This window comes from Helianthus annuus, chromosome 13 (assembly GCF_002127325.2).
Source record: "Helianthus annuus cultivar XRQ/B chromosome 13, HanXRQr2.0-SUNRISE, whole genome shotgun sequence".
NCBI classification, from domain to species: Eukaryota; Viridiplantae; Streptophyta; class Magnoliopsida; order Asterales; family Asteraceae; genus Helianthus; species Helianthus annuus.
Genome location: NC_035445.2, coordinates 10,007,173 through 10,079,261, shown reverse-complemented (window position 1 = coordinate 10,079,261; position 72,089 = coordinate 10,007,173). Strand labels below are relative to the sequence as shown.

The 72,089-nt window shown below is 38.7% G+C and overlaps 3 protein-coding genes across 4 annotated transcripts; 1 reads left to right on the top strand and 2 right to left on the bottom strand.

The window, feature by feature from the left end:
• Positions 1-24,952: 24,952 nt before the first annotated feature.
• Positions 24,953-27,257, bottom strand: LOC118485714 (protein FAR1-RELATED SEQUENCE 6-like). The gene is made up of 4 exons (XM_035982125.1): positions 27,207-27,257; positions 25,736-25,940; positions 25,563-25,648; positions 24,953-25,457 (listed from the first exon to the last, which is right to left on the bottom strand). Exons 1-4 carry the CDS (start codon positions 27,255-27,257, stop codon positions 25,197-25,199), a joined length of 603 nt encoding a protein of 200 aa, XP_035838018.1. The 3' UTR covers positions 24,953-25,196.
• On the top strand, positions 27,202-49,163 carry LOC110897457 (uncharacterized protein At2g24330). Of its 2 annotated transcripts, none has more exons than XM_022144206.2 (6): positions 27,202-27,334; positions 27,465-27,688; positions 28,629-28,773; positions 28,904-29,013; positions 47,556-47,952; positions 48,512-49,163. In XM_022144206.2, the coding sequence occupies exons 1-6, from the start codon at positions 27,256-27,258 to the stop codon at positions 48,835-48,837; spliced, it is 1,281 nt and encodes a 426-aa protein (XP_021999898.1). In that variant the 5' UTR covers positions 27,202-27,255; the 3' UTR covers positions 48,838-49,163. The 2 variants fall into 2 exon arrangements, with proteins under 2 accessions (XP_021999898.1, XP_021999896.1); XM_022144204.2 differs by having other exon boundaries at positions 27,462-27,688.
• Positions 49,164-50,598: 1,435 nt separating this feature from the next.
• Positions 50,599-56,624, bottom strand: LOC110897456 (increased DNA methylation 1). The gene is made up of 9 exons (XM_022144203.2): positions 56,282-56,624; positions 54,185-55,531; positions 52,960-53,071; positions 52,742-52,824; positions 52,402-52,646; positions 52,232-52,318; positions 51,913-52,012; positions 51,635-51,824; positions 50,599-51,052 (listed from the first exon to the last, which is right to left on the bottom strand). Exons 2-9 carry the CDS (start codon positions 55,478-55,480, stop codon positions 50,871-50,873), a joined length of 2,295 nt encoding a protein of 764 aa, XP_021999895.1. The 5' UTR covers positions 55,481-55,531; positions 56,282-56,624; the 3' UTR covers positions 50,599-50,870.
• Positions 56,625-72,089: the final 15,465 nt, after the last annotated feature.

Sequence of the window (72,089 nt, the reverse complement as noted above, 5' to 3'; positions counted from 1 at the left end):
AGTTCACTAGTTGTCCAGTTTTAATTACCAAAAACTTGTTTCACCGGTTAATTTACCCGTTTATACATGCCCTGGGGAGCTACCCCAAAAGTTAGCGACTAAACTGTTTTTCCAATACCGAACACTAGGTAACCGTTGCGTATCCGCAGGATGCCCCGATGTCAATGTTCTATCATCATTGACGGATTTCTGAGTCTATTAGTTCACGCCCGTCCCAAACCAGGGCACGGTGTGAGGCTGGTAAACACCTAAATAGCGCTATCAACTAATAACCCGCTCGCCTAACCCGGCGACTAATCGGTATTTGTAGTAGGGACTTGAGTGATAGAGTTTCGTTTAGTGCCGTTAGTTGCAATCCGTATAAACAGTAATTAACCAAAAGGTTTCCCAATACCCGGGAAGGAAAAGTAAGTTTTGTTCCCAATAACCAGGGAAAGTATGTAAATGGTATCCCCTTTTACCAGGGGATAGGGTTGTTAGTCTCGTGTCCCAAACCACCGGGACGCATGCTTTTAAGTTGTGAACTCACCTTGGGTTGCTCGGTAGGTTTAGGTTACTTGTCAATCACGTTGGTCACCGCGTCCTAACATGGTTACTGGTATAGGTCAGGTTCGGTATACAAGCATTCACGTAAAACACATACTTGGCACGTAACACACATATAAATAAACAGTCGTTGGGTTATTGGGCCGGCCTAAACAATTAAGCAGTCACAGCAACACATAATCCAGTCAACAGATAGCCCAAGTTATACACATATGGGCCCAATAACCAAAATGAACAGCCCACTCGCAACCAGCTGGTCTCGAGTCGCAACCAGGTGGTTTCGGCTTGTCACGTTATGGTTGCGAGTCGTAACCGTGGTCTCGAGTCATCATGCTGTGGTTGCGAGTCGCAACTGACGTAGTCTCGAGTCGCAATCTTGTGGTTTCGAGTAGTCATGCAGTGGTTGCGAGTCGCAACTACGTGGTCTCGAGTTGTCTTGCCTTGGTTGCGAGTCGCAACGGTGCAGTTGCGAGTCGTAAGCTGTCCCTTTCACGTACACGTGATGATGCAGATGCAACAGTCCGAAATTGTACCATGTACTCAGACCCAGATTAGGAAACAACCAATAAGGTTTCACTAACACTTTTTCCTAATCTGATTACTAGTAAAGATAGATCAAACTTTGCCATTTTTACATCTTCAAGTCATATTCAAACAAGTTCATCTTATGTTCATCATTTTCTAGGGTTTTCATATCAACATAATCATATATTTATGAACCAAAATCACATGTTTTAGCAAGATCAACATGCAAGACATACATTATATCCGAAATCTTAAGTTTAACATCATTATTTTACAAGGAAACAATGAAGCATAGTATGGTTAGGCATTATCATTCTTAAACTACCATTTTCTTAAACATGTTACCAAATATTGTCAAACTTTACAAATCAACCTAAGAGTCATGCATAATCATTCTAACCAAGCATTTCTAGTTCATACAACAAACATAAATCTCATGCACATAGTAACAACACTAACCGGTTGTGAAGAAGGAGGATGAGCCGAAAGAAAGGAAGGAAATGAGAGAAGATGAAGTGTCCGAGTGATAGTCTTGACCGAGTTTCTTGTCCGGGATCCTTGCTTGAACCGAAAAGAGAAGAAGAGTGGTGTTGTTGTTGAAGGTTCCTAGTTGAGAGAAAAATAGGAGAAGTGTGTGTTTGTGTGTTTGTGTAAAGTGAAGGAAAGTGGGGAAGGTGGGGTATATATACCAAGGGATGTTTCGGTTTGGGCTTGGGGTTTCGGCCCAAGCCGGTTACGGCCCAAAGGCCCACTCGCAACCGCCCGGTTGCGAGTCACGGTCTCGACTCTCACACACACATATATATATATTACATACCTATCGCACATAACATGTAAAAGTCACATTTTCATTTAATAATATTTATATACACAAATATTACACGGTGTTTGTTCGGAAAAACCTCGAGTGTCACAAAAGCATGGCGAACATTAGCTGAATTTTTTATTTATGGGGTAACTTTGTAGAATAGTAACCAAGTTTTAAAAGTGTTCCAATTAGGTTACTCAAGTTTCAAAAGTGTTCCAATCAGGTCACTCATGTAGGATCAGTTTTGACCTCTCGAGTGAGTCAATCAGAGCTAGTGCTTACTGAAAATGTGGCGGAAACACATTTTCAGCATGATACAAAGAAAAACGTAACAGAATGGAGTAGAAACAGAGAATTCACACTTATAATACTTTTTCTTCACTTTATAACGCTTGTCGTACGGACAGCAGTTCGACGTTGAGTTCCAGAAGACGTTACAAATGAAGACTACTACGGGGGTATTTATAGACAAAGTGGTCCGCTCATGTGACATGTCCACAAGAGCGGTCCAGACAACAAAGTTGGTTCGCTTTTGTGGACACATGCCACAAAAGCGGACCTACAACATTAAATTCATAAACTTACACATTAACACCCTGGACTTATACAAAATGACCTATCTGGACCCTATACATTAAACTAGCATTACAAAGACGCAGGCTTTAGACATTGTGCATCAACAAACTCCCCCTTGGATGAAGCCGCAGTCTTTGTCTTGAATGTAGGTCTTCAGATAGCTTTGAATTTCTCTTCCTTCGGTTTTGGCTTTCTTCCCAGCGCAACCCTGATCTTCTCATTCTCTTTCTTCCTCGCTTTCTCTTCCTTCTCTTGTTGCTTCATAAACTTTCCTCTATTTTCTTCCATCTTTTGATTCTCACGTTCACGTTCACGCTTTGATTTCTTCCTCATCTTCTCTTCTAAAGACCACCACGAAGATTTGACCTCTCGAGTGAGTCAATCAGAGCTAGTGCTTACTGAAAATGTGGCGGAAACACATTTTCAGCATGATATAAAGAAAAACGTAACAGAATGGAGTAGAAACAGAGAATTCACACTTATAATACTTTTTCTTCACTTTATAACGCTTGTCGTACGGACAGCAGTTCGACGTTGAGTTCCAGAAGACGTTACAAATGAAGACTACTACGGGGGTATTTATAGACAAAGTGGTCCGCTCATGTGACATGTCCACAAGAGCGGTCCAGACAACAAAGCTGGTTCGCTTTTGTGGACACATGCCACAAAAGCGGACCTACAACATTAAATTCATAAACTTACACATTAACCCCCTAGACTTATACAAAATGACCTATCTGGACCCTATACATTAAACTAGCATTACAAAGACGCAGGCTTTAGACATTGTGCATCAACAAACTCCCCCTTGGATGAAGCCGCAGTCTTTGTCTTGAATGTAGGTCTTCAGATAGCTTTGAATTTCTCTTCCTTCGGTTTTGGCTTTCTTCCCAGCGCAACCCTGATCTTCTCATTCTCTTTCTTCCTCGCTTTCTCTTCCTTCTCTTGTTGCTTCATAAACTTTCCTCTATTTTCTTCCATCTTTTGATTCTCACGTTCACGTTCACGCTTTGATTTCTTCCTCATCTTCTCTTCTAAAGACCACCACGAAGATTTGACCTCTCGAGTGAGTCAATCAGAGCTAGTGCTTACTGAAAATGTGGCGGAAACACATTTTCAGCATGATATAAAGAAAAACGTAACAGAATGGAGTAGAAACAGAGAATTCACACTTATAATACTTTTTCTTCACTTTATAACGCTTGTCGTACGGACAGCAGTTCGATGTTGAGTTCCAGAAGACGTTACAAATGAAGACTACTACGGGGGTATTTATAGACAAAGTGGTCCGCTCATGTGACATGTCCACAAGAGCGGTCCAGACAACAAAGCTGGTTCGCTTTTGTGGACACATGCCACAAAAGCGGACCTACAACATTAAATTCATAAACTTACACATTAACCCCCTGGACTTATACAAAATGACCTATCTAGACCCTATACATTAAACTAGCATTACAAAGACGCAGGCTTTAGACATTGTGCATCAACAAACTCCCCCTTGGATGAAGCCGCAGTCTTTGTCTTGAATGTAGGTCTTCAGATAGCTTTGAATTTCTCTTCCTTCGGTTTTGGCTTTCTTCCCAACGCAACCCTGATCTTCTCATTCTCTTTCTTCCTCGCTTTCTCTTCCTTCTCTTGTTGCTTCATAAACTTTCCTCTATTTTCTTCCATCTTTTGATTCTCACGTTCACGTTCACGCTTTGATTTCTTCCTCATCTTCTCTTCTAAAGACCACCACGAAGATTTCCACTTGTTTTCAGAGTTGATTCCTTTCTAAACACACAGTGATACAACACGTTGGAACTGAAGAGCTTGCTCTTTATCTGCTGGAGAGTAGCGAATCTTGTGAATGAAAAGACATTCGATGTCTTTTGCTGAGCAATTAACTAACCACATAGGGTCATAAACCTGAATATCCCTTAGCTCTCCACCAGCTCTGTACGTGATTATTGCTTCAGTCGTCCTGCAACTGTAAACCCAATCAATAAAGCCTTTATAAAATTCCTGCTCCATTTCTGGCATTGGAATTGTCTTCATTGTACGTGGAGGCTTCACATTCAGAATAACTTCTACAGCTCCAGTTTCCGGATCAATTCTTTGAACACGCTTTGGACGATGAGGCTTCCACTTTCGAAATGGCTTCAATTGTTCATACTTGATGTAGCCCCACATCGCAGTATCATTCTGTCTCACCTTATACTCCAAGACTCTCACTTTTGCTAATTCATCAACGTCCCACCACGGTAATGACATTATGTCATATAAACGTGCAAAGTACTGGACGCCATATTCTCTTCGAATAGCATAAGCGTTAACTTGCAGAAGAAAACCCCAACTAATAATATCGCCAAGCGAAACATTTCGATCTCGTTGGAAGAACTTCAGTGGCCTCTTGAATTTTCTTTCATGAGAAACTTTAAACCATTTAGAACGATCAATTTCTTCAGCATTCGATTGACCTTCTTTATCAACATTAGATTGGCCTTCCTGCTCAGCTTTTTTCCTCAAACATTCAAACACATTATCATTCACCGCTTCAGTCACTTTCTGACGTAATTCATCTCTATTTTCAGCAGCAAAGAACTCCATTAACGTTGGAAGTTTTGAAGTATCTTCAGGAACCTCTTCATTATCTGAACATTCTTCAACCTCAACTCTATCGTAGATATCAGCATCTTCAACATAGTCATACTTATAATCTTGCTGTTTATTGATATCAAACGATTCTAAGTCCTCTTCGAAGTCGAAGGGAATTTCAGGGTTTACATCTTTAAGCATCTCTTTATACGCATCTAGACTCATAAACAAAGGCTCATGATGCTCTACAATCTGTGTCTTACTCGACTCCCCCTTACCTTCAGCTTCACCACTTTCTTCATTGATTGTGTCGTTTAGCAGATCTTCAACGACTTTTTCATTTGAGGCTTCAGTCACTCTAACACCTGAACCTCCTGCAGTGTCATCTTCATCATCACCTATAGAACTGTGACGGCTCGCAGAATAAACAAACTCATCCTCATCATCATCTTCATCATCCTCTTCATCTTCGCCACCAATTAATTTAGGCGATGGAATTTCTTCTTCGACTATGCCAGGAACTGCAGATATAGGCTCAGGATTATCTATCACCATCGAAGGTACAATAGACATTTCGGAACTTCCTTTTACCCCTTTACCCTTATCTTTCATCTGCCTTTCTAATTCTGCTCGACGTTCTGCATGAAGATCTTCTAACTTCAACTCTTCATATTTTTGTTCCACTGATGTCTCTAACATGCTTTCCACAACTCTATTCAGCATGTAGAACTTATGTTCATGTAGCGCTTTAGCAGCCATAAGTTCTTTATTCTTCAACTTATAGTATTCATTTTCACTCTCTCGACGATTCTTCTCTTCTTCTAATTCAGACACTCGAACTTTCAGAACGTCGATTTCCGTCTGATCAACTTCAATTTTCAGTGTCAACACTTTGTTTTCACCTTCCAACCTCTGCACCCTACCAGCAAGAGTCTTTTCTCTATCAGCAATCTTTTTGCATTCAGCCGCCAACTTTTTATTTTCTGCTATCACATCCTCAATTCTCTTTTCCAATTTCAACACTTGCGAATTGTTTGCAAAGTCAAAATCAACATCTAGCAGATTATCTTGCGGCATTGGAAGACCTCTACTTGAAGAACCAGGTTGTGCTTGGGTGAGTGGAGATGTGCCAAAGAGATCTTGCGAAGAATAATATGGTTGATGTGGAGGTGGTGTTGATTGAAACAGAGGAGATGGTTGTCGTTGTGGAGTAGGTTGTCTGGGTGGTGTTGAGTGTGATGGAGGAGTAGGTTGTCTTGGTGATTGTTGTGGTGTTGGTTTTCTGGGAGGAGATTGATGTATTGGAGATTGTGGAGGTGTTGGTTGACGTGGAGGTGTAGAATGCGTTTGCCTGATCTTCTGAGGGCGCTTCGACACTTTAATCTTTGGTGTAATTCTCTTTCGACCAGCAGCTTTCTTTTTACCCTTCGGAGAAGATTGTGACACTGAAACATGCTCCGGAGAAGGTTCATAAGGTGCATCTTCTTTCTCTTCCCTCTTCCTCTTTCTAATCAACTTTTCCTGTTCTACCTCCTCTCTCATTCGTCTTTCATGTTCTTTTGCATCAATCACTTCATATTCAGACGAACTAGAAGAACTAGTAGTGTCTTTATCAACGTCGTCACCTTCAACATCATCTAACACCTTCTCTTTTTCCTTTTGAACATCAGAAGTAACCGTTTCCACGACATTATGAACAAAATATGCTTCTGTTGTAAACAAATCTGTTTCAATTACAATGTTTTCAGCACCAGTCGTCTCTTGTTCACTTTCAACATTCATCTCAGGAACATCTTCGTCAGACTCATCAACTAACATTGTTTGCTTTTTCTTCTTTTGTATCTTCTTCGGTTTTGACGAAGAACCTTCACCTTCAGCTGCAGGAGTTGCAAATCTACGTCTGCGCCCCGACTCCTTTACATACCACTCGTTCTTGGTTGGTTTGAAACTCTGAAGTATTTTCAACTCTACAGCATACAACGCCTCTTTCATTTCCTCTTGATTTCTCCAATTCTGATGATTTTCCAGATCAGGATCCACATAGTTCGCATCTCTAAGCAATCCGAAGTTTTCAATCACTAGATCAGGCTCTGGATGATTAGGATGATACTTGACCAGGTTCTTCAAAGTGTTGTTAGACATGTGAGCTTGAACAATGTGAGCTTGAACAAGAAGATCACCCTTAATGTTTCTATCAATTCCAGGGTATGCACGATCAATCATCATTTGTACAAAACGCGGATACCTCCAGGTTCTAACATCCGACGTGAGATTCTCCACCATATAATGAAAAACTATGTGCGAAAAGTTGTATTTCTTATTCAACACCAACGCTGTTAACATGTTCATTTGGTAATCTCTCATCTGACCGAAACTGCCCTTTGTATGGCTCAAGGAAATCAGAATACAGTAAATCAAGAACTTGAAAGATTTTTGAAACTTTGACTTCAAGTAGTTTCCGGTGTTCAAAGCACCTCTGTATCCCATTCTCAGCATACATCCCTTCACCAAGCGTTCTGGAAATCTTGTGGGGTAGTTGGCCTTATCAGGAAAGTTCATAACTTCACGAACTAAGGCTTCAGTCACCAAAATATTCTCCAACTTTCCATCCACTTCCACCACTGACGATATCACCTTGTTTGCTTCGTCATACTTTGCATTCATCCAAAATCTACTAATATGTGATCTATACAACGGTCTTTGGTCAATCATTGCTTTCTTTACTGGAATACGATTCATATAATCCAAAATACTGCTGAATTCTGACAATAACGGACATTTCTCCACATCTAAATCAATGCAACTGTTGTGTACTGGATCGAATAACACATTTGGAGATGCCTGCACAACAACAACAGAAATCAAGACTTAGAATAATTTCACATTACACTGACTAAAGAGCGAACCTACATAGTACATTAAAAGCGAACCAAACACTTCACAACCCTATAGGCGAACCACTGTATTGACTAAAAAGCGAACCTACTTAGAAAATGCACAAAAAGCGAACCATCCCTAGCCACATAAGCGAATCAACATATTACTGCCTTAAAAGCGGACCTGATATGGTACACATGAGCGGTCCTGAAAGATCTCATAAGAGCGGACCTAATGGTTCTTATAAGCGGTCTTACAGATGACTTATGAGCGGTCCTGAGCTATCTGTTCGTAAACGCGGTCCTACAAGGTGTACATAAGAGCGGTCCTAATGGTGAATGTCTGCAAAAGCGGTCCTGCTACAACACTTGTAAAAACTGCTAAAAACCTAAAATTGATTACAGAAACACAATCTACATAGAATTCCGAGACTAAGGGTGTCTTTGATTTTTACAAAACATGCCTAAATCACCCTAGATCTGAAACTGAAACTATGCATTGCCGACAACACTCATCAATCGCTCAAATCTTAGCAATTAAAACATAACACTATACTCGGAATCATCAGACGACACAACTACACTATTCTATTCAACCAAATATGACAGTTAAAAGTATAAAACACGATCCGTTCATTCAAACTTACCAATAGACATGTTTTTAACACGAAAGAACTAAGATTGAGAGAGGACTTACCTTGCCCATGATGTAATGAACTAGAATCTATCAAGAATCGAAGAAAAACAAGCTCGATCAGCAAGAAATTACGATGAACAAGTAGAATCGCTCGTAATCGCCTCAGAGACAACGACAGATAAGCGAACCGGGTTATGACATAAAAAGCGGACCCCTGTTCTATTTATATGAGGTCTAGTTCGCTTATATGACATGTTCTCATGAGCGGACCACAATGTTACTTTTGACAAAAAAAAGGCGAACCGATGGTGACATAAGAGCGAACCTGTCTCTAATATTTCAAAAATTCATTTTTTAATCATTTTTCAACTTTTTCGATTTCACACGCTGACACCCAGTTGACCAAGTCCAATTTAATGACCCTGGACAGCTGTTTGACCTACCAAGTCCAAGTTAATGGCCCTGGTTGATCAGTTTTATGAAGTACTCTGTCGTTTTGTTTTAAAAACAGTTCAAATTAATGAACCTTTCAATCATTTCAAACATTTGCACATTTTATCTTTCAAACATCATACCAGATCTTTGTTTGCAATCACAGCTTACCCAACCCTCACTAGTCACTGACATGATCTGCACACGGGCTTTGATCTTCCAATCCCCAGTATCAGTTGTCTAAAATAAAATGAGAAAAAAATCTTTTTGGGTTTAAAGCGGTACAAACTGAAATATATACACACAATATTTTTTCGAGCGTGTTAGGGGATCATATCAGCTGCCGACAGAACACAAGCACCGTTAAGCTTATTTCATTTTAAGCATTAAGCAATTCGCGTTGATTGTCGGTATATTGATCCATTTTAAATTCTCGCAAAACTTTCAATCTGTTCGGGATACGTTATTTGATGTTTTAGAGACTTAAACGTTAACATGTGTTCCCACCTCCGTATATACTCCCATATCCGGATCCCAGTATTCAGTCTTACAGGTGAATATACCACGGCTGATATCTGTTGGGGGTAGATGCGAAACCGTGAGAGCTCAGGTCAGAACTTCCGTTCAGCAGAGAGATGACGGCTCGACTTTTCGGTGGGTCCCCTTTAGAGGATCTTTTGCATTTCAACAGCAGCGACTATCAATTTTATTGTTTCATCAGCATGCTGAGGGTGAAGCTTATGTTTCAAAGCTTTTTGCGTAAAGTATTATCCGAGGACTAGGTCAGTATTTCCATACAGCAGAAGTCCCGGGATAATACCCCAGATATCACCGAGCATAAAGACCTAGTATCTCAGAATACGGGACCTTTCAAACAGGATTTCAGGGGTTACCTATATATCCTGGAGGTGTTCCCCACGAAAACTCAAGTTAAATTTAGTTTATATCCCAAACTGATCTACTAATTCTGTAAGAACCTACCGGCACATCTTTAGCGAGACTACTTAATTGCATTTTAAACATTACATATCTTTAGCGTACTGTGCCTGTCTAGCTGATGTACTATCATTTCCCCTATACTACACAGCTCTTTTTGCATTTTTTTTAATGTTTTTGGATTTTTATGATTTTATCATGTTTTTGTATTTTTCTGCGAATATCTCCCCCTAAAACTAAAACATATTTTGTGTTTTTGTTTTTAAACGAAAAGCAGAAAAAAAAATACAACTGTACAAACGAAAATTGACAACCCGATACGGTTCAAGTCAGATCGCCGCCCAATTCGGCTTCACACTCGATTACCCTCCCAGATTGCAGATTTTTCATCCCATTTAACCTTAAAAGATAATAAAATCTCTTTTTATCAAACGGTTTCGTGTAAAAATCAGCTTTCTGATCATCGGTGCCCACATGTTCAATCCGTATTAATTTCTTTTCGTGACAATCTCGAATAAAATGGTGACGGATTTCAATGTGTTTTGTTTTCAAATGATGAACCGGATTTTTAGTAACATTTATAGCCGCTTCATTGTCCACAAATATCGGCGTATCCAAGAATTGCAGACCGAAGTCGCGCATCTGCTGTTGGATCCAGAGGATCTGCGAGCAACAGCTAGAGGCTGAGACGTACTCAGCCTCACACGTGGAGAGCGCGACTGCAGTTCGCTTCTTGCACTGCCAGGTAACGAGCCGAGTTCCGAAGAACTGGCACCCAGCAGTGGTGGACTTTGCGTTCTGCTTACAGCTACCAAAATCTGAATCAGCGAAACCGGATAATGTAAAATCACCCGAACAAGGGTACCACAAGCCGATGCTTGGGCAACCCTTCAAATACCATAAGATGCGTTTGACGATCGTCAGGTGTGATTGCTTCGGATTCGACTGATATCGTGCACACAGACATGTCGGGTACATGATGTCGGGACGGGAAGCTGTGAGATACATTAAAGATCCAATGATCGATCGGTATAACGTTTCATCCATCTTCACTCCCTATTCATCCGGACAAATACCATGGTTCTATGCGAGGGGGGTTGATGCAGGACTGCAATCTGTCATATCAAACTTGTCGAGTACGTCCTTTACATACTTTGACTGGTGAATGAAGATTCCGTAGGGCATTTGTTCTACCTACAGCCCGAGGAAGAACTTCATCTCTCCCATTGAACTCATTTCGAATTTCTTCTTCATTACTCTCTCAAACTCTTTACACAAATTGTCGTTGGTGGAACCGAAAATTATATCATCAACGTAGATCTGCACGATCAGCAAGTGGCCTGCTTCTTCTTTTGTGAACAAGGTGCTGTCTACTGTTCCTCTTGTGAACCCGTTGTCCAGCAAGTAGGTCGAGAGAGTCTCGTACCAGGCTCTCGGGGCCTGGTGTAGACCGTACAATGCTTTATCCAGTAAGTACACCTTGTCTTTGTTCAGTGGATCTGCAAACCCCGGTGGTTGCCCCACGTAAACTTCTTCTCGAATCTTGCCATACAGAAATGCGGATTTAACATTGAGTTGATAGACTTTGAAATCTTTCCAGGATGCAAAGGCAAGAAAGATACGAATAGCTTCAAGCCTTGCGACCGGCGCGTAAACCTCTTCATAGTCTATACCCTCCTGCTGGCTGAAGCCTTGAACCACTAGACGTGCTTTGTTCCTCACCACGACTCCTCTATCGTCACGTTTACATTTAAACACCCATTTCGTCTTTATCAACTTCTGATTCTTCGGCAGATCAACAAGTCTCCAGACGCCCAACTTCTCAAACTGTTGCAATTCCTCCTGCATAGCATTCACCCAACTATCCTCGGTCAATGCTTCTTTGTAAGTCCTGGGCTCTATCTGCGAAATAAAACATTTGAGTGAGACTTCTTTTTGCATATCAGCAATATCTGAATAAAAAACATGTAAAAGCTTGGTCTATCTGATGTCTCGTTTTGACACCACTCTGTAAATCGCCGATAATTTATTCTGAAGGATGGTAAGACAGTGTCCGTGGCATCACAGTATCAGGCACCACAACTTCCGATTCCAGATTTGAAATATCGAGATCAACAATTTGATCAACAGCCTCCTCTGATGTCTCATTTGGTTCCTCGTCAAAGGTAGGAGCGGGTTCCTCCTCTGAGTCGTCAAAAACGTCAAACGACGGAGCTGGTTCCTCTGGTACCTCTGGCGGTATATGAACTGTTCCACTTGGTGCAGCTTCATCATCGTGAGTGCCCACGGTGGGCGTAGGAACATCTAGCAGTCTAGATTCCGACTCTTGCAACTGACTTTGCTGATTCAAGTACATGAGAGCAAGTTCCTCCTCACTCGGCTCGGACGGCAGATGAAACGATTCCTAGAGTTTGTCGTAGTCGAAAGGAATCTTTGTCCGGGAAGTTGTTGCGATGGTGTGTGCCTCTGACAATCCACATGATGGACCTGAATCACCTTCCCCAGACATGGTACAAATACCCTTTTTAGCGGGCTGGCGTAACCTACGAAAAATCCTTCATTCGCTTTCGCTCCGAATTTACCATCAGCATCTATGAAAGTACACGGAGAGCCAAAAGGTTCTAAGAACTCAAGATTTGGCTTATAGCGATGCAACAGCTCGAAACAAGTCTTTTTTATATTTCTTCACTGTCAGAACTCTGTTCAATGTATAGCAAGCCGCTGACACTGCTTCACTCCAGAAGAAAATCGGAAGCTTGGAATCGGCCAACATTGTACGTGCAGTCTCGATCAGGGTTCTATTCTTTCGTTCAGCCACTCCGTTCTGTTGTTATGTGTACGGCGCACTGAATTCATGTAGTATCCCCTTCTCGTTGCAGAACTCGTACATTTTGTTATTCTTGAACTCTGTTCCGTTATCACTCCGAATTCTTCTGATCGGCAGCTTGTATACCGTTTCCATCTTTTTGAATAAAACCATCAAAGCATCGAATGTTTCGTCCTTCTTCTCCAAAAAAACAACCCATGAAAACCTTGTATAATCATCCGTAACCACCAAACAGTAAGAATCTCCACTGATGCTTTTGACGTTGACCGGCCCGAAGAGATCCATATGCAATCTCTCAAGAGGTAACCGGATAGTGTTGAGCATCTTTGACGGATGAGACTTCCGTACCTGTTTACCTTTCTTACAAGCAACACAATCGTCAGGTAAATGAAAATTCTTAACATTCACACCTTCTACCAAATCGTTGTGCACAAGAAAATTCATTTTACGAACGTGTATATGACCCATTTTTCTGTGCCACATAATTGACTCTTTCTCAGTTGCTTTAGATTTTGTCACAAAACATTGTTTTTGAGGAGTTGTTGGTGTTGCAGTGCTCATGTCTAAAATGTAAAGATCATTAACCCTAGGAGCACGCAACAGCACCAACTCATCAGGGACTTCAAACCCTGGCTTTAAAACCAAACACTCTGTTTTTGTAAAATGTACGCTAAAGTCTTTGTCGCAAATTTGTGAAATACTTAACAAATTGTTCGTCAATTCAACAATATAATTCACTTTGTCAAAAGATATGATGCCGTTTGTGAGCTTTCCTTGACCAACAATTATGCCACCTTGGTTACCAGCAAATCCAACGTAGCTTCCATTAATTGATTTGACATCATATAATAGTGCTAAGGATCCTGTCATATGTCGGGACGCTCCGCTGTCCATTATCCACCTGGATAGCACAGACTTGGGCAGCTCCTGCAATCAGCATACAAACACATCAGTTAAACAATGATGCCCACGACCTTTTAGCTTCCGACACTGAACCAAAAACTACATTGCATTTCTCACTTGTTTTTGGAAAGTTAAATGTGACATTTGACTCAATTTCCTTTTTATCTTGTTTCACTTTGTTATGAAGTTTGGGAAATTCCGACAAAAAATGATCGATTTCAGACTCAAACACCGCAACATCATCCTTCACAAACTGTGACTCATTTTTCAACACACTTTCCATCTTTTTTATCTCACCAGATGGTTTAGATTTCGCGACCCATGACTGATTTTCAAAAGTTTTTGCTTTAGGATAAAATTTCGAAGTCTTGGGAGATTTAGAAGACTCGCCAATCTCGAAAGTTGATTTTGGCTTATCCTCCGACTTCAATTTTTCACCCCGTTTAAGAATTCGGATCGGCGAGACCAACACTTGTTTATCTTTTGCAACGGCCGGTGATTTTGGTCGAGGTTTTTGAATGATTTGTTTTGAAACATTTTTGTTTTCAACCTTAGGTTTTTCAACCTTCGGTTTTTCGACCATTTGTTTATTAACAGCTTTTACCACAACCGGTTTTTCAATCACTTTCTTACATTGCTTCGCTATGTGGCCGACTTCATTGCAGCGATAACACACACGCTTATCATATTCTACAAAAGTGGTTGTGACAGTTTCCACTTTTAGCTTTTGCGCTGCATTGAAGTCGTCCACGGCCTTTTGACTAAAGATATAATCTTTTTCAATTTCAGTGCTAGGGCCAGCGACAAACACATCATCAATCCTATCTTCCGGCTTGACTACCTGCTTAGTCATTTTCTTCTCAAAACCAATACCTTTATTCTTTAACTGATTTTTCTTGTTTTGGCTTTTACCCACCCCATCTATCTTTTCTGAACTAGTGGGACGTGAAGAACCAACTGATTTTTTCAGTTTCGAAAAGAAATCATTTTTCTTGATTTCGTTAACACTCAGTTCAATCAACTTAAAAACTTTCTCAACATTCTCGAATTTGACGTTCTGAAGCGGAAACTCGGTGTTGGAGTAAAGTTTGTCAGACCCAACCATAGTGTAAGCCACCATAATCGAATCATCATCCGCACTTTTATCCGTTTTTGACAAATAACGATCTAAAAAGTTTCCGTCCTCCTCAGAATCACTACCGGACTCCACTGATTTTGCTTTCTCAGATTTCTCACTCTCATCGTCCAACACCTGATCAATAACATTTTTTATAACCTGGGATTCGTTATCAGTGTCAGACGCAGTGAAAGTGATATCAATGTTATCAGGTAAATCATTCTCAAATGTTTTTAGTTTGATGTTTAATGCAGCTTCCACCCCATCTGGATATTTCTGTGTGTAATGATTCCACATTGGGGGTGGAACACTGTTATAGGCAGGTGAAGCATGTGGCTGTTGTGGCACTATTTGCTCTAACACATACGATGATGCCACATAACTCATCAATTTCTGATCAATTCTATCATTCTCAATTTTAGTCAACTCAAGCTCTTTTCTCAAAGATGCGATCGTGTCAAGATGAAAATTAACTTCTCTTTGTTTATCAAACAATGTGGATTGAGCTAACCTTGTTGCTTTATCATTTTCAAGACTTTCCTTTTGAATCATTTTGCTTGACGTAGATAATGTGTCATAAGCCTCTTTTACTTGCTCTAAGTCAAACTTCACCAAATCTGCATGTTGTTTTAATTCCTGATACTTGGTGTCTTTTTCAAGACACCCCGTGCATGGTTGTGAACAACTTAGACACGGTGTATCGGGAATTGAAACTTTTTCAACTTTAATCTCATCCTCACAAACAATTTTACCAACAAGATCTGACTCCGACTCAGACGACTTGACCACGTTGACCTCTATGACTCCAGTTTCCTCTCCTAGACCTGACATCTTATCAACTGACTCCTGGAAATCTGTGTCTACCTCTTTCAACTTGCTCATCAATGCTTTATCTGCAATATCCTTTAGAGCTTCTTCAGTCATCTCTTTGGAAACGTCGATCACCTCCTCGACTGCTTCTTTCTCTGCTTCAAATCTCGGACATGTTCCAGTTCTAGGCTCTTCAAAATAATCTGCAAAAGAATCAAAGACGTTAGGAGGCAGAATAGATTTCATCGTATAAACAAATTCCTCCTGCCATGATTGAAAGTTGAGAGCTTCATTCACTGATTCCTCAGCTTTTGCAGAACTATCTGTAGAAACCTCTTTAACAACCTCCGGAACCACCTGATCAGCAACTTCCATAGCCTCTTCAATCACAATTTCAGTCACAGAATCAACCATCTTAGTAACTACTTCCTTAACCACCTCAGAATCAAACTCAACAACACTCTCAGAAACTATTTCACCAACATTCTCAGTAACCACCTCATTGCTAACCTTTGACCCTGCAACTGTCTCGGTAATTTCAACTACCTCAGCCATCATTGCTCGATCTTCCTTTCATGGAACATACTTATCCCAACTAAATCCAGACGCAACCTTTTCATCATCTTGGTTTACGATAAGTGCCTTCTCTGGTTTGTTCTCAATCTGAGGTCTCTGAACAGCCGATTGTTGATTTGGGCGGTGATATATAGCCTGTCTATAATAATCATTGGTGAACGGGTTTTGATGATTCTGCACTTCACGATTCGGACACTCGCGCTTGAAATGACCTCGTTCTTTGCACTTAAAACAAGTCACCTTTGACTTATCGAACCCTAATTTCTGATCAGGACCTGACAAACTGCTTCTACCCGTGATCTCCATAAAGCGTTGAGCTCTTCTAACCAGACTCGCCATACACCACTTTATATCTATCAGTTCCAGTTCTTCCGGATCGATCTGATCGTAATCCTCTTTAGTCATATCGGGATTACCGATCGTACCAGTGACCAAACCTTCATAAGCTTCCAGAACTGAAGCCAGTAACGCAATGTGCTGCTTGGCTGCATTCTCAGTGATTTCATTCCCATTCTTGATGTTAACTGCAATGTTACACTGCACACCGGACACAAACATCTGTTGATTTGACCCTGTAGAACTTTGAGGAGAACTCTGCTCAGTGACTTTGACATTCGGCTCGTAGTTGGCAAACGGAGTCGACTGACTCGACTGATAGGCATTTGGAGCAGCAGATGAAGTGTTGTCTGCACTAAACCCGGTTTGAATCTTCGGACTCTGAACATTAGTAGCTGCCGGACTGTTCTTGTAATACAAAGACACATCCTGTGGCATATTCGCTGAATTCATCTTCTTGATTTTTACCAACTCCAACTCATGAGCTTCAATTTTCTCTATAAACACGCTCAAACTATAGTTCACGAAATCTGAACTATTTTTCAACATCATCAAGTACGTTCCCCATTCCTCATAGGGAAGTGCATCACACAACTTATCTATCCACTCTTCATTCGTCTTTTCGATATTCAACCTTCTCATCTCTACCACCAGGTGACAATACCTCTCGATAAGCTGCTTTGTCAATTCACCTTTAATTCCCGTGAATATATCAAATTCTTTCTTTATCAGTGCTTTCTTACTCTTAATCATCGACGCACTGCCTTTGAATTTCTGTTCCAAAGCTTGCCATATCGACTGTGCACTATCATCGTGCTGTAGCAGTACTAGAATATCCTCTTTTATCGCTTGCTGCAGAATGCTAACCATCTTCTTTTCTGCTTTGAACTCGACCTGTTCTGCCTCTGTAAGACTTGCAATGGTCTTCAACATATTCAACCCGTCTACCGGAGGAACATATTTTCTTTCGATTTTTATCCAGCACTCTAGATGGTTGGCCTGCACCCAGTTTTTGAATCTCCCGGACCATCCTGAATATTCATCCAAACTCATCAACTTAGGAGGTTTCTGCATCGTTCCAAGCTCGTTTTCCAGATTCACATTCTGAATGATGCTATCAGGACTCTGAGTAACTCCACCACTACCCGCAAACATGTTGTAAAAATCTTGGCTTTCCATTTTCAGTCGTAACGAAAAAAAATTTCAAACAGTCTGAATGAGCGAACCACAGTGGCTGAATAAGCGAACCACAATGACTTTCGAGTGAACCACAACTGTAACCAAGAGCGAACCAGAAATCACCCTAAGAGCGAACCAGAAATGAGCACTTCGAGCGGATCAGGATGTTGCACTAAGAGCGGACCAGACAGCTGACTTTCGAGCGAACCACAAATGATCTTTGGAGCGGACCAGAAACTGTCGTTCAAGCGAACCAGACGAGCGAACCAGCAGCAAGAGCATGACGTAAGCGCGGACCAATTTCACGAGGGTTTTTGGGTCACTTTTAGGCCGTATTTTGATCTGAATCTTTCGAGGATTTGTTATTAGTGTATTTCACACCTGTTGTCCAAGTTTCAGTCCATTTCCACCGTTCAAACAGTCCAAATCTACAAAAGTCCGTGTAAAACGCTTCGTATCGAGCAAACTAACTCGCAACTGGCTCTGATACCAATTGTAGGATCAGTTTTGACCTCTCGAGTGAGTCAATCAGAGCTAGTGCTTACTGAAAATGTGGCGGAAACACATTTTCAGCATGATACAAAGAAAAACGTAACAGAATGGAGTAGAAACAGAGAATTCACACTTATAATACTTTTTCTTCACTTTATAACGCTTGTCGTACGGACAGCAGTTCGACGTTGAGTTCCAGAAGACGTTACAAATGAAGACTACTACGGGGGTATTTATAGACAAAGTGGTCCGCTCATGTGACATGTCCACAAGAGCGGTCCAGACAACAAAGCTGGTTCGCTTTTGTGGACATATGCCACAAAAGCGGACCTACAACATTAAATTCATAAACTTACACATTAACCCCCTGGACTTATACAAAATGACCTATCTGGACCCTATACATTAAACTAGCATTACAAAGACGCAGGCTTTAGACATTGTGCATCAACAACTCAACATTCATTTTTCATTAAAATTAAGGGTTTTTTCATCCATTTCATAAGTAACCATGGTGATGTAGATTTTTGTTTCTTTTTTCTCTTTTATTTGATGCTAACTTTGAGTGATGACGTGAATTGTAACTTGTTTTTTTAATTTTTAATGTAATTAAAGTGTTTTTATTTTTAATAAATATAATTCCATATATTAAAATAATCCGACCCCAATATCTTATTCTTCATTTTTTTTCTTGACACATAGAAAAAAGGACATGACTCGATTTGAATGTTAAGTTATCTAATTAGGGCAAAAAAGATACAAGTGACCTAATTAGAACACTTTTGAAACTTGGTTACTATTCTGTGACATATTCCCTTTATCTTGTTATTATAGCTAGGTTCTAGTCCCATGGATTATATAGTAGCTGAATTATTTATTTCTTTTATTATTATAGCTTGGTTCTAGTCCCGTGTATAACATAAATTATATAATAAAAATTGTTAAATAATAAAGAACTATTTGTTTGTGGAGCAAAATAAACAAGTGTATTTGATAATCATTTCACAAACTTGCAAGCTCTTACTCATAGTAATCAATACTCAACTCATTTTCTAAGGTGTTTAACCGATCTCGTCGTAATCGTCAATTCTTTAGGAAACCTCTTAATTATTTTTACATGATTAGCTAATTAAGTAATGAAATAATTTTCAATAAATACATTAGAGAATTTGTTGCATATTTGTATAAGCATCCAAAAACTAAACACAAGTCATATTTGGATAGATATACCCTTCAAAATCAGTTGTTTTGCAAGTGAGGATTGTGCGCATATATTGAATTTAACATAAAACATGAACACAAGTTTAATAATTTAATTCGAAAAATATCATAATTGTTATTATAAATCTATAGTAATTTTTTTCATAAAAGTCTGTTTTGATAAGGTTTAATTCAAAAATATCATCATTATTATGACTTATAAATTAAGGTAAGGTAGATGTTTTAAAATAAGCAACGTTGTCATTCTATGATATTAACCCGATTTAAAAAATAATAAAGATCAACTTCGATTAAAAAAGATTTTTTAAGGGATAATATGGTGTTGACACATGTCATTCTTTGAAATCGTTTAGTAGGATTACTTTTGAACATATTTTGTTTTGTTCTTATAACTTTTAAGATATGGTGTTTCATAAGGTGATGTGAACATGCTAATGGCAATGGTGTTTGAGTTGAAAGGAAAATTGGAAAATAAATTTGGCCGTGAGTTTGCTGATGTGAATGATGACCCGGTTAATGATGAAAGCAGAGAGAGAACGACTAAAGAGAGAGCTGCAGATGATGCTGAACGTGAAGCAGCGTTAAATAAGTACCTTGACACTGCTCTACAGAAGAAGAGAAAGTTGCCACCAAAGAAAGCGAGTAACAAGCAGATGTTGGTAATGAAGAATCAATATTTGAATCCTCTGGATGAAAACTTTCAGCCTAAAGATCCAACTAAGGCATCTGATAGGTATGTGATGGAGCTGGTACAGAGTCATTATAATAAAGTTGGAAATAAGTCGGCGATTACTAGCTGGAGATATGATCATACTAAGAAGATGTGACAACTGTCAATTTTCCATGTAATTCCGTACATGTTAAACAGTAATTTGTGCTTTAATAACTGTGCTTGAATTGAATTAATGACATGAACGATTTCTGATTATTGTCATATACATACAAGTGCATTTCATGTTGCATGATTATTTCTCATTATTGCATGCAACACAATATGATTTAATTGGTGCACAAAACAAAGTTAGCACAATTATCAGACACACAAGGAGTACTGACGGGAGTTCAGTACTCAGTCAGACATGATGTTAAGACACAGAATGAGCCCGAAACTAAGAATTACACTAGTATAGTGTGTAGGGAAGTAAGGATTATAAAACTGCCTTCCTAGTGATAGTTTAAGTGCCGGAAAGTGCCTAAAACTCACACAAACTGTAGAATTCTGCATATTTCAACAAAAATCAGCACTTTAATAACAAAATACAATGCAGAATTATGGTTAAATGGTCCAGAATACCTTCCTAGGTGTCGGGAATCAAAACTGTCACAAAAGGGAACATAAAGCACACTAAACTGCATGATTTAGCACCTTAACAAACCAGTAACCAACCGAACAACCGGACACTATCTAAAACACCAAATTTTCACTAGAAGCATTGTTTTAACATTTCTGAGCTAGTTATGGTCACCGAATATCATAATTCATTCTCTAAACATTAAACACATATAACCTTAACTAAATTACCTTAGAATCTAACTAAACCATCTAACTAGCCATTGAAACTTAACCATGACCTCCCCCCCCCCTAATGTGGACGGTTACAAGGTGGGCCACCACCTTGATTTTCCTCCATTTGTTTAATAGATTTGTTTAATACTTTTGAGACACAAGAACCATTAGATAACACTATGTTGGAGGATCATTACTTAAAAACCACAAGTAACTACATCTAACTCATTTTCACAACATCAAACAACTTCACATTCTCTCCCTTCTCCTTGTTCTCGGTCGTAACCCGCCATCCACAATCCCACCATTTTCACTTCAATCTCATACAATCCAAGGTGATTCTAAGGTGCTAGGAGCTAAGTTAAGAAGCTTGGAGGCATTGGAGTTTGAAGGACCACTCTCTAGAGCTTTTATCCACCCTGTTCATCATCTTCTTCATCTTTGATTTCTTCCCTAGCCTTGTGCTAGTAGTAAGCCCTCTACAACTTGTTTTTACTTCTCATTTTGTTGGTTAAAAGGTTATGTAATGAGTTAATCTAATGAATCTAAAAGAAACATCAAGATGATCACTAACATAAAGCTTAATAACTTGAAATCTAAGTTGATTTAGTGTATGTGTGTAACTTGATTGTTGATTTCTTGTGATTATGATGATGATCATCATAAGAAGCTTGCTAGATTGTGATTAAACACATGATCTAGCAAGCGAGAGGATGAATCTTGTGAAAATTATGATCATCCTTTATGTGGACATGAACTTGAAAATGAAGTTGATTTTCAGTATGATAATGACGGATACATGTTATAAGTCTTGTGAATGGATGATTTCAAAAATAGTTTTCTCAAGAAACCAAAGTTATTTACAAGAATTACAAGATCATGATTTTTAAAGAAGTTAAACATGTTTTAAGTGTTTAATTAAAGCTAGAAACACGTTTGTAACAAGAAAAAAAATACAAAAGAATTGTTTTTAGAAAAATCATCCTACAAGTTGTAAAAGACTAAATTTTACAAGAATGTGATTTATAAACAAATAACCATATTTTTAAGGGTAACTAAACCTACTAAATAACATACTAAGTTACTACAAGTTTTTACAAAATTTCAAGTTCATGATGTAGCGTAAATTGCATGATTTTGGTTCATGGTAAGTCTTGAATGAATTGTTGATGATTGATGATGATTTTAAAAGAAAATGATATGCCTTTTAAAGCATGGAAACCTCCATTTTTAAGGGAAAACTATGGCAAAATTTTTGTAGAATTTAAACACTTAGAAAAATATTTTTAAACAAGTGTTTATAAGTAAATTTTGATCATGGTTTTCAAATAAATTGCCATAATTTTGTTACAAAAAATACAAAATATTAGAGGTTGATTTTTGATAAATAAAAGTGACTAAGTATATATTTAGGAAAATGTATTTAGATGTCACAATTTGTGTGCTACTTGTATATTATGTGTATTAGTTATATTATTTTAGGACTTGAAAATAATATAACTTACCAAAATGCAAAAATTGTAATACAAAATAATACCAAAATTCCAAGAAAATAAATATATAATTTATACCCGAACATTGGACAATCGGACAAACGGACGTATGGACTACACTTATATATATTCCGGAATTTAATTCATATATTTTGACAAGCGAGTTAAACAATATTTGGAAACCAAAAGAACGGAAAGTATGATTTTACAAGTATTACAAGATATATCATATTTTATCAAGTAGAAAATATATTATTTTGAAAAAATATATATTTTTTCTTGAGCTATTAGAAGATATACTATTTTTGAAGAAAATATATATTTTCTTAAACAAATTAAGAATATATTATTTTGTGTGAAAAATGGATTTATAAATATTTTCTAAGTTAATCTTGAAAATATATTATTTTTGAGATTTGTATGAAAGTATAAATTATTTTTGCCAAGAAAGATTTATAGATAATTTTCTATAAAAGTTTTCTTAAAATACATATATTTTAAGAATATAAATTGGTGATTTTTATTTGATTAAAAATAATATTCTGGAAAATTAAATACAAAATTAAGTATAAGAATACTTAATAAATACAATAAAAATACGTATCCTCGTACGTGCAAATACACACCTGAATACGCCACCAATACTTGGTAAAAATACACAAGACCAAAAATACACAAGTATAATTTTACCCATCCTTGGGAAATATTCATGAAGGATTACAAAACAAAATAAGTTAAAATATATTATTTTAACAAATATTCCAAATATTCAACAAATATAATGTAAGTTAAAATATTATTATTTTAACCAATAATTGTATACTTTGGAATAATATAAGGTACATCAAGACGTAACTCAAAGTATGATTAAGTCATAACACATAAGACTAAGAGTCGTTACACGACCTAGCCGTCTAATAAACCATAACACGTGTGTAGGTAGTTGCACGACTTCAGGACAGGACCTTTGAGTTACACCAGACAGCAGGACGCAAGATTGTGAGTTCATGTCCCCTTTTCTCTTAACAGTTTTCAGCTTTATAACTTCGAGGGTGAAATACATGTTATAAATGTTTACAAAAGGTATGGTTAGCTAAGGAATGAACTGTTAGATCATGTGAATGGGTAGGCGCACACTTAAGACTATTAATCCTCGTATAAGGACCGAGGGACATGAGTGATAGATCTATTTAGGTGTTGCGAGCCCCACCCCTGGGCCGGAAGTGGCCGAAGGTGGTGACTATGTCTTCCAGCCGGAAGCCCGGTACAAAATCCGCTAGGTTTGAGCCTTCCTACGTCGTTGCACACATATTAATGACCTTGCAAATCATTAATCGATCTGTTCATAGACGCTTTCATACCGGTTTACAAATACATACTTACAAATGTTTACAAGGTTATTCGTGCACACATACAAAAACACTTGAACTCGCTCAACTTTTGTTGATGTTTTCAAACTACATGTATTTCAGGAAATTGATATGGATCCGGTGGGCGTTCAAAGTTTGCAAGATGTGTTTACAAGAAGTGATGTCATCCCGTTTTGAAGGGTTTGAATTGTGTATCTTATCTTTGATAAGATACATGAATCAAAGCCTTGTTTTATCTAAGTCTTTTGTTAAAGTCCTTTATGGAACTTAAACATTTGGTTGGTTGTATGTTAAACTTGAAGCCTTGGTTGGTAGTAAAACAATGTGGTTTGTATTATTTGAAACTTATTAATGGATGAACATCATGGTTTCTATCATACAGTTGTTTGTTATAATTGAATGCAATGATATTAAGCAAGTCACACATAATACGCTTCCGCAAAAGTCAGGGTGTGACAGAAGATGTGGTTAGTCATCAGAGAGAGTGCGCATAGAGAATATTATTCCAAGGAGTCTCAATTTGAATCTTGGACGAAGATTGATGTGAAGAACTTGCTGAAAGCTCCTTACTTTGATTCTGAACCAAATCAGTGTGGATGAGGTTGGGCGTTCTTTGCAAAGCTTGAACAAGAAGTGAAGAATGATTTTCCAACGATGAAATATGTTGAATCATATTTAAATAAGAATCATGGAGTGTATGATAAGCATACTGGAAGAACTATTAAAACTGTTATCTAGCCTCCAACCGAAAAAGAAAAGATCATCCTAGTTGCCCTTAAATTTCCAAAAGGAGTTCTCAAGAACTTCAAATTCTAGGCATATGATCCAAAGATGGGTGAAGCCATGATTGTGACTGAGGAAGCTCCATACCGTCTAGCTGATACTTTGGATCTAATAAGTTTTCATGAGGAAGATCTAAATGTTTTGAGCAAGAATCAGATACGTACTAATGAGAAGTATGAGGTGTGTGCAAAGTCGTGGACGAGTGCGGTAGCTAATGTGATTGGTGCAAAGTTGTATGTGGATGTTTTTCATCAACCGAGAGGAGATGCTGATGGTGGATCTTCTAACTAAAAAACAATAATGTTATAAACCTAGGGGGAGATTGTTGGGCCCTTGAAGGTTTATACATTATTAGTTATTTAGTATTTTGGGCTAATGGTTGGGCTTGTATCTGGGCTTGGTAGTGGCGATGTGGGCTTAGGGTTTAGGGGGAGTGTTGGGCTTAGTTTCCCTATAAATACATATGTTAGCATACTTTTTAAGGTTGTTAATTCTCTGGTGTTTGAAAACTTGTATTAGAAAATTCTATTGTATGCAAGTTGAAGTTTTGATTATTTTGTTCATCTCCATTATTCTACTTCTTGTTCTTAAATCAAGTTTAGTTGTGTGATTCCGCCATTCAATTAAACTCGTTGTGATATCGTTGTATTGATTCAATTTCGGGACTTACATAAAGGATGCATTTGAGCTCTCGCAGCATGAAGTCGTCTTGATGAGGCAATACATGGGGATGTCTCTGAAGTAAGCGGGTGCCCAACGTTCCCTGATTTCATGCATCTCTTTAAGCCATTGATTCTCATCTAAAGCAAATGTTTCCAGCAGATCTGCCCAACGGGTTTCAAAAGTAGATTGCTTTATATAAACATTCCAAACCAGTCGGTGAATGCATGCCCTGACATTTGTGTTTTGTAAAAGGTCACCTGATATCTGTTTGGGGGGGGGGGCAAAAAACACATTATAAAAAGGTTAAAATGAGTTAGAAAAAAAACTAATATGTAGGTACATGTAACTACTTCGGCATGTATGGCATACCTTTGTTGGCAGTTTCCTCATGATATACCACATACAAAGTCTATGGTGTGATGCTGTGAACACTTGTTGAACAATCTTTTTCATGGCTAAAACACATTATAATAAGGTTAAAAATGAGTTAGAAAAAAACCAGTATGTAGGGACATGTAACTACTTAAGCATGTATGGCATACCTTTGTTGGCAGTGTCTTCATGATATGCCACATACAAAGTCTGTGGCTTGATGCTGTGAACACTTGTTGGACAACCTATTTCGTGGCTGGGTCCTGATCGCTTAATACCAAGTATGGTTGGGCCCCATGTGCTTTCAAGAAAGCCTCGACATTTGTATGATTCAATTGTCTTGTTTACTAGCAAGCCCGCACCAAAAGTCACGCACTACATGTGATTGTCAACACTAGTGAAGGGCACAAAGATCATGTTGTACCTGAAATCAAGGGGTTACACATGTTTTATAACAAGTGTATAAAAAAATCTGGTGTCTCCCAAAGAACAATGAAAGTTACACATGTTACAAAATGCGTGGTTACACACGTTACTATGTTGGTGTAACATATGTATGATCCCAGTTACAATGTAACATCTTGTTCATCTAATAATGTGTTGTATTGAAACTAACATGGAAACTTATTTATTTGTTCGGTAAGTGGCATCGAATGCTAGCACGTCATTGAAAGCTTTGTAGTTCACCTTTGATATCTCATCGGCCCAAAAGATGGCTTTCAATTGCCCTTCAGAAACTAGAAAGTCGAAAAAGAAGTTAGGAAAATTAAGAGACCTATCACGAAGACGGTCAACGAAGACGTGTTTATTCTTTTTATGTTCGATAAAAGTTTTATTCAGACCTTATTTTCTATACAAAGTGATATTGTTTACCTTTTTTTTGTTATTTTACTAATATAATATAATGTACCGACCGACCAATATCGGTACCAATACCAATATTTGTGTTCATGGTTATGTTCCATATCCTTTGAGTATATCTTTTTTGCTTGTTATACTGTGTGTTGGTATGGTATTGTATTGAACCAGAGTGTTACCGAATGAATTCTCCTAAGGAAGCGAGCAGGAATTCCACTAGTTGTGAAACTAAAATAATTTTGTATTTATGCAAACTAATAACATATACAAATTGTATAAAATAGACACAAAATCAAACTATAATATTATCTCATAAGGTGACTCGGGGCGGTACGTGATGGAGCTCCATAACGCGTTGAAGGATCACGCAACACCGGCGCCGGACCCATCCATCACGCGTTATAACAAAACGCGTTAAACGTACAACGCGTTGAAGTTTTGTTAACATTCTGCTTTTGTTCTGCATGGGGGTTGTATGTTTGACACCTGCATGTGGCATCTCTCTGCATGTTGACACGTGTGTTTCATGAAAGAGAAAGGGGGCGAAACATCTATTTATGCGAGGGTATTTGTTGGTTGGGGGAAAATTGTTGGGTGTGGTGGTGAGTGATGACCACCCCGCCTAAAAAAAGTTGTGAGTGATGGAAAAAATGGTTGATGACATGGCGGAATTTGATTGGTGCTTGTGAGTGATAGATTTTATCACTAGTTAACCACCCCGCCCGCCCTAAATAGAATAAAGACTTTGTAAATATTAGCTCATATTATTTCACAAAGACTTACCAACGAAGAGAAAGAGATACGCGTTTCCTCGGTGTATATATCGTCTTTCATGGCGATATCTAAACTCCCATCGAATATCTCGAATTCCGGCTTCAATTTCAGCCACACATTCTCCAATTTCAGCTCAGGTACATAACCTTCTCGTTATTTATTTTGCTACAGTAACACCGTCATTTGTACAATTACATGATCTGTATCTATTTATATATTACTTTATCTACTTTTATGTGTATAACTTGTGGTGATTGATTCAAGTAGGAATAATGGCTGAAGAGAAAGCTGCAAAGGAAGTAGTAGATGGAGAGAAAAAGAGGGGGTTTGGGTCTTGGTTATGGTTATGGTTATGGAATGGTGATGATTTTGAGAAGAGATTACAGTATATATACAAACAAGAGGCTACTCTTGTTGCTAGAATCAACAGAAGATCGTCCACTTGGAGGTCCACCGCCAGGAACTTGATCCTTGTTTCGGTTCTTCTTGAGGTAATATTTGGAAAGTTGGTATTTGTTTGATTATATATAGTTAGTTTAATGATACTTGCAGGCATAGGCATATGCAGTGATGCTTATATGTTTTTATTTTCTTGCTAACCCATGGTTTAAGTTTTTGTAACATTTGACCTTAAGCTGACGTGTCTAATGTGACATTCAACGTCTAAGCTTGGTTTTAATAAGCGCACAAAAGCAACAAGCTCTAAAACCGAGGCGCAAATAACTATATAGTTTTTTTTTTATACATTTCCTTACCCGATGTTGCACAAAAAATATGGGAAATACGTGAGGTGCGTGCTTCTTCAGGGTCATTTTTATGCCAAGAAATCGCGCCTTATGCTACCAAAAGTGCAGGGGCTTGGGTCTTGTTGTGCTTTGCGCCTAGGCACACTTTTTAAACCAAGTTTGTTGGATACAAATGTTACATATTGATTACTATTTTACTGATGTTACCTGCATAGTAGTTATTTTACTTCTCTCATGAAAATAATGTTAAAAGCGGCGGATGGTTAATCATGCATCATGAAGTGACGTTGATAGCCGAAAGACAAGAGGTTACATGCACTAATCGGCCTTTGTCCTGATTGCTAAGTGTTATGTGCCTTATGTCCAAGGCTTGATGCAAAACTACTATCGAGCCGGGGGTCTCACTGGAAGCAGCCTCTCTATTCCTACGGGGTAGAGGTAAGTCTGTCTACATCTTACCCTCCTCAGACCCTACCTTAGACTTGCTATTGGTGGGATTTACTGAGTATGATGATGATGTTCTTTATGAATTAAACAAGTTACTGTAAATGCTGACTGAAACTGAAGTGTTAAAAGCATTCCAAATATATATTTCCTGTACTGTATATGATCCAAATGATGTGTAAGTGACCATTCTCTTTTTAAGGCCTTTTCTTGTCCACATGTTGAGTTTCTGTTGTTATAGGTTGTCGCACTGGTTTATGCTATAATTACAACAAGAACCATGGGCTTGGATTGGCAAATGAGGGCACTGCGAGTTCTACCTATATTTCTTTTTCCTGCCTTCTCATCGGCTTTCTACTGGGCGCTTTTTAGCTTCACAAGAATGCGTAAGTTTTTTGGTTACACGTTGTTTGTTATATTTTGACCTTATTGGTAACTTGATATGAGTCTCATGTTTATTTGTCAAACACTTATATTATGTGATTAGATAGCTTTTTTCTTTGCTTTCTCATATAGGCGATAGCAGGGATCAAAAAACTGTAGACAGGCTTCAGGCGGAAAGGCAAGAAAAAATTGATGAACTTAAAGAACGAAGCAATTATTACGCTACTCAGCAACTAATTCAGGTACATCTTAGAGCTGCTTAATATCATTTACATGGTTTTAAAAAGCAAGCCTGAGGCGTGAGCCACATTAATGCGAGAAGGGCAGTGCTTCCATCGGTTTGAGGTGACAGGCGTACATGAGGCGCATATCAAATTTTGTTAAGGTGCTTCTTGTACATTGGCAGATTTTGTGCATCAGGAGGTTGTACATAAAGGCTGTTTTTATATAAAATCGTATAATAGAGGTTATTTATATTCAAAGATCGGGTACGATAATAGATCGTAACATAAATATGAGTAAAATGCCATTTTGGTCCCTGAGGTTTGGCCAATTTTGCGGCTTTCGTCTAAAGGTTTGTTCTTTCGCATTTGAATCCAAAAGATTTACAATCTTGCCATCTTCACCCAGCTCGTGTCACACCCCCAAAATCCACACGCGGAGTATCACCGCTTGGGAGCGTGACTGACCAGGATCAAGCCACCAATCATATTGAACATGTAATTAATATTAAGTAAAATAAATGTAAACCATCCATTCAATACGATAGGTGTTCAAAACATAACCATAGTTTCAAAGTGTAGCGGAAGCATAGTAAATAAACCAACAATAGTTAATAGTTTTAAATGTCATAATAGTTCAACGTAGAAACCACGATCCTTGCCCACAACGACCCGCTTCTCCAGTGCAAGCTCCAAGTACCTAACGATCTGCAAGGCATGTAACAGAATGATCAACAAACTAGTTGAGCGAGTTCACAGTAAGTAAATGCGTAACAGTAAATAACGGGTGGCTCTACAGGGCCAATAGTAAGTTATACAGGTGGGGGCTTCCCATGTTATGTGACCACTAGACTATTCGTATTATCCCTGTTCTTCGTCCGAGAACAGTAGCGCGTATGGGGTGTGCGTAGGTTTTACGCATGTATCCTTCATAACCGAGGATAGAAGTAAGTAATGCGTACACGTAGGTTTTACGTGCGTGCCTGACATCCGAGGCAGTAATTGGCATGTGACCACGTAGGTGTTATCCCAACCTACGGAACCGTCCTGACATCCGAGGACCATGATAGGTGATAGTCTAGGAAAAGCCTATATACGTTCTTAGTCAATGATAACCTTTAACCCATTCCCACGACCCGGGAATCCCATGCCTTAGTAGGAGTGTGAACTCACCTTGGTTTGCTCGGTATGCTAGGTTATGCACTCACAAGTAATTAATCACGTCCTATTGTATGCACGTATAACAAATCAGTTCATGTTCGCAATGATACGCATGCAATCTAATGTCACATAGTGCTTGATAGCCAATATCATGCATCAATCATGTATCACATAACAGTCAGTTTGCATATCGGCACAACACGTATCATTTCACATCTAATCATCAGCTAGTGTACACGAATACAAATGTTAACATTCATCACCAAGCATGGCATGCCAAATAAATCAAGCATACATTCCATCATTCAAAGTGTGTTTATAACCCCCCATTATCTTTCGAACCAAATGTCATCTTTCGACCAAATGTCATCTTTCGACCACGCTGTTATCTTTCGGTCAACATAACTATGTTTCGGTCAATGCTATCCTTCGGTCAACACTACTATGGTTCGGTCAATGCTATCCTTCGGTCAACACTACTATGGTTCGGTCAATGCTATCCTTCGGTCAACACTACTATGGTTCGGTCAATGCTATCCTTCGGTCAACACTACTATGGTTCGGTCAATGCTATCCTTCGGTCAACACTACTATGGTTCGAAGGACAAGTATCTTTCGGTCACAACAACTATGTTTCGACTAACAAGTATCTTTCGGTAAATATCAGTTACATTTACTCAAAGTTTCCAAGTTTATCCGTGATTATCAATTAACACAAATTCAAGTATTCGGTTACCTCAGAATCGATCAAACAGGGAGTTTCATATTAAACCTCATGAACCCTAATTTAACCACATGAACAATAATAACACTTAATCATATTATGTTCCGGTTCCATGAACAATAAAAATTCCGAATCGCATAATATCACAGCCGATCCACAAAACATTATCATTAAACATCATCACAACAGATCCGATTAACATACACATCCGATTAACATCCATATCCGATTAACATACATATCCGATTAACATCCATATCCGATTAACATACATATCCGGTTAACATACAAACAACATATTGCAAGACAATTGATAAATCATGAAGTCATATACACTCAAAGCATCATCTATTAACATAAACAACATCACACACTAACCGGAAAATCTGGATTACGGAACGAGATCTTCGAACAGAGAATGGGTCTGCTATGCCGTCACACACACACAATGGAACTAGGGTTTTTGAAATAACTGTCGACTTACATGCATTCACGTATATAAACGTATCACAGGAATGGGCCAAGCCCATTAGAAAGACTGGGCCGAAAGATGTCGGAGGATCCTATCTTTGTTCGAAGGATAGAGTCCTTGGTCGAAGGATATGTTTCGTGATCCTTCGAACCGAAAGTTGATCCTTCGAATCGAAGGTTATCTTTCGTGATCCTTCGATCTGTAAGTCATGTTTCGTGATCTAGACTAAGCGTTTTAATAATAATTCTAATATTATTTTCTACCACAGCAAGTAATCACATATAGGCAAAACGACAATACGTTTCATTAAAACACAACGCGTACAATTTCAAGTCCACAATCCAAACAACTAAACAGTCAAAGTCAACGCGCATCTAATGCGAAAGTGAAAGTCAGAAACTCGAGTTGTCACATTATCCCCAACTTAAAAGAAATTTCGTCCCGAAATTTGGTACGCACTTACTGAGGAAGCTAGGTAAGTTACATCGTTCACTGGTTTTCCTGGGGTGTCACATCATCCCCCCGTTGATTTGGAATTTCGTCCCGAAATTCAGTAGTAGTAGCTTCAGCCTCAGAAGTGGATGCATTGGTTTCGAATAGCTGGGGGTACTTTTCTTTCATCTGGTCTTCGCGTTCCCAGGTATACTCTGGGCCACGCTGGGAGTTCCAACGAACTCGAACAAGAGGGATTCTCTTGTGTTTGAGGACCTTAACATCCCGGTCCGTGATTTCAACTGGTTCCTCAACGAACTGCAACCGCTCGTCGATAGTGAGTTCCTTAAAAGGAACTATAAGGGTCTCATCTGATAGGCATTTCTTCAGATTCGACACGTGAAATACATTGTGAACTGCACCGAGTTCAGCTGGTAGGTTTAATCTGTAGGCTACTTTGCCAATCTTTTCTAAGATTTCGAATGGTCCGACGTACCGCGGATTCAGTTTGCCTCGTTTACCAAATCGAACCACACCCTTCCAGGGTGAAACTTTCAATAAAACCCGGTCCCCGACCTCAAATTCCAATGGCTTTCTACGCTTGTCCGCGTAGGCTTTCTGACGGTCGCGTGCTGCCGCCATGCGTTGTCGTATCTGCGCAATCTTTTCTGTGGCGTCCACTACAATCTCTGGACCCGTAATTTGACTATCCCCCACCTCTGCCCAACAGAGAGGTGACCGGCATTTACGTCCGTACAATGCCTCAAATGGAGCGGCTTGAATGCTGGTGTGGTAACTGTTATTGTATGAAAACTCCACTAAAGGGAGGTGCCTTTCCCAGCCGTTGCCGAAATCGAAAACACACGCTCGAAGCATGTCTTCTAGAGTTTGAATCGTGCGCTCAGACTGCCCATCCGTCTGAGGATGATATGCTGTGCTCATGTCTAATCGTGAGCCGAAGGATTTGTGCATCGCTTGCCAAAGCTCTGACGTGAATCGTGCATCGCGATCCGAAATAATAGAGGTGGGCACTCCGTGCCTCGAAACAACTTCTTTAAGATAGACGTCTGCGAGAGTGGAGAACTTGTCCGTTCCCTTGATCGGCAGGAAGTGTGCAGACTTGGTGAGTCGATCAACTATGACCCATATTGTATCGTTCCCACGCTGAGATCTAGGTAGACCTGTAACAAAATCCATGGAAATTTCTTCCCATTTCCATTGCGGTATCTTAGGCTGCTGAAGTAGACCAGATGGTTTCTGATATTCAAAAGTGTTGAGCCTTGCACTTGGAGTGTAGTGTCGTCGCGAGTCACGGGTTATAGTCTGGTTTTCTCCAAAAAGATTTTCCCCTTTTTAAAACCAAGTTCACTATAACCAATGGCTCTGATACCAATCTGTCACACCCCCAAAATCCACCTGCGGATAACACCCGCTTCGAGGGCGTGACCGACCAGGATCCAGCCACCAATTATACCGAATACTTAAGTTGATAACAAAAGTAATACTTACTATTCATAAGCTTAGTAAATATTAAGTTCAGAGTTTAAAGTTTTAAGTTCCAAAATAGCAACAAGTAGCGGAAGCATAAGTACGGTAGTTTAAAACAAAGTTCACGATTCAAAATAAGGTAACACCCAACACAAGGGTGAACAGACACTACACGTTCCCAAGCTGCAAGCTCCTTCGTCACTGGTTACCTGCAAAGCATGCAGTAAGGGGTCAACAATAATGCTGAGTGAGTCCACTAGTTGTCCATTTTTAATTACCAAGAACTTTGTTTCGCCGGTTAATTTATCCGTTTATACATGCCCTGGGGAGCTACCCCAAAAGTTAGCGACTAAACTGTTTTTCCAATACCGAATACTAGGTAACCGTTGCGTATCCGCAGGATGCCCCGATGTCAATGTTCTATCATCATTGACGGATTTCTGAGTACATTAGTTCACGACCGTCCCAAACCAGGGCACGGTGTGAGGCTGGTAAACACCTAAATAGCGCTATCAACTAATAACCCGTTCGCCTGACCCGGCGACTAATCGGTATTTGTAGTAGGGACTTGAGTGATAGAGTTTCGTTTAGTGCCGTTGGTTGCAATCCGTATAAACAGTAATTAACCAAAAGGTTTCCCAATACCCGGGAAGAAAAAAATAAGTTTTGTTCCCAATAACTAGGGAAAGTATGTAAATGGTATCCCCTTTTACCAGGGGATAGGGTTGTTAGTCTCGTGTCCCAAACCACCGGGACGCATGCTTTTAAGTTGTGAACTCACCTTGGGTTGCTCGGTAGGTTTAGGTTACTTGTCAATCACGTTGGTCACCACGTCCTAACATGGTTACCGGTATAGGTCAGGTTCGGTGTACAAGCATTCACGTAAAACACATATAGGCACGTAACTAACACGTATCAAGCATATAAGTAACAGTGGGTTACTGGGCCGGCCTAAGTAATTAAGCAGTCAACAGCAACACATAATCCAGTCAACAGATAGTCCAAGTTAAACACATATGGGCCCAGTAACCAAAATGAACAGCCCACTCGCAACCAGCTGGTCTCGAGTCGCAACCAGGTGGTTTCGGCTTGTCATGCTTTGGTTGCGAGTCGTAACCGTGGTCTCGAGTCCTCATGCTGTGGTTGCGAGTCGCAACCGACGTAGTCTCGAGTCGCAATCACGTGGTTTCGACTTGTCATGCTTTGGTTGCGAGTCGCAACGGTGTGGTTTCGAGTCGGAATGCTGTGGTTGCGAGTCGTAATGCCGTCGTTGCGAGTCGTAATCTGTCACTTTCATGTACACGTGATGATGCAGATATGACAGTCCAAATTGTACCAAGAATTCAGGCCCATAATAGGAAATAACCAATAATATTTCACTAACACTTTGCCTAATCTGAATATTAGTAAAGATAGATCAAACTTTGCCATTTTTGCATCTTCAAACCATATTCAAACAAGTTCTTCCTATGTTCATAGTTTTCTAGGGTTTTCATGCCAACATAAACACATATTTATGAACCGAAAATCACCTATTTTGACAAGATCATGATGCTAATCAAGAAAACATACATTATATAGCCGAAAATCTTATGTTAAACATCATCATTCTTGCAAGAAACAAAGAAGCATAGTTTGGTTAGCCATACCCATTCTTAGACTACCATTTTCTAGTCATTTTAAACATGTCACAAGTATTCACACATAAATGGTTTTCACATATAGTTTACTTCACAAATCACCCTAGAATCATGCATAATGTTTCTAACCAAGCATTTTCTACTTCATATACACAACCTAAGTCCTATGCACATAATGATGACTAACCGGTTGAGAAGGAGAAGAATGAGCCGAAATAAAGGAAGAAGCCGAGGAGATGAAGTGTCCGAATGAGTGATGATGAACTTGTCCGAGTTTCTTGTCCGGGATCCAAGCTTGAACCGAGAAGAGAAGGAGAGGATGGTTTGTTGTTTGAGGGTTTTCTTAGTTGAGAGAAAGTAAGGAGTGTGTGTGTATGTTTTAGTAGCAAATGAGGGAAATGAGGAGATGGTGGGGATTATATATACAAGGGGTGTTTTCGGGTTGGGCTTGGGGTTTCGGCCCAAACCGGTTACGGCCCAAGGGCCACTCGAAACCAAGAGGCCCACTCGCAACCGCCCGGTTGCGAGTCATGGTCTCGGGTCGTGGTTTCGGCTCTCATATAAATATATACATAATACATAATACATTCATATCACACATATCATGCAAAAATCACGTTTCCATTTAATAATATATATATATACACACAAAATATTACAAGGTGATCGTTCGGAAAAACCTCGAGTGTCACATTATCCCCAAGTTTTAAGAACTTTCGTCCCGAAAGTTGAAGCAGCCACTGCCAAGCTAGCGTGTTTCAACGGGGTGTCACATCATCCCCCCGTTAGTTTGGAATTTCGTCCCGAAATTCGGTTGTAGCTTCAGTGCTGGGGTTTTCGTTTGGGAATAACTGGGGATACTTAGACTTCATCTGGTCTTCCCGCTCCCAGGTAAACTCTGGGCCGCGCCGTGAGTTCCAACGAACTCGTACAAGGGGTATCTGGCTACGTTTGAGGGTTTTGATCTCTCGATCCGTGATCTCAATCGGTTCCTCAGTAAAGTGTAGCTGTTCATCTATAGTCAGTTCCTTAAAAGGAATTACAAGTGTTTCATCCGACAAACACTTCTTCAGGTTAGATACGTGAAAAACGTTGTGCACTGCACTCAGCTCTGCAGGCAGGTTTAATCTATAAGCAACCTTACCGATTTTCTCGGTAATTTCGAATGGTCCAACATACCGTGGATTCAGCTTGCCCCGTTTACCGAAACGGACCACACCCTTCCAGGGTGAGACTTTAAGTAGAACCCGGTCCCCGACCTGGAATTCTAACGGTTTTCTACGCTTGTCAGCGTAGCTTTTCTGACGGTCACGAGCTGCCGCCATGCGTTGCCTGATCTGGGAAATCTTTTCCGTTGTATCTACCACTAGTTCCGGGCCTGTGAGTTGACTATCACCAACTTCCGCCCAGCAGAGAGGTGATCGGCATTTACGACCGTACAATGCCTCAAAAGGTGCCGCCTGAATGCTAGTGTGGTAGCTGTTGTTGTAGGAGAATTCCACCAACGGTAGATGCTTCTCCCAGTTCTTGCCAAAATCGATCACACATGCTCTAAGCATGTCTTCCAAGGTTTGGATGGTGCGTTCAGACTGCCCATCCGTTTGCGGGTGATAAGCGGTGCTCATGTCCAAACGTGAGCCAAAGGATTTGTGCATAGCTTGCCACAATTCGGAAGTAAAACGAGCGTCTCGGTCGGAAATAATAGAAGTTGGCACCCCGTGCCTGGAGACTACTTCCTTTAAATAGATTTCTGCCAAGGTAGAAAACTTGTCCGTTTCCTTAATGGCCAAAAAGTGTGCAGACTTAGTCAATCGATCTACTATCACCCAAATAGTATCATTCCCGCGTTGGGATCTAGGTAGCCCTGTAACAAAATCCATGGAAATCTGCTCCCATTTCCACTTCGGGATTTCCGGTTGCTGTAGTAGGCCTGCTGGTTTCTGATACTCGATCTTGACTCTTGCGCAGGTCAAACATTTGCCAACATAGGCTGCTATGTGGGCTTTCATGCCAGGCCACCAGTAAGTGGTCCTTAAGTCGTGGTACATCTTATCTGAACCAGGATGTACTGAATAACGGGACTTATGGGCTTCGTCCATCACAAGCTCTCGTAAATCTCCGTAAAGTGGGACCCAAATGCGCCCTGCCACATAGTAGGCGCCGTCTTCTTTCTGTTCTAGTTGCTGCCTCGATCCTCGCAGGGACTCAGCCCTGATGTTTTCCGGTTTCAGAGCTTCAATCTGAGCATTTCGAATCTGGGTAGGGAGACTAGACTGAATAGTAAGTTGCAATGCTCGCACGCGCTTTGGTATAGTGTCCTTTCGGCTGAGGGCGTCTGCCACGACATTGGCCTTGCCCGGATGATACTTGATGGCGCATTCGTAATCATTCAGAAGTTCAACCCATCGACGTTGTCGCATGTTTAACTCCTTCTGCTTAAAGATATGCTCGAGACTCCTGTGATCGGTGTAAATGGTGCACTTGGTACCGTACAGGTAATGTCTCCATATCTTAAGCGCAAATATCACCGCTCCCAGTTCCAAGTCGTGTGTTGTGTAATTCCTTTCATGTGTCTTAAGTTGTCGAGAGGCGTAAGCAATAACTTTCTCGCGTTGCATCAACACGCAACCGAGCCCATGATTAGACGCATCGCAGTAGACCACAAAGTCGTCAGTGCCTTCAGGTAACGAGAGAATAGGAGCACTGCAGAGGTTATCCTTAAGCCTCTGAAGAGCAGATTCCTGTGCTTCATTCCACTTGTAGGTGACGCCTTTCTGAGTGAGTGTAGTGAGGGGTTGTGCAATCTTTGAGAATCCCTGAATGAATCTGCGGTAGTAACCTGCCAATCCCAAGAATTGGCGAACTTCAGTCGGAGTCTTAGGGGTAGGCCAATTCTTTATAGAGTCGATCTTAGCTGGGTCGACGTGGATTCCATCCTTGTTAACCACGTGCCCAAGGAAATGGACTTCTCGAAGCCAGAAGTCGCATTTCGAGAACTTGGCATACAGTTGCTCGTTGCGAAGGAGTTCGAGGATAAGGCGCAGGTGCTGTTCATGCTCTTCCTGACTTTTCGAGTAGATCAAGATGTCGTCTATAAACACGATCACAAATTTGTCGAGGTAGGGTTTGCATACCCGGTTCATGAGATCCATGAATACTGCAGGGGCGTTGGTCATTCCAAAGGGCATAACGAGGAATTCATAATGACCATAACGAGTTCTGAATGCGGTTTTGGAAATATCTTCATTACGGACCCTTAACTGATGGTAGCCTGATCGCAGGTCAATCTTGGAATAGTAGCTCGATCCTTGCAACTGATCAAACAAATCGTCGATTCGCGGGAGAGGGTAACGATTCTTGATGGTAACCTTGTTTAGTTCACGATAATCTATACACATTCGGAACGTGCCATCCTTCTTCTTAACAAAGAGTACCGGTGCTCCCCAGGGTGATGAACTAGGACGGATAAACCCTTTATCCAATAGTTCCTGTAGTTGTGTCGAGAGTTCCTTCAATTCTGCGGGGGCTAGTCGATAAGGTGCACGAGCTATAGGCGCTGCTCCGGGAGCTAGCTCGATTTGGAATTCGACCTGACGATGGGGAGGGAGTCCAGGTAATTCCTCAGGAAATACCTCGGGGTAGTCACGCACTACTGGAAAGTCTTCAATCCTCTTTTCCTTTTCCTGCGTGTTGGTAACAAGTGCTAAGATAGCGGTGTGCCCTTTTCGTAAACACTTCTGGGCCTTCAAGAGAGAAATAACGCCGGAGATTTCTCCACTTTTGCCACCTTGTACAATGAGGGGTTTGCCAGAACGGCGAGGAATACGAACTGCTTTCTCCTGACAGAGGATCTCAGCGCGATGCTTGGATAACCAATCCATACCAATAACGACGTCGAAGCTTCCAAGAGTAACAGGGAAAAGATCGATACTAAATGTCTGACCAGACAACTCTAGTTTGCAACCCTTGACAACGTGTGAGGCCTCGATGTTTCTACCATTAGCTAACTCGACGGTGTGAGGAGAACTTAGTAACGAAAGCGGACGCTTAAGCTTCTTACTAATACGTAGGGATACATAACTAGCATCGGCACCGGAATCAAATAACACAGAAACATAACGATCATCGAGTAGGAACTTACCCGTCACAACATTGGGGTCATTCCTTGCTTCTCCAGCTCCAATCACAAAAGCTCTTCCTCTAGCACCATTCCCAGCATTGTTGTTCTGATTGTTGTTCCCAGCTCCCTGATTATTGTTGCGATTCTGGTTCAGCTCAGGACAATCCTTCTTAAAGTGCCCCTCAGCTCCACACTTAAAACATGCCCGGTTGTTTCCCTGCTGCTGTTGCTGTTGGGGTTGTTGCTGATTCTGTCTAGCTGGGAACTGACTTCGACAATCCTTGGCGTCGTGCCCCATCTTGTGGCATCGCTGACACTGGCCCTTGTTACATGCCCCATTGTGGTGCTTGTTACACTTGTTGCACTTAGGGTAGCTTCCCCGGTAGCCACCCTGTTGTTGAGTGCCCTTGTTGTTTTCGGTTTTCCTTTGCTGAGCTGGGGCCTGAGTGGGGTTAGCATCCTTGCTTTGACTTCCTTCCCACTTACGCTTGCTGTCACTAGAAGTTCCGACAGTAGCACTGATCCTTTTGGGCAACCTGCCCTCCTCTACAGCCTGATCAGTAAGTTTGTGAGCAAGTCGAACGATCGGCTGAATGGTAGTGTGGTTGGCTGAAGTGACATGGCTTCGAATCTCTGGAGCCAAACCTTTGATATACAGTTCGATCCTTCGGTACATTGGTCGTGACATATTCGGGCAGAGAGCAGCATAGTCGTTGGACAACTTGGTGTAAGTTTCAATCTCTGACCCAACCATCTTGAGCTCATAGTACTCGTTCTCAAGCTTGTGGATGTCATCCCGGTGACAGTATTCATCCTTAATCATATCCTTGAAATCCTCCCATGCCGTAGCATTTGCAGTTTCCAACCCAAACATCTGAATCTGCGCCTTCCACCAAGAAAGCGCGCTTCCTTCAAGCGTAGCAGTAGCAAACTTCACCCAGTTCGCAGGGGGACACTCGCAAACAGCAAAAACAGCTTCAATTTTCTCAATCCAATGCAGAAGACCTATGGCACCCTCAGTGCCGTTGAAAGGGAGAGGCTTGCAATCCATGAAAGTTTTGAAAGTACACACTGGTGGTTGCGCAGGTGCATGCTGACCTGTTCGTGAGAAGCGAAGCGTATAGGTTTAGAGGCGAAAAGTCGATGTGGCGGTAGGATCTAAATATCCTAAAACAACGAGCTTACCTATAGGGTGAGCTGCGAAAGCTGCAGCCACGGTGTTGAGCAGGTTAGTGAACTGAGCCTGTGTCATGTTAATGTTTCCTCTTCCGCGTCCACTCATTGTCTTCATAACCAGAAAACATAGTATGAGTGTGATGTCGTAGTGTAGCGAGAATGAGATAGAAGAGAGAGGTGTATCTATCTAGTTAGGCACACTAGTACGTATAGCATAATAGGAAACATAAAGTAAGCAACAAGTAAACACTGGTCCGAGCTATGAGGTCAAAAGTGTTGAGCCTTGCACTTGGAGTGTAGTGTCGTCGCGAGTCACGGGTTATAGTCTGGTTTTCTCCAAAAAGATTTTCCCCTTTTTAAAACCAAGTTCACTATAACCAATGGCTCTGATACCAATCTGTCACACCCCCAAAATCCACCTGCGGATAACGCCCGCTTCGAGGGCGTGACCGACCAGGATCCAGCCACCAATTATACCGAATACTTAAGTTGATAACAAAAGTAATACTTACTATTCATAAGCTTAGTAAATATTAAGTTCAGAGTTTAAAGTTTTAAGTTCCAAAATAGCAACAAGTAGCGGAAGCATAAGTACGGTAGTTTAAAACAAAGTTCACGATTCAAAATAAGGTAACACCCAACACAAGGGTGAACAGACACTACACGTTCCCAAGCTGCAAGCTCCTTCGTCACTGGTTACCTGCAAAGCATGCAGTAAGGGGTCAACAATAATGCTGAGTGAGTCCACTAGTTGTCCATTTTTAATTACCAAGAACTTTGTTTCGCCGGTTAATTTATCCGTTTATACATGCCCTGGGGAGCTACCCCAAAAGTTAGCGACTAAACTGTTTTTCCAATACCGAATACTAGGTAACCGTTGCGTATCCGCAGGATGCCCCGATGTCAATGTTCTATCATCATTGACGGATTTCTGAGTACATTAGTTCACGACCGTCCCAAACCAGGGCACGGTGTGAGGCTGGTAAACACCTAAATAGCGCTATCAACTAATAACCCGTTCGCCTGACCCGGCGACTAATCGGTATTTGTAGTAGGGACTTGAGTGATAGAGTTTCGTTTAGTGCCGTTGGTTGCAATCCGTATAAACAGTAATTAACCAAAAGGTTTCCCAATACCCGGGAAGAAAAAAATAAGTTTTGTTCCCAATAACTAGGGAAAGTATGTAAATGGTATCCCCTTTTACCAGGGGATAGGGTTGTTAGTCTCGTGTCCCAAACCACCGGGACGCATGCTTTTAAGTTGTGAACTCACCTTGGGTTGCTCGGTAGGTTTAGGTTACTTGTCAATCACGTTGGTCACCACGTCCTAACATGGTTACCGGTATAGGTCAGGTTCGGTGTACAAGCATTCACGTAAAACACATATAGGCACGTAACTAACACGTATCAAGCATATAAGTAACAGTGGGTTACTGGGCCGGCCTAAGTAATTAAGCAGTCAACAGCAACACATAATCCAGTCAACAGATAGTCCAAGTTAAACACATATGGGCCCAGTAACCAAAATGAACAGCCCACTCGCAACCAGCTGGTCTCGAGTCGCAACCAGGTGGTTTCGGCTTGTCATGCTTTGGTTGCGAGTCGTAACCGTGGTCTCGAGTCCTCATGCTGTGGTTGCGAGTCGCAACCGACGTAGTCTCGAGTCGCAATCACGTGGTTTCGACTTGTCATGCTTTGGTTGCGAGTCGCAACGGTGTGGTTTCGAGTCGGAATGCTGTGGTTGCGAGTCGTAATGCCGTCGTTGCGAGTCGTAATCTGTCACTTTCATGTACACGTGATGATGCAGATATGACAGTCCAAATTGTACCAAGAATTCAGGCCCATAATAGGAAACAACCAATAATATTTCACTAACACTTTGCCTAATCTGAATATTAGTAAAGATAGATCAAACTTTGCCATTTTTGCATCTTCAAACCATATTCAAACAAGTTCTTCCTATGTTCATAGTTTTCTAGGGTTTTCATGCCAACATAAACACATATTTATGAACCGAAAATCACCTATTTTGACAAGATCATGATGCTAATCAAGAAAACATACATTATATAGCCGAAAATCTTATGTTAAACATCATCATTCTTGCAAGAAACAAAGAAGCATAGTTTGGTTAGCCATACCCATTCTTAGACTACCATTTTCTAGTCATTTTAAACATGTCACAAGTATTCACACATAAATGGTTTTCACATATAGTTTACTTCACAAATCACCCTAGAATCATGCATAATGTTTCTAACCAAGCATTTTCTACTTCATATACACAACCTAAGTCCTATGCACATAATGATGACTAACCGGTTGAGAAGGAGAAGAATGAGCCGAAATAAAGGAAGAAGCCGAGGAGATGAAGTGTCCGAATGAGTGATGATGAACTTGTCCGAGTTTCTTGTCCGGGATCCAAGCTTGAACCGAGAAGAGAAGGAGAGGATGGTTTGTTGTTTGAGGGTTTTCTTAGTTGAGAGAAAGTAAGGAGTGTGTGTGTATGTTTTAGTAGCAAATGAGGGAAATGAGGAGATGGTGGGGATTATATATACAAGGGGTGTTTTCGGGTTGGGCTTGGGGTTTCGGCCCAAACCGGTTACGGCCCAAGGGCCACTCGAAACCAAGAGGCCCACTCGCAACCGCCCGGTTGCGAGTCATGGTCTCGGGTCGTGGTTTCGGCTCTCATATAAATATATACATAATACATAATACATTCATATCACACATATCATGCAAAAATCACGTTTCCATTTAATAATATATATATATACACACAAAATATTACAAGGTGATCGTTCGGAAAAACCTCGAGTGTCACATGTTTGGTGTCTAGGGGTGTTGGTGTACGTTTTAATAATTTACTCATTTTCAATGACATATAGCTTGTATCAGCACCCGAATCAAATAAGACAGTAACATAAATATCGTCGAGAAGAAACTTACCCATAACCACATTGGGATCATTCACTGCGTCACCCCGACCTAGCACAAAAGCACGACCCCGAGCTTCGTTGCCATTGTTGTTGTTGTTTCCCCCGTTATTGTTGTTATTGTTCCCGTTGCCCTGATTGTTGTTGTTGTTCTGGTTCCTGTTTAGCTGAGGGCAGTGTCTCTTGATGTGACCTTCAGCACCACAATTATAGCACCCCTTGTTGCCCTGTTGCTGATTCTGCTGTGCCGGTGGCTGCTGCTGATCCTGATTCGCAGGACGAGGGCTTCTACAGTCTTTGGCCTCGTGACCCATCTTGAGGCATCTTTGACAACGACCCTTGTTACACTGACCGTTGTGGTGCTTGTTACAGTTGTTGCACTTTGGAAGATTTCCGCGATATCCACCCTGCCTGTGGCTACCTGACGACTGCTGGTTAGGGCTTTGATAGTTGTCAGTCTTTCGCTGCTGATTCTGGGACTGAACCGAAACTGATGCTTTGCTTGAATCCCCCTCCCATTTCCTCTTGTTGTCACTGAGGGTAACGGGAGTAGCTGAAGGAGTGACTGTAGCAGTAGCGCTGACGCGCTTAGGCAGTTTATTCTGATCCACTGCCTGATCGGTGATGCGATGAGCGAGACGCTGGATTTCCTGGATGTTGTTGAGGTTAGCCGAGGTAACGTGGCTCTGTATTTCTGGTGCCAAACCTTTGAGATACAACTCAATACGCTTGTATGGAGGGTCCACCATAGTTGGACATAACACAGCCAACTCATTTGATCTCTTGGTGTAAGCTTCGATTTCCGAACCAACCATTTTCAAGTTATACAACTCGTCCTCCAACTTGTGAATGTCTTCTCTAGTGCAGTATTCCCTCTTGATCAGTTCTTTGAAATCATTCCAGGGTGTGGCGTTAGCAGCTGCCAACCCTAAGATCTGCACTTGTGCGTTCCACCAAGTGAGCGCAATCCCTTCAAGTGTGCCAGTGGCGAACTTCACCCTGCGAGCCTCAGGGCATTCACACATTTCGAAAACCGACTCGAGCTTTTCAAACCAGTGGAGGGGTCCAACTGCTCCCTCCGTGCCACTGAACGAGCTAGGACGACAATCCATGAAATTCTTGAAGGTGCACCCAGGTTGTTGCTGAGCGGGTTGACCTATTGTGTACGAATAGGGCAAAGTTAAGTACGAGAATTAATGTAGGATCTAAAGATCCTAGTGTCTATACTGCAGGGTATACTACCTGCTTGGGCGGCTGCAACTGCCGCAGCAACGAGAGCCTCTAGCTGGGCTTGAGTCATGTTAATTCGTGCGGCCATTGATCTTCACATCGTAGTAAGCATACTACGAGCAAAGTTCTATGCAAATTCTAGCATGTAGGCAATAAACATAAACCTTAGTACCTAGGAAGTTGAGTCTTGCACGTGGAGCGAAGCGTCGTTGTGGATCGTTGAGAGCACTGTTCTGGTTATAGTCTGGTTTTAATAAAAACGTTTTTCCATATTAAAACCAAGTTCTCTATAACCAATGGCTCTGATACCAATCTGTCACACCCCCAAAATCCACACGCGGAGTATCACCGCTTGGGAGCGTGACTGACCAGGATCAAGCCACCAATCATATTGAACATGTAATTAATATTAAGTAAAATAAATGTAAACCATCCATTCAATACGATAGGTGTTCAAAACATAACCATAGTTTCAAAGTGTAGCGGAAGCATAGTAAATAAACCAACAATAGTTAATAGTTTTAAATGTCATAATAGTTCAACGTAGAAACCACGATCCTTGCCCACAACGACCCGCTTCTCCAGTGCAAGCTCCAAGTACCTAACGATCTGCAAGGCATGTAACAGAATGATCAACAAACTAGTTGAGCGAGTTCACAGTAAGTAAATGCGTAACAGTAAATAACGGGTGGCTCTACAGGGCCAATAGTAAGTTATACAGGTGGGGGCTTCCCATGTTATGTGACCACTAGACTATTCGTATTATCCCTGTTCTTCGTCCGAGAACAGTAGCGCGTATGGGGTGTGCGTAGGTTTTACGCATGTATCCTTCATAACCGAGGATAGAAGTAAGTAATGCGTACACGTAGGTTTTACGTGCGTGCCTGACATCCGAGGCAGTAATTGGCATGTGACCACGTAGGTGTTATCCCAACCTACGGAACCGTCCTGACATCCGAGGACCATGATAGGTGATAGTCTAGGAAAAGCCTATATACGTTCTTAGTCAATGATAACCTTTAACCCATTCCCACGACCCGGGAATCCCATGCCTTAGTAGGAGTGTGAACTCACCTTGGTTTGCTCGGTATGCTAGGTTATGCACTCACAAGTAATTAATCACGTCCTATTGTATGCACGTATAACAAATCAGTTCATGTTCGCAATGATACGCATGCAATCTAATGTCACATAGTGCTTGATAGCCAATATCATGCATCAATCATGTATCACATAACAGTCAGTTTGCATATCGGCACAACACGTATCATTTCACATCTAATCATCAGCTAGTGTACACGAATACAAATGTTAACATTCATCACCAAGCATGGCATGCCAAATAAATCAAGCATACATTCCATCATTCAAAGTGTGTTTATAACCCCCCATTATCTTTCGAACCAAATGTCATCTTTCGACCAAATGTCATCTTTCGACCACGCTGTTATCTTTCGGTCAACATAACTATGTTTCGGTCAATGCTATCCTTCGGTCAACACTACTATGGTTCGGTCAATGCTATCCTTCGGTCAACACTACTATGGTTCGGTCAATGCTATCCTTCGGTCAACACTACTATGGTTCGGTCAATGCTATCCTTCGGTCAACACTACTATGGTTCGGTCAATGCTATCCTTCGGTCAACACTACTATGGTTCGAAGGACAAGTATCTTTCGGTCACAACAACTATGTTTCGACTAACAAGTATCTTTCGGTAAATATCAGTTACATTTACTCAAAGTTTCCAAGTTTATCCGTGATTATCAATTAACACAAATTCAAGTATTCGGTTACCTCAGAATCGATCAAACAGGGAGTTTCATATTAAACCTCATGAACCCTAATTTAACCACATGAACAATAATAACACTTAATCATATTATGTTCCGGTTCCATGAACAATAAAAATTCCGAATCGCATAATATCACAGCCGATCCACAAAACATTATCATTAAACATCATCACAACAGATCCGATTAACATACACATCCGATTAACATCCATATCCGATTAACATACATATCCGATTAACATCCATATCCGATTAACATACATATCCGGTTAACATACAAACAACATATTGCAAGACAATTGATAAATCATGAAGTCATATACACTCAAAGCATCATCTATTAACATAAACAACATCACACACTAACCGGAAAATCTGGATTACGGAACGAGATCTTCGAACAGAGAATGGGTCTGCTATGCCGTCACACACACACAATGGAACTAGGGTTTTTGAAATAACTGTCGACTTACATGCATTCACGTATATAAACGTATCACAGGAATGGGCCAAGCCCATTAGAAAGACTGGGCCGAAAGATGTCGGAGGATCCTATCTTTGTTCGAAGGATAGAGTCCTTGGTCGAAGGATATGTTTCGTGATCCTTCGAACCGAAAGTTGATCCTTCGAATCGAAGGTTATCTTTCGTGATCCTTCGATCTGTAAGTCATGTTTCGTGATCTAGACTAAGCGTTTTAATAATAATTCTAATATTATTTTCTACCACAGCAAGTAATCACATATAGGCAAAACGACAATACGTTTCATTAAAACACAACGCGTACAATTTCAAGTCCACAATCCAAACAACTAAACAGTCAAAGTCAACGCGCATCTAATGCGAAAGTGAAAGTCAGAAACTCGAGTTGTCACATTATCCCCAACTTAAAAGAAATTTCGTCCCGAAATTTGGTACGCACTTACTGAGGAAGCTAGGTAAGTTACATCGTTCACTGGTTTTCCTGGGGTGTCACAGCTCGTTAACTCCATCCATTTTTCAGCTCTAAAAAAGACCGAAAGTTAACAAAAAAGACGGTAATGCTGGATGGAGTTAATGAGCTTGATGAAAATGGCAAGATTTCAAACCCTTTGGATCCAAATGAGGAAAAACAAACCTTTGGACGAAAGTCGCAAAACTGGCCAAACCTCAGGGACGAAAATGACATTTTACTCTAAATGTTAAAAACTTTATTTAAGTACCTTGCACTTCATGTACTTGATGCGTGCACCTTCCCCTCTAGCCTTGGCTCTGGGACTCTATCGCCACGTGCTTTTTAAAACCAAGATCTTTGTCACTGCAAAACGATGCATTCAAAAAGAAAGGTGTCAAAATAAATATTGTTGTATAAGGTCTCAATACAAGTAAACAATTTTTCATATGTTTGCAGAAATACGACTCTGATCCAGCAGCCAAAGCAGCAGCTGCGACCATACTTGCATCAAAACTGGGTGCAGATTCGGGGCTAAAAGTGTTCTTACGAGACGAGTTGCAGCATACTTCTGAAGCTACAGGGATGAGCAATGATATCGAGCCTGTGAACTCTAGTGGTTTGAGGAAAAGAAATATATCGGAAGCTACATCTAAGGGAGGTAACGACATGGAAATGTATCAACATGCGGAAAATGAGATTTCTCCACATAATCCGGTGGTTGTTGAGCATCATGATGCTAACGCCTTTGGGGCTCGAGATGGCGGTTGGATTGCTCGACTCGCACAATTGCTTGTGGGAGAGGATCCGTCTCAGTCTTATGCACTTATATGTGGCAACTGTCACATGCATAATGGTACGTATTTTCTATCAGCGAAATACATAAGAAATACCACATAATAAAGTAAAATTTGATGTTCTATTTTCCTGTTACTAACGGGCCAAAAGTTGCCTAAGCGGATTTTTAATGTTTGTTTAAAACATCCTTAACCATTTGATTCAAAATAAAGGTCATTGTTGAGATACTACTAGCAAAATGCCCGCGCAATGCGGTGTGAACACAAATAGCAATACCCTACTCTACTCAAATAAAATAGTATACAATGCTCGTTCTTATGGTGTAACTTCTTTTTTGAATATTACCATATGAAAAAGTTATGGCTGTTTAAAAATTGGGGGGGGGGGGGGGGGATGATTTAAAAGTCAATAATATGTTTTAAAAGTCGTAATTACTTAAATTTTTGTAAAATTACCTTTTTGTTTTCCTTATATATAGTATAGATAATAGTATAATCTTTGTAATCATCTTTGACACACTAATCATTTATTATAAAATCTTTAATTTTTTTTTTTTTTTTGTGACAAAATGTGTTCTGACTTTCTCGGTCAACCCGGTCCGAACCTAAATTTGACAGGTCTTGCGAGGAAAGAGGATTTTCCATTCATTACATACTATTGTCCGCGCTGTCATGCTCTTAACCGAGCAATGAACTCAAGCTCCGGTTCTCCAAGTACGAGCACCCTTGATGCAACAATCGAAGGTGCGAGTCCTAATAGTGGGTCCATGAAAACATCTGCTATCAGCAGTCCTGTCATGCACGAGACTGAGAAAGTATCCGCTACCAGCAGTCCCGTGACAGATCCTGCGCCCATGAGTGAGAACGTAACTGATACTAGCAGTCATGTGGGTGAGATGGAAACAATTGAGAAAATGGTCACAGATGACCCATCAACGCAATAGGGTTGTGGAAGATTTGTGCAGTGTGTATTGTTGGTTTATTTGTTGTAAATTGTTTATAGATGGATCGAGTACAGGTAATGTTTATACCGACGATGCTGTTAAAGGTGGCCTGTCACCGTCAACCAAGAAGCCGCTGGTGTGATCTTGAAAGGGAGGAAAATTTGAGAATTTACGGTCTGTAAATGAGAAAAAATGTGCATATCACACTTGGTTTTGAGCAACCCTCTTTTGCATGGTTTTGAGTAAGTAAGTTCTGTATGATATATGATATTGTTTAAGATCTCAACTTTCTACTAAACAAACACACGATTATGTGTTTTTGACTATCAATGGTTTCAACATGTGTTTACCTGAATTCTTTTTAACATAATGACGTGTTGACACTTGGCGTGGAACGGGCATTGAAATTTGAATAAATACCTACAACTTCTAATGAAGAAAAAACACAAGGTGGTGTTGATATACCCCTGATCTCCGCCGTTAATAGACAGTACAGATAGAGATTTCTAATAGACGTAAGCAACGATCTCTATAAAGTTCAATTATTGTATCCACAACTAGCAATATTTTGTTTATCTTTCTTTTTTTCTTTTTTTTTTTTTTTTTTGCAATAATGGATTTATTTTTTTTTTTTTTTTGCAATAATGTTAGATCTACAGTGATAATAGTGTTGTACACTAGAATTCTTGCCTATATATACCAAACATTTCCTTAATTGTAAGAGCATTCAAGAAAATAATAAGAATTTTCCATTTATTTCTACTTTTCTCTTTAGAAATTTATGTTTTTACAACTACTACAAATATAAGGTTTCGGTGTCCTATCGATTTTTTTATCTTCTATATTCAGTTCTTTTATATCTTCTATATATTCAGTTCTATTTGATTTTATTAGCAATTTACTACTACTACTACTGCTGCAACTGCCGCCGCCGCCGTCGCCGCCACCGCCACCGACCACCGCCACAATCACGACCACCACCACTACCACTACTAATTATACAAAAGTTGGATAAAATAATTGGTACATTAGAAGATAAAAAAAGAAGAAAATACAACAAACGAGTTGTTTCCGAATACTTCGTGAAACCCATTACCTTTATATTTATTTGGGGAATTGGCCTGTAATAATCCCATCTGGATCTTATTGGCCATTAATAATCCCACCTCAGAATATTCCCCACACCAGTCCCACCTTTCACCTATTTTTCCTACAATGGTCCCCCGTTAAAAAAACTTTAACGGAGTTAAGCTTTTTTCCAAATTACAAACAGATTTTTTAGGGCTTTTGATCAGAATGATGATACGAGTCCATTGATGTAAAACTTACTTCGAAATGGTGCTCCAAGTGACTTGATTTTGCTTAATTGGAAATTTAAACACCCGAATTGAAGCGTTGTTTTCATCGTTTCGAGCACGGTTTCGAGGCAAGTTTTACATCAATGGACTCGTATCGTCGTTATAATCAAAAGCCCTAAAAAATCTGTTTGTAATTTGGAAAAAAGCATAACTCCGTTAAGTTTTTTAACGGGGGACCATTGTAGGAAAAATATGTAAAAGGTGGGACTGGTGAGGGGAATATTCTGAGGTGGGATTATTAATGGCCAATAAGGTATAGGTGGGATTATTAGAGGCCAATTTCCCTATTTATTTTCTTCTTGTTTGTACTTTTAGTTTCTTTGAATACATTCTAATTAAATTAAAATTTATTTAAAATTCAATTCAAGTTTATCCGAATTCCAATTCCTTTAACAAAAATATATGAACATAAACCATATTAATAAAGAAGATAAGATAGTAATACAAATTGAACCTCTCTTTCTTCCCAGCTTTATTTTTACTTAAAAACTTAAAACACTGAAAATTAGCACATGCTGCCTACACTACAAATTGTGTTCATACTTCCTCTAATTGCAAAACTTGGCCTTCCCTTCTGCCATCTTCATTTTCTTAAATATTTACAACCTCATTGCTTACATGTTTGTAGCAAAACCTCTTTTCCTAACATTATTATTATTTTTATTATTAATATCATCATTTCACACCACAAACCATCTCACAACTTCCTTTAAGTCTTAAAATTTGTTCTTCATTTAAGAGCTTCAAATCAACACCATCATCTTTGTTTCCATCTTTCTGCAACAATCCCTTGCACATTATCCTATCTTCTTTAAGATCCAAATTCAGATGTGAAGATTTTGCTTCTGTTGGAGTACCTATTCATAAAACAAGATTTCAGGCCCGATTAGATCGGCATTAGTGTTCATAGATTGGTGCAACCCAGCCTGGCCCCGCCCATTTTGCCTAGAGGTGCACAAAAAACCGGGTTGAGAATCGAATCCGGTTTTGAAGCCAAACCCGACCCAGTTCTGAAACCGATTAGGTTGGCCCTGGTTTGGACCCGAACCGACACACAGGGTTGAAACCGGGTTGTAACACTATACTTTGAAACTAGTTTGAACCCGGTCAAACCCAACCTGTACCAGTTAAAACGCGGTTCATACACCCGACCCAGTTTGGCCAAAACTCGGTTTTGACTTTTGTTGACCAAACCCCAACCGACACGCAAGGTTGAAACCAGATTGTCACCCTATACTTTGACCCGGTTTGACCCCGATCAAACCCACCAACCTGTACCAGTTAAAACCCGGCTTCATACACAGGCTTAAACCGGTCAAACCCAACCCAGTTTGACCAAAATCCGGTTTTGACTTTTGTTGACCAGACCCAAACGGTTTCAACACGAACCGGTTTGGGCGCACCTCTATATAGAAGTGGGGTTCATCAAGAAAGGTTACTTTGGATGGGCTTTTGGTACATGGGCTTCTTGAGCCATACTGTTCCTGGGAACACCATTAGGTTAGTTTTGCTCAGCTTCTTCTTCTCTTCCGGTTCCAAGCGGCTGAAACCGAAGCTGTTGGTCCATGTTTCAACTAAATCGGGGATGGCAGACAGCACCAGCTTCTCGATCTTCAACGACTTCAGCAGCTAAACATAGCACACAACTCAAGTTGACTAGTCAAACATACAAGTCAACCGTTGATAAACAACTAAAAAAGAAACAAATAACTAGTACCTCTTCAATGGCATTCATGAGACGCCTACACATTCCTTGGCGCTGATATTTGCTGGATGTTGCAACAAGCGGCAATTCTGCAACTTCTGTTCCATGGATCCTGAACGAAAATATTGAAATATATAAACTAAATATAATAGTTTGGGTCAGTTGGTAAATATTAGAAAGTCTAGGGGTATGTATGTATTTATGTCAAAAGTCTAAAGTTGTTTCGTTTCATATAAAACCCATTGTCGCATGTATGTATGTATCGAACAAAATTCAGTTTGTATACGTTTAATCTTGTTGTGTTGCAATAATAACTTGTCTCACAAGGTACCTTATGGATGCTATACTAAGTAACATGTCATCTTTCTCCAAGACCACAGTGTAGAATCCTTCATAGTTGACACGCGCAAATTCTGATCTGCATACAAAATTTAGCAAAATAATTACGTTAAAATTGTAAGTAGTAATGTATAGGAGGAAGAATTCAAGAACGAGACCCACCCGAGATTGTACAATACATGGGGTATCATATTAACGCCTGTTCTCGGGTCCGCCATAGGAAGAAAACATTCCTCCATAATTGTTAAAGCAACGGCCAGTTTCAGATTGCATTCGACTTTCAGTGCAACAAAATGTTGATTAGAAAGAAGCTTTTCGTCTACATGAGCGCACTTCAAGAGGGTCCATGAGAAACCATCAGATGTTGAATTCATAAGCCCGACCCGTGTTTCAAGGCCCATGTGAGTCTGTAAGAGATGAATATCAAAGACTTAAGTATAACTAAAAATGACCCGTTTCGACTAGAACCCATTTCCCGACACGCACTAACTGCGTAGACTACCTCCTTACAGCTGTCACTACATAACCAGGTAGAAGGTATCGATCCACTTCCATGTCCAGTCTCCTTACCGCATTTCTTGTGGTCTGTTTACGTATGGATTTGTTATGACAAATAACAAATATAAAAGATTAGAAAATGTGTAACCAAAATTATAATCCATAAGTCAAACCATTGACATGATATAAAAAAAGATTAGGTGGATAAAAGGGCAGAACTACATTTATGTCTACACTGCAAACACTTCAGGACAGTCGTCTCGTTATTCTTGATAATGTTCCCGCAACTCCAGCAAGAGCAATTTGGACAATACCACTCGCCTTCGGGTATCTCCTGGAGAGTCAAAAAGCCAAAACCATTGAGGAAATGACAATGGGGAAAGTGAGCGGGTCGGGTTGACCCAAAACACTTTTTGGTCTTGTATTCTATTCGTGTTTGTTTGTTAAGGAAATGTATGTGTTCATGAACACCTACTGAATGAGATTTTATGTTCGTGTTCGTTCGTTAAGGAATTGAACGTGTTCGTTTAGGCAACGAACGTTCATGAACACAAATGGAAACAAACGAACATAAACAAGCATTCATGAACAGAATATATAATACATTGATACTTATTAAATGTTTTATTTATTGGAGTTTTGACGTATTTAAATAAAATATAAAAACCAAAAACACCAATGAACTATCGCGGCGGCCTCTGTTCATGTTTGTTGAACAAACGAACACTTCACGAGTTGTTCGCTGAACGTTCGGTTCGTTTGCAGCCCTAGTAAATATGGTTACAAAGCTATATAATTACAATGATAACCTACTTTTTTAGCTAATTTTTATATTACCCATTTGAGTGAATATAACTTTTTAAACATTGAACAAAATATTTAACAAAGAGAAAAATGCCCGGATAGTCCCTGTGGTTTGCTCCATTTTCACCTATAGTCCCTACATTTCTAAAATTATAGCTATAGTCCCCAACTTTTGCACATTCGTTCTCGGATAGTCCCTAGCGTGGATGGGGGTTAGTGTTTGGTGTTAAGTGGGCGTGAAATGACTGAAGTACCCTTACTAATTAAATATAACAAGTTAAAACATTAAAAGAAATACCTATTTGTGGGGCCCACTTCTAAACAAAACAACAACCCACCCCCACCATAGCCATTACCACCTGCACCACTTCATCACCCCCACCCACCCACACCGACCCCAACCCACCATTTCCATCACTTTAGTCATTTCACACCCACTTAACACCAAAAACTAACCCCCATTCACGTTAGGGACTATCTGAGAACGAATGTGCAAAAGTTGGGGACCATAGCTATAATTTTAGAAATGTAGGGAATATAAGTGAAAATGGAGCAAACCACAGAGACTATCCAGACATTTTTCTCATTTAATAAAATTACAAAAGTCAACAGTAAACATAGCTGCAAGGAAAGAAAGTCAAACCTGCACAAACAAACACGCTTGATGAAAAGTCGACGGGCAGTTATCACAGCATATTAACTCACCCCCGTCACCGCACACACCACAACAATCATCATTTTGGTCAAATTCTTCAACGCGTACCGCGCCTATGGTGCCTTTGACTTTATATTCAGTCAACCAAGCTTCCATTTGGCACAAAATAAAGGATTTCGTCGACCCCATAAAAAGATTTAAACACGGACAATTCAAGCTAAAACCCGCGTGCCTCTTGAACTTCGAAACCGAAAACACCTTCTCACAGCACTTGCATAATATACCCTCTTGGGTTATTATACCGTCTTTGACCACTGAATTATCGCGTGGGTTCCTGTACTGGATAACTTCATTGACGTGTATAATCCCGAAATCTATTAGCCACGATAATACTGTTCGTACATTACAGCCAGACCAACTCTCTTCCAGCCTACGTGGAAGCAGCCTGCAACTGCCTCTTCGGTTTTTCGACTTCTTTGGAACATTCCGGAAATGAGTATTCCGTTTTACGCCTTTTAGTTTGGTAGAAGAATCCCCAGGACTGCTATTTTTAGCTCTACCCTTTTCATGCTTAACCGATTTCTTGACTTTTGACTTTGGCTTTGACTTTGGCTTTGACTTTGACTTGGTTTTGCAGCTTCCATGATCATTGATTGCTGTACCTGGTGTTAGTCGAGTGCTGCTCTCGCTGATGTCATCTTCGTTACGTTCCATAACGGATGAATCTTTTCCGACTTTCTTGGAACATGGAACGGTAGCTCGACTTTCTTGGGAGGCTGGCGAAACGTTAACCTTAATCACATCATCTGCTTTTGGATAATTAGTGTCGGAATGACATAATCGACATCTGTTGACATCACGATTGCGAATACGCCCTTTAAGCAAATAGCAACTGGATTTGACACCTCGGACAGATGATTCGACCAAACGACATGTTACGATGGAAGCCGGTTGGCACAAACATGAGTTATCGCTGGAACGTTCTGCATCTGACAACTTCCTTCGCTTCAATCCCGTGAACTCGTTGGGATGCTCCTCGTTTGTCATAACCGAATGGTCACTGTTTGATAGATTTGGTAAGTGGTTAGGGGTATTGTTGTCATTTTCGAAATTGATCGCGCCGGTTACAACACACCTTTTACTACTTCTGCCATTTTCATGGCCGAAAAACACATCTTTGAAAATGTCGTTGTCGTCTAGTGAACCCTCAAAGCCGTTATCATTCAATTCCTTGATTCTGCGTGTTAATAACAGTTTTAAGGATTTGTTGCATTCCCTTTCCATTTTTAAAGTGTCTTGATTATATGCGAGCTCTAACAATGAATGTCACTATATCTGCAGAGACAGATGGATTTGGATCCAGACATTTCAAAATAAGTTTTCTAATTGAGTTACAGTATTTTATAATAACAAAATAAATACAGGCATAGATTGTTTTTATACAAGTATAGAGAAAGTTCACTTAAAACTAGTCAAGCCATATCGAAGAAATGAAGGGTCAAGGTTTAAATAATCATACCATGCTATATACAATTCGTTCACATGTCTTGACCCTTCATTGTTCTAATCTAGAGTCCGAGATTGGTTCCTTGGTTCTCAAGTTTGTTACGATTCTCAAACGAAGCCGCCCTATATACATATACTGATTTATGTTGGAAACTACGAGAACCGCATATTGTACCTTTTGCTTTAAGCATAACACATAAGACTTTAAAAAACCATCAATCAATTATCTTTTCTCTCTCCTATTAACTCATCAATGCACTATGTACAAGCATTTTACACGGTTCTCGACATAAAAATGGTTCTAAAAAGAATACCATTACATTTGTTCTTAACTTATGATCCAAGTAACTATACAAACATGCATCAAGTTATGCAACATTCACCACATAATTAACACAAATAATTAAAATCAAATTAAACAAAAAAAAAAATGATCACCAAAAGATGTAATATACACCTCTAAAACCTACATGAGCAAACTAGGTTTAGCCAAATTAATTTCCCAAAATTCATTACATTCATTCAGTAATAATAATAATCCAAACAAAACCCCCTTAAAAAAACGAATACAACAAATACCTTAATCATGAACATGACCGCATTCATGAGCCGGAAGCATTTAGAATTATAAAAGCAGTAGGGTAGGGTTGATGAAGACGAATTGGGGGAATATTAAGGGAAATGTGGGGGGCATTGAATTTATCAAACACAGTTATCAAGAGAGAGTGTTGGGTGCAGAAGAAGTGGAGGACCCGAACAATGCTCCACCCGTGAAGCTGGTGCCAAGTCAATAAGAATCCCATTTTATGTGGGTGGGTTTTGTAATTGGAAATCAACAACATTCGAATGTTCGTTCATCCATGGGTGCGATCATTCGCTTACATTATTACGTATGTTGTTGCTATTCTCTTCTTAGGATACTTGCATTTGTATGCGGAAAGAAAGCTTAAATTTTAATCGAAAACAACTTTGTGACACTGGGATTTTTATTATCTTAAATAAATACATTAGGGATTTAATTCAATTTTTTTTAAGTATAGTATATCTATATCTTCTATACTATATAATAAAAGAAACCAATTTTGTGACACTTGTCATCATCTTATGGATAATTATTATTTAGTATAATTAATCTCTTTTAATTAATTACAGATAATCCTCCTATTAAATATTATTTAGTTTAATCTCTTATAGAAAATTATTATTTAGTTTAATTTTAATTTAGTCTCTTCTAGAAAAAAAAATCAATAGAAACAAACTTAATTAGAGATTTCTAGCATATACTAGAAGTCTAGAACATGCGGAATCGATCTTTTACTTAACTAAAAATGTGTCTGATTTTAAAAAATAAGAGTAAAATGCGAAAGTGTCCATGCTCATTCGGTAAATTTGCCATATCCATCCAAATATTTTTTTTTGTTTGCAACTGGACCGTTTAGGTTTGGGTTTGTTGCCAGTTCCATCCAATTCGCTAACTCCGTTTAAAAGTAACTTCAACTCAACAAGCGCAGTTTGGACATTTTACCTATATTTTTTTAATATTTAGTAATTTCTTTTTTTACATTACATTTATGCAACTCGTGTAATACACCGGGTTTCTAAAAATATAACTTTTTTTATTATGTGGTATACAAAATTAGATTTATTCCAATCTGTATAATATATAGGGTATATAAAGATATAACAAGATATAACTTTTTATTGATTAGTATATAAAATTACATGTGCTCAACCCATACAATACAGGAGGTTTCTTAAAAATGTAAGTTTTTTCATTATTTAATATATAAAATTAAATTTACTCAAGACGTACAATACATGGGTTTTTAAGGATATAACTTTTTATTATTTAATATATAAAATTACATTTATTCAACCCATGTAATTAATCAGATTTTTAAAGATATATTATTTTATTATTCTGTATATAAAATCACATTTCTTCAACCCGTGTTACCCGTGTATCACACGGGGTTCTAACCTAGTATATATATAGGGGAGAGTTATCTTGAGAACGCTAAATATTTCGAGAACCGTGAGAACGAATGAAAAAACCAATCAAACCAATTTTTTTTAATACAAACCTCATTGTAATTAAGATACAACATCAAAAAAATAATTTACAACATCAAATAATTCATTTCTCTTTTCAAAATCACTCTTTTTAGATTTTTTTACACATGTGTAAATATAACAGATTTACACATGTGTAAATGGCAAACTTACACATGTGTAAATTTTCTTTATTTACGAATTCACGTAAATTTAAACGTGTAAATCAAATTTCTAACATTGTATTCGAATAATAATGATAAGTGTAAAAAAAATTGAATTTGAATTGTTTTTGACCAAGTTCTTGCGGTTTTTCATTTGTTCTCACGGTTCTCACAATATTTATCGTTCTCATTTAAACCCTCCCCTATATATATATATATATATGAGTAAACTGTCATTTTGGTCCCTGTGGTTCGGGTACTTTTGACATTTTAGTCCAAATTTCAAACTTTTTAAATCTGTGTCCCTATGGTTTCACTTTTTAAATATTGGTACCGATACATATGTTGTTCAGCCTGTTTCGATTCGATTTAGTACGAGAACAACACAAGATTCGTTTTCAATAAAATTTATATCGCAATGCCTGAAAAAAATAAACATAGAACGCAAACTAACCGAACCGATACCAACTAAACAACATTAATCCATTTTTATTGTTTTCAACTGATGCAGGGTTTTTCTTTTCAATTACTATATCGAGTGTTGGTATCTAATGAACCGAACAAAAGCGATCGAATTCCTGCCGCGAAGCGCGAGGAAATCTCACTAGTTATTATTATTTAGTTTAAACTTAGCGTAGGATTAAAATTATAAGAAGGATAAATAATTAATGTCTCTTCATTTATTGATATATAGTATAGAAGTGTAGAAGTTATAAAATGTATAAAATATGTTTAATAAACATATATTAATTTCAATTAGAATTTTGCCTTCGTTATTAGTTGTATTTATAGTGATAATGATACATTATTTTTATTAGATGCAATTATCTCTTGACTCAACTGACAAGAGAAAATGAACTGCAATCTTACAAATAAGTATAAGCTTTTCACTAAGCAAAATCATCTCTTATATTATTATGACTAGGTTTTTACTCGGGATTGCTTCCCGGGCTCAGGAAACTTAGTTATATTAATTACTATTTGTTACTAATACGACCACATTACATCAACCATCTCATTAGATTCAACAAAAATTGTCTTTAAATCACCGGATTAGATCATGAACGCATATTAGAGGTTAAACACAAGCACAATAGGACCACATGAATAATATCATTTCCACTTTTACTTCAATGCACTTAAATGATGGCGTGATTTGGGATTTTGTAAAAATGTTTGTTCTTGTACTTCTTAACAAAATTATATAGAATTCAAGAAAACAAAACAAAGACTTAAAGAACTATAGTTTAACACCCAATGTGATCGAGCAAATAGATGTTGACCAAAAGTCAAACAGTTGTTGACGAAAAGTGAAACAGATGTTCAACCAGATCCACTGTCTTCTTATAGTTTAGGACTGTTTTCCTCTTCAAAACACTGTTCAACCTAACATAGGTTTCCATGAACTATTGACCTAAAGTCAAACAGATGTTAAAACCAATGTTTGAGTTATTCAAACGTCTGTTGAATACTAAATGAGATGTTGACCAAAAGTCAATCAGATGTTTACCAAAAGTCAAATGGAGTATACTGTCTTTAGTTCACATCTCCACATTGTTTCCGTTAGACATGGACCTAATAATTTACATGTACATATATAGTTTTAGAATCACAACTTCAAAACTAAACAAACAAGTCTAGTATCAGTTTCGAAAAGCAAACAACTACAACCCAAAAACTTGGTTCAATGTATCCTTCTGCATTTGCCTTCTTCAACCCAAAAAACATTCATCCGAATATAAAAAGATTTTTACCTTTCACAAAGTTAAGTGTAAATGTTTGACCTGGAACCATGCCTTTATCTCTCACAAACTTTCTCATTCCTTGCAGATAATATCTTGGTTGACCACGAGATGAACCTATAGCAGCTTGAATATTCCAAACATCACCTGCCACGTCCACAATCTTCAAACCCATCTTACGATTCAGTCCAAGATCTTCAGCCTGTTTTTTAAAAAGACGATGTAACTAACAAAGAACAATTCAATAAACAAAGAATTAACACATCTTTAAAATCTGACTAAAGTATTATATATTAGTAAACTCATCATCACAAACTTACAAAATGACCGTCCACACGGAAAGAAATAGGTATGATCTGATTATCTTCATTCCCAACAACCATACCACTTTCATTGACATTAACAATGTCCTGCACAGCTTCAGTATCTGAACTCAAGACAATCTCTTCTATCACCTTTTCTTTAACAACAACACAAACCTCCGGGGGAAGCACTAAATCACAGGTAGCACAATTGAAAACCGTGATATGAAAAGTCTGAAGATCTATCATCTCAAAGACAATGAGATGATCAGCAGTTAATGACAACTCATTCTTTATCTCTTTCCATCCGGTAATTATGTAAAGTTCATTGTTGATATCTTCCATCCCTACAGACCAGTTCTGGTTTTCAGATCCTTTAATAAGAACCGGATATGAAGGAATAGTGTTTAACATCTTGTGATGAACAAAACAACGATTAATACTCTACAATCAGAATAAAACAAATTATATAGTACATTAGTAAAAATATATCAGAAAATTAAGTAAAAAAATAAAACACAACAATTAAACAACTGTATCTCCAAAAAAATTACATGAAGAATAATATTCGAAGTTACATACCACATAATCTTTGTTACCAGATGGTTTGTAGTAAAACTCTTCACAAGGAGCAAGAGCAATGTCTTGATAAAAATACAATATTCTGAAACTTTGTAATGCTTCTTCATAATGAAATATCAACCATGAATCTGAAGGTATTTTCAAACTGTCTACCAACTGACACTAACCATTATAAAAATAATATCTGCCATTGCTTAGAGGATAGATCTTGACTTTAAAAACATTTCCAGTTGTGGTCCGGATGTTTGTATTTCCAATTGGATAATTAAATTGTTGAATCCAATTTTGATATTGTTTTGGCAAAATCTAAGCATAAATATAAGAAACACTTTTATTGCTAAATATCATATCAAAAAATTAAAATTAAGTGTTAAACTAAGATCAGATAAAATTACTAACCAAACATTTCCTTTTACTGTTTTCAAGGTAACATGGAAATCCATAAATCATTCTCACATAAAACTGTAACAGTATCAATCATATAGAATAAAAATCAATAACATTAAGAAACAAATGAATACAATCCATTAAGGTATGCATTACATCTAAATAAAAGATAATACAACTAATATATATCAAAATAACAATAGACAACATCAAAAAAGGTGAGAATACATGTAATTTCTTATCCTATCGAAATATATATATTTTTTACATTATAAAAACAACTTATTAACTTTTATAACTCAATAAGTTATAAGTTGCTCCAAAATAAGCTAACCCAAACACCCACTTAGAATCATATATGTCTATCATAACATGCATAATAACTACATAGTAATCAGATGTACAAAAAAAATAGGACTATCAGAAATTCTTCCAGTATAAGCCGCAACAATAAACGCAATCATAACCAACAATGGATTGAAAAAAAAAACAAGGAGATACATGAATACACCACCGTCGATTACAACTTCTACATTAAAATAGCAAGAACCATAATCGGCTATAGAATTCAAAACTAAAAGAATAAACATGAAAAAATACAAAACAAATCAGATTATTTAACAATACCTTTATTATTATACAAGATGATTGTGACACCTGTGTCACTTCAACCATCAAACAAACGCCAAACCAATGAAATATTTTATTTCATACTTTGGACTTGTATAAATATGTGTATCGTTTGCACATATCAACTCTTGTTCAATTTCAAACTCTACATCGCTTTCTGGAGAATTATACGCAAACTGGTGCTTAAACGTGCTCAGTTTAATGCGACAAATACTCCGGAACATCAACCTATACTCAACATACCTTAAATAACCTTTACATAACTTAGAAATAAGTTTTGAAGGCCTTGGTATGGCAAAAACAAGTTAATTCGCTTACAGGGACTAAACTTGACAAACTGCGAAAGTATGCCAATTTGAACTGTAACGAACATTCCGGAACATGTCCATAAGTTAAACATACCATAAATATCCTTTACGTAGCTTAGAAATAGGCTTTGAGGGGTTTGGTATGCTAAAACAAACTTTTGGATCATTCAGGGGCTAAAAGTGTCAAAAAGTGCACAAGTTTGCACTTTCGCGCATAACTTACGTTCTGAATACATCCGGACATCCAAAAATTTATGTAAGCATTATAATATTATGCCTTAGTGTTTGGCATGAGAAAAATCCATTCGTCGCGTCATTTGGATCGTCTTTCGCGCTTATGCGCATTCCGTCGTAATTAAGCGAACATCGCGATCGTACGGCCAAACGAACCAACATCCGACATATTTTTGAGCATGTTTCATGTCCACAATGTTTAGGCATCATTTTAGGGCCTTAAAGTTGGCTTTACGGGCCTTAGAAGTGTCGGAAATGGCTTAAACACGCAACAGGGACCAAAACTGCCAAAACTGAAACTTGTTGTCTGACCAGCACCTCCAGGCGGCCCGCATTAGTTTGGCCTGCACATGGAGGCGGGCCGCGTGGGACTAACAGACCAGATTCAATGTTTGAATCCACTTGCGATTGGCCTTTCGTTCGTTCAAGGGGCAATGCCCTTTCACCCAATCAAGAGCCAAGGGCCATTTTCAGTAACCACAACATTTTGACAAGTGGACGCTTAGGATCGTGGCACGAAAATCAAGAAACGATCCTAACGGCTTTACTTTTCCTATAAATACCCCCCCCCCCCCTTTGATGTAAAACCCACACAAATCTGATCAAAATGCTCTAAGTTGATGCCATTGCTTCATACCTGAGCTCTTTGATCTAGATTAGCATTCGGGGACCCTCCGTAAGTATTCTTTCGCTCTTTTATTCGCTTTTTGAGTCCGAAAGTCAACGTTTTGTTGACTTTCTGCATTGACTAGCCTATGGTCAACCCGAAGTTCATGGAACTTCATAACGTGAGTGTGATCACGATGTTTATAGTCCGTAGTGACTATACCTACTGATTACCACGTTATCTAGGCTCAGTGACGAGTCGTAGTTTCGGCCAAAATGTGCATTCTTGCATATTTTGTAACCAAACTACTCGTGAGCATCAAAGCCGTTTGTTTTGATGCCAAACATGTTTTCTAATCTTAGTTAAGCATGTTCTAACATGCTTAGCTCGTCACTTTTAGTTTAGTGCTTATATAGGGTCGTAAGGTAAGCGATCTAAACCATCGCTTATACTTTCGAACCCGACCCATTTGGTCGATCATTAGGATCCGACCAAACACATTAGGAGACCATAGCTATAACCTTCCGAGGTTATGCCTTGTGGTCACGATGTTAGGCGTTCCAAACGCGTTCTACGCGAACGACGCGTTAAGGTAGCATAAGCTACCTAAACGGGTCGTGATGGGCCGTAAGCACTTAGGGTAGGTTTCATTTTAGTATGTAGGCTTTGTTAGACCATATTACACGAGTCTCCATACTCGTTTGGTTTACGAACCCGCATACTATCCGATCCTTCCGATTTTGGTCCGGTATATTAATATAGCTACCTATTAGGTGCCGTTTGATATTCCGTGATCTCTAGCATTATCTGGTTATATTACAAGGAATTCAAAGCAATCTCAGGTGAGTACATTGAACCCCTCTTTTACTATTTTCCAAACTGTTTTGGGGTGAAACACATGTGCCTATCTGTTACTTTCATGCTTTCCATGTTTTCACATCATATACCTGCTATGTTCGTTAGTACATTATAGTACATGATTTCATTACATTTCATGCTATGTATGCCCATTGTGTGCATACTTAGTACATTGTTTTACATTACATTTCATGCTATGTATGCCCATTGTGTGCGTACTTAGTACATTGTTTTACAATACATTTCATGCTATGTATGCCCATTGTGTGCGTACTTAGTACATTGCTTTACATTTACATTTCATGCTACGTATGCCCATTGTGTGCGTACTTAGTACATTGTTTTACATTACATATCATGCTATGTATGCCCATTGTGTGCGTACTTAGTACAATTATTTACATCACATGCCTTCATCTTGGTACAGCATTTGGTTTGTTTAACATGGAACAATACATTCATTAACATTAGTTACGCCGTTCGTTAGTAGGTAGTGGTACCATAGGAATTGACAACTCCCGTTCCTGAAATCCTGGGTTTGATAGGATTGGAAGGAATGACCGAATTCGATATACATAACTTAGATAAACCTTTAATTTGTTTAAGGGTTTATTGCCACAGTCTCAAGGCTTGGATGTATGCATATTTTACAATACCGCACAAATGTTAATATCAGTAGAGCATGCATTGTTCCACGAAACATAACGTTGATTTAAACCATGTTTTACTTCAACACCTTGTTTTGTGCATTTTACATATGGTTGAGTTGATACATCTCGCTTACTATACAAGATATATTTTGGGTACACATTACATTATCTACATTGAACATAAACATTTTGACATTGATACACATACTTGGTGGTTTACATTGAACATAGACATTTCGACACGGTTTACACAATAACACTTGACATTTGGTTTATACATGAACAATTTACATGGTGGATGGTTTGGGTAAATGGTTGGTGTAACGTGGCGTATGTAATATGATACAAACATGGTGGATATGCCGCTGGTACTTCCTATATATAAATGCTTGTATAGTATTACATATCGTAGCGTTATCCAAGTCATTTCAGTTTAGATACATTACATTTTACACAAATAACATATTCTTCACAAGACATTGTTTTACAAACGACTTATCTTATACAAACTCATTTTACTTGGTTATTCATTTAAACCATACAGTGTTCTCTTATATATACATATCATCTGATCTTATTTCAAATGATTTACAAGACAAAGCAAATTACAAGGTTCATGACTAAACATTTTTCTCAAACATAAGTCATGAATTCCGTTTTCACAAAACCAATGTATCTCACAGGCATTTTTATGCTGACGTACCTATTTTCACATGTGTTTTCAGGAGATGATGCATAGGACTTATCAAGATATACTTAGGCGGACCTGTGCCTTAGTAACTTAAAACGAGACAATAACTAGTTAATTTATGTTATGTACTATTTGGTTCTTGTTTAAACAATGTAAACTTTCATGTTTGATCAATAAAATGGAACTTCAATTGCCATGGATTTGAAACAATTAATTCTGTTACAACACTCCCCGATATTTCCGCCACGTTTGGTGTGTTCTACGTGGTCGGGGTGTGACAATGATATTGATGAAGTTCGGAAGAAATCGAAGAAGATGACAGAGTTTGTTGGAGAAAGTGTAGAAAGAAACGTGGAGAGAGAAACGAACCGAGATTTTGTGAGGATCTTTAAAAAGTTAGAAGTTTAAAAATATCCCATGTAATCGGGTCGGATCATCCCATTTAGTTTTTCGTCAACATCTGTTTGAGTTTTGGTCAACATCTCATTTAGTATTCAACAGAAATTTGAATAAGTCAATCAGTGGTTTGAAAATCTGTTTGACTGTTAATCAACAGATGGATGGAAACCCATGTTAGATTGAACAGTGTTTTGAACAGATGTTTAAACATCTGTTTAGACTTAAACTGTAACAACTGTCACTAAAACCATAATTAGGATGGTAATTAGCTATTAAGGAAACCCTAATTGAGAAACCCAAGTAATTCTGCACTAACCCTAAAATTTCCAGAACAATCAGAATCAGGATCAGGGCCCCTAAAACTCAGGGGGGGCAAAACCCTAGCCAACGATTATCCTCATAACTATTTGTAAAATTCGAAATTTACGAAACTGTCGACACAGCAAGCCTAGTTACACACGTAGCTACCCTATGAACATAGGTTACCACTCGCGTAGCGCGACGCCTATGGGGGGTACCCCTCGCGCTACGCGACGGTGTCAAATTTCGGGTATAAATAGAGGGGGTTGGGACTTGAATTCTGTCTTTGAAACGACGTAAATCCGAGTTACGTAGATCAAGTTATAAGCAAAACAGTCCAACACACACACACAATTATCGAAACGCTGCCGCAATCAGGGTAATAACTCGATCGCTATTACGATTCAACGTTCGATCGATTGTAACTATCCAACGATAGTCCAGGTGCTGCTCAATTGAGCTTGTACTTTGATTATTCGTCGTGATTTCGACTTGAATATTAGAGTGCTGTTCGAATTCGGACTATGCTCTGTTATTCATTGTGAATCCGATTGAATTATCGAGTATTGCACTGATTAATCGTTGTGAAGGTTTAATCTCGTGAATTGTCGTAATTGCTGTATTAGTTACAAACCCGTTTGTGTGAATTAGGCTAATCAGTAGACTAGACTCTGCCCAAATTGAATCAGCAATATATCAAGGATATCTGTAGACTAAACTTTGCCCGTAGAAATCTGCAATGTGAGTTCATTTCTCTTTCCTCACCGTTTGTGAGTCCATACTCTTTTATCACAGTTTTATCACCTTTTCGTAAAACAATTATATTGCAAATTGTTTTCTTAAATCCTAAATGGTTACCAGTTATACTTACAGTGATTAAGTTATTATATTTTATAATAACTACTGGTATGGGAGGTATTATACATTATTTGATTCTCATTGCTATTACCCAGAAAGTTAGCATAACCATAATTATTATATATAAATCTAAATGGCAGATACCATAACAAAGTCAAGTATACTGTATTCTATTTGTAGTCAAGTTATTATATCATATTATTACAATTAGTGAATTAACATGTTTTGATAAGTTATAATAATTGACATAAAATGTCATTATTCTGAATTGCATGATTTAGTGCTAGAGGTAATATATTTGACAAAGTAATAAGACATCATTATGTCCAAAGTCACTAGCTGAAAGAATGATCAGCAGTGATATGTCCAAAGACACTAGTTGAAAGAATGATCAACAGTGTTATAATTAAAATCACTAGTTGAAAGAATGATCAACAGTGATAATGACCAGAAGCACTAGTTGAAAGAATGATCAACAGTGCCATGAATAGAATCGCTAGTTGAAAGAATGATCAACAGCGATATGACCAAAGACCTTAGTTGAAAGAATGATCAACAGGGTTATGAACAAGTGATATGGTCAGAGTCACTAGTTGAAAGAATGATCAACAGTGATATGACCCAGTCATAGGAATTGCCTAATGATAGGTAAATTGAATAACAGTAAAGTATAGTTATTTGATTAATTCACTATTGGATGAAAGTAAACCAATGAGTGATATTATTGCTGTTATATTGGAATTGCTATTATGTGACAAAATACTGATTGAGTAAGGTAAATGCAAATAAATATAAAACCTTAATACTGTAAGGTATAACAAGATATTTGTATAAAAATGGAATGAATTCACTCAGCATTCCCGCTGACAAAACCTTTTTCAAACATGTTTCAGGTAATTACCATAAGGCTGGATACGGCACTGAAAGGCATCAAGAAATGGCTTATTAAAGAAATATTGTTTTATAAAATAAAATTTATCTTTATTAAAGCTACCATTTTAAAATAGGGAGTTATCCCATCTATTTAAATCAAATCCGGTGTTTTCTAAACTCTGATATTTTTCCTAACTCACGGTCCTGATGAAAATTCCGCTGCAATGTTTTTCAAAAATAATCACCGGTACCACGGGACTGCTCACGGCACCCGATTCCGTCCAGGGTGGGTCGGGGGTCGTGACAGAAGGTGGTATCAGAGCCACTGATCAAGCCATTATTCTGAGCCTATAAGTGTTGTATTTAAACTTAAATAAAAGTTAGGAGATTGCTATTAACTGGTAGCATATCTGATAACATTCAAAGGTGGAATAAGAAAAGATGCCTTAGTATAAGCTAAGTCACTTGTTTAAGCTATTTAGGTATTCTTCTAATACCTAAACAATAAAGTTAGGAAACTAATACAAATTAACTTATGTGTTATACATGAATACGTATATGTCAATATGCACATATAATATCCTGGAGGTATTATTTTATTTTAATTATTCTGTGATATTAATAAGTGAAAATATTTGCAATCCAGATGTCGAAGGAAGTATCATATAATCCAGAAGCTCATACTAATAATGAAAATCCTTTGGATAAAAATGCTATAGAAAATCTAATAGCTTAAGGAATAGCTAATGCTTTACCTTTAATAATTAAAGCTGTTAAAAATCCCATAGAACCCACCAAAGCTATGAACAGTAAGCATACCCATGACGATAGTTTTAACCATAGTGTCAATAGTGATAATAATGATATTACCAAAACCCCATTTTCTAAGAAGAAGAAGGCGATGACTCTCGGGTGTACCTACAAAGAATTTCTAGCTTGTAAACCAACTGAGTTCGCGGGCAGTGAAGGTGCCACGGCTGCTCTGCGATGGTTGGAAAAGACAGAGGCTGTTCTTACGATCAGCAAATGTGCTAAAGAAGATAAGGTGATGTATGCATCTAATCTCTTTAAGGAAGAAGCCTTAGAATGGTGGAATACTATTCTTCAGGCAAAAGGAAGGACCATGGCTTATGCCATAAACTGGGAAGAATTCAAGGAAACGGTAGAAAGAAAATTTTGTCCTCCTTATGAAAAGGAAAGAATAACTAACAAGTTCCTAAATCATAAAATGATAGATGTGAATTGTCATGAATATACGACAACATTCTTCGAATATGCAAGAATGGTACCAACTCTGGCTTCGCCAGAACCCGTACTGATTTCTCGTTATATTTGGGGATTAGTTAGCGAAATCCGAGATATAGTCAAGGCCGTTAGACCCCAGACTATTGAGGAAGCAGTTGAACTAGCTAACATGCTGACAGATGGACTAATCCGCACAAGAGAAGAAAACAAGAAGAAAGAATTAGCCCAGAAAATTTCCCAAGGACTCAAGAAGAAAGAAACTGAACCGTCATTGGAGCAACCTATCTGCAGAAATAGTAACAAAACGCATTCAGGACGATGTCGTTTTAGGAACACACCCTACTGTGACTTCTGCAAGATGACCGGGCACACAGAGGAAGAGTGCAGAAGGAAAACTAACATCTGTTACAATTGCGGGGAAACCGGACACATCAAACCGTATTGCCCAAAACTAACCAAAACATCTAACAACAGGCTAGAACAACAGACGGAGCTAAGAAGAACGCACTAGCATACGCACTTACTACACAAGAAGCAGAGATGATTCCAGACGTAGTCACTGATATACATCTAAGTTAAGTTATTATTTGACCCTAGTACAAATAAAAGTTCATAAAATAAATACATTCCGTCAAATATTTCCTCTATTTCAGATCCATACCAAACTTGTTTGGTTTTCACTTTCGTTGAATCATTTATTTGGTCACGATCACCTTGTGGTGACGTTTTCACAAATTTGAAGCTTGTGCTAATCTCGTTGCACCTCTTACATACGGGTTTAATTATTCATTCATGTTGAATCCGCTTTGATTTATTCTATCAAAACAATCTTAACACAATCGTGTGCTAAGATAATGATACACAAATTCATTTCATATTTCCGTGTATCTATCGAGCGTTTCGTAATCCTTATTGCCTTATCATCTTCGATCGAAAAACTTTCTTCAATTATTTCAATTTCAATCCAAAATAATTTATTGAAACAATCGGATTTACTTCATTTTGATTTACATCATGGTGAAACTCGTATCATTCACCGCTACTATTTCAATCACTATGACACCTTGTGGAGTCATAATAAATTTATAGCTTGAACTATTTTCAATTTCACTCCTAAAATACGAATTTTAATTTTTGATTCATATTCTTAACCAGTCTTAATACAACTATGTGTTAAGATAAAAGTACACAAATTCGTATCATATTCCGGTGTACTTCTTAAACGTTTCTTCTATCATCGAAAATTTTATAATATTTCATTTTGTCTTTTCATCATCAATTGAAACTCCTATTTGAAATGAATATCCAAGTTTTCTTTATTTAAACTTTCAGTTGATTATACGGTGAAATTGTTCGAGCACCGTAACTATTGAAATTATTCCAATCATTACGACACCTTGCGGAGTCGTTACAAACTTGTAGCTTGGGCTAATCCTAATCATACGAACCATTCAAAACCACGTATGTCTTTCGTTTGACTCATCATATGAAAGTAATTTTGATATAATTGTGTATTAAGACAATGATACACTAAACTCTATTGTATTCCAGTGTATCCTTGCAATGTCAATACACCGATTTTTCTCTTGATATGATTCGATAAATCACAATGATCTTCGTGCTATTATTTCATTCTGACCTTATTGACTCTGAGTTTTCCTCAGTTGCCAATCAAAGTAAGTTTTCTTTTGACCATGAATTTTATTCTAAAAAGTCATTTCACTAAACAGATATCTATTTGATCATATATCTGTTGACTTGAACCTAGTCCTATTCGAAACTATATCATTTCATCTCATTCAGTTATCATCGATTTCTTTAACTATTTCAGTTGAACTTTTTGAACCCTACTTATACAACTAGTATTCACAAAATTTGACTCCGTGTCATTTACCTTAAAATCCAGTTCCATTAACTAAATTATGACATAAGTCTAACAGAAATATCATAACCCAAATCTCGAGGACGAGATTTTTATTAAGGTGGGGAGGATGTAACAACTGTCACTAAAACCATAATTACGATGGTAATTAGCTATTAAGGAAACCCTAATTGAGAAACCCAAGTAATTCTGCACTAACCCTAAAATTTCCAGAACAATCAGAATCAGGATCAGGGCCCCTAAAACTCAGGGGGGCAAAACCCTAGCCAACGATTATCCTCATAACTATTTGTAAAATTCGAAATTTACGAAACTGTCGACACAGCAAGCCTAGTTACACACGTAGCTACCCTATGAACATAGGTTACCACTCGCGTAGCGCGACGCCTATGGGGGGTACCCCTCGCGCTACGCGACGGTGTCAAATTTCGGGTATAAATAGAGGGGATTGGGACTTGAATTCTGTCTTTGAAACGACGTAAATCCGAGTTACGTAGATCAAGTTATAAGCAAAACAGTCCAACACACACACACAATTATCGAAACGCTGCCGCAATCAGGGTAATAACTCGATCGCTATTACGATTCAACGTCCGATCGATTGTAACTATCCAACGATAGTCCAGGTGCTGCTCAATTGAGCTTGTACTTTGATTATTCTTCGTGATTTCGACTTGAATATTAGAGTGCTGTTCGAATTCGGACTATGCTCTGTTATTCGTTGTGAATCCGATTAAATTATCGAGTATTGCACTGATTAATCGTTGTGAAGGTTTAATCTCGTGAATTGTCGTAATTGCTGTATTAGTTACAAACCCGTTTGTGTGAATTAGGCTAATCAGTAGACTAGACTCTGCCCAAATTGAATCAGCAATATATCAAGGATATCTGTAGACTAAACTTTGCCCGTAGAAATCTGCAATGTGAGTTCATTTCTCTTTCCTCACCGTTTGTGAGTCCATACTCTTTTATCACATTTTTATCACCTTTTCGTAAAACAATTATATTGCAAATTGTTTTCTTAAATCCTAAATGGTTACCAGTTATACTTACAGTGATTAAGTTATTATATTTTATAATAACTACTGGTATGGGAGGTATTATACATTATTTGATTCTCATTGCTATTACCCAGAAAGTTAGCATAACCATAATTATTATATATAAATCTAAATGGCAGATACCATAACAAAGTCAAGTATACTGTATTCTATTTGTAGTCAAGTTATTATATCATATTATTACAATTAGTGAATTAACATGTTTTGATAAGTTATAATAATTGACATAAAATGTCATTATTCTGAATTGCATGATTTAGTGCTAGAGGTAATATATTTGACAAAGTAATAAGACATCATTATGTCCAAAGTCACTAGCTGAAAGAATGATCAGCAGTGATATGTCCAAAGACACTAGTTGAAAGAATGATCAACAGTGTTATAATTAAAATCACTAGTTGAAAGAATGATCAACAGTGATAATGACCAGAAGCACTAGTTGAAAGAATGATCAACAGTGCCATGAATAGAATCGCTAGTTGAAAGAATGATCAACAGCGATATGACCAAAGACCTTAGTTGAAAGAATGATCAACAGAGTTATGAACAAGTGATATGGTCA

Bases quoted from the DNA above. Each gene is read 5' to 3' on its own strand.
- LOC110897457 (XM_022144204.2), top strand. From the start codon at position 27,256: ATGGCGATATCTAAACTCCCATCGAATATCTCGAATTCCGGCTTCAAT. The intron at 27,689-28,628 runs GTAATATTTGGA...CTGTTGTTATAG, and splicing joins TTGTTTCGGTTCTTCTTGAG to GTTGTCGCACTGGTTTATGC. The intron at 29,014-47,555 runs GTACATCTTAGA...ATATGTTTGCAG, and splicing joins CTACTCAGCAACTAATTCAG to AAATACGACTCTGATCCAGC.
- LOC118485714 (XM_035982125.1), bottom strand. From the start codon at position 27,257: ATGAAAGACGATATATACACCGAGGAAACGCGTATCTCTTTCTCTTCG. The intron at 25,941-27,206 runs GTAAGTCTTTGT...AATCACATGTAG, and splicing joins GTATCTCTTTCTCTTCGTTG to TGCGTGACTTTTGGTGCGGG. The intron at 25,458-25,562 runs GTATGCCATACA...CCCCCCAAACAG, and splicing joins TGAGGAAACTGCCAACAAAG to ATATCAGGTGACCTTTTACA.
- LOC110897456 (XM_022144203.2), bottom strand. From the start codon at position 55,480: ATGGAAAGGGAATGCAACAAATCCTTAAAACTGTTATTAACACGCAGA. The intron at 52,825-52,959 runs GTAGTTCTGCCC...ATACGTAAACAG, and splicing joins TTTGCAGTGTAGACATAAAT to ACCACAAGAAATGCGGTAAG. The intron at 51,825-51,912 runs GTACTAGTTATT...TGCTATGTTTAG, and splicing joins TCATGAATGCCATTGAAGAG to CTGCTGAAGTCGTTGAAGAT.